Source organism: Nelumbo lutea, chromosome 1, assembly GCF_056320005.1.
Source record: "Nelumbo lutea isolate HS-2025 chromosome 1, American lotus-T2T, whole genome shotgun sequence".
NCBI classification, from domain to species: Eukaryota; Viridiplantae; Streptophyta; class Magnoliopsida; order Proteales; family Nelumbonaceae; genus Nelumbo; species Nelumbo lutea.
The window spans coordinates 79131534-79203622 of NC_142684.1; the positions used below are offsets into that span (position 1 = coordinate 79131534).

A 72089-nucleotide genomic window follows, 5' to 3' on the forward strand; every position below is an offset into this window, starting at 1 on the left:
TGAACCACTCCCCGACGGTCATCGGTGGTGCAACCGTTCCACTCCCCGTCTTTCACTACAAGCTAAAAAAACTGTTGCAAATTCTTATTTTTTTATTAATTCTCTATTTTCTTTTCAGCTACAACAATCAACTGGCGTTCGCAGGCGTCACTCCAGCATCTAAACCCAACACAACGGCAATCGACTACATTCCCCTTGTGCCAAATAACACCTCACAAGTGACAAAAGTAATCAGAAACCCAAACAAACAAGAATTTATGATTTTCTTGTGCTAAGTATGTCGCCCCATTTCCTATAAAAGAAAATGTTTAAAAGGCGCAACTAGGGTTACCTAAAATCCCTCTGAATCTCCATACGAAAACATAAAATCACAGCTGAGAAAAAAAATAAAAGAACTGATGGCCGGTAAGGTCGAAAGTGGTCAGATAAAGACGATGACAGTGGTGGCGATGGCGACGAAGAGATGGCGAGTGGAACGGTTATGGAGTGGTTTGTTGTAGCTGCCACTGGGGAGAGGGATGGTGAAGAAGAAGGGAGACAGACGAAGAGCAAAATTGGGTTTTGAAGAAAATTTATACATCACGTGGTGTCACGTGTGTATGAATTTCGATGGAACATTAACGGATATTAACGGTAGGGGTAGAGCTAGTTAATTGTTAGAAAACTTGAGGGTACCACAAGACAATACCTAAATAGTAAGGGTACATCTTGTCAATTTCGTGAACAGTAGGGGTAATTTAAGAGATTTACCCTTTAAATTAAAACCAATTTGAACAGATTGGATGGTCCAAGCATTGAATTGGACTGATCTAAAATGGTCCATTGGATTGGACCTAGTGCATTTGTAATGGACTCATATTGGATCAAATCTGGTTCAATTGACACCCCTAGTTGGAGGGTTTGGAGTGCAAAAGGGAGAGATCTGTTTCTCTTGGGCTTAGGGGCAAGGCAGGCTACTTCCTCCCTTTTATTGTTTTATCTTTCTTTTGATAATGGTTAATAAAATCCTAAAATGGCTGCCCATCCACTTATAGCAAATTTGGGGTTAAGGCTCTGTTTGGGAGGGATATAAATACAAATACATATAGTGCAAAACCTTATATTTTATATTATGTTATATATATTTATATTGTACATATATTTGTATTTGTACTCTTTCCAAAGTAAACCTAAAAAAATTAATGAAATCACAACACTATAATTCCAAATACCATCCAAGTGGAAATGACTCAATGAGTTGTCAGATTCTCATTCTAATTCAAGATAAATATTATATTTATGTTGACTACATATTCCAAATAATAGATTTGTTTTGTTTTATTATTGGATTGAATAAATATACACCAAAATCCATTTCATTTAAAGAAAAAAAGTGAAACTCCTATTTTGTATGCATTTCACATATTGGTGATTCAGTTGGAATGATAAGTATCAATACTTGTTTTCATTTGATGCAGGTCATAAAATTAAACTCAATAAGACATTGTTAACCTATGCTTGCACACACGTGCACTAGTATATATGAAGTGAAGATTTGTGACAATCCAAATCCAACCCGAAGTCTTTCAACAATTTCTATTGGGTTAGGGCAATCCTAACCCAATTTAACCCCGCCAGCCCGACTTGTATACTGGCGACGTGTCACTTGCTTGTGCTTCTTTTTTACACCTTTGTCATTGTGTTATCAAACTAATGTAACCCTTTACCCAAAAAAATAGGGTAAAATATAAAAACCTCCCTTGAAGTTTTTGATAATCATAAAAACCTCCCCTATTGTTTTATTATAACAAATACTTTCTCTAAACTTTTGAGTAACTCGACAAAAACCTCCTTTCCATTACTGACCCAAACAGAAAATGTTAAAATGATGCATCAATTTTTTTTATATACCGATTTTACCCTTTTATAAATTATTTTTACATACAATATTACTTGAATAACCCCATTATAAACTAAACAGACACCCAATCGACCCCATGATAGATTACTCTGAGAGAGGAGCCCCGTATGAAACCAATCATCTCAAGAAAAGAGAAACCCCTAAAGAACATCTACTCTTTCAATCTTCCAACCCTTGAAACCCCGATCCATTGCAAAAGATAAACTTTTGTTATTGTGGACTTTTTCTCTTCAAGCTATGGAGAATGCAAAGCTTTCCATCCAAAGGTATGATTAGTCTCTACCATTATTCATCATATGGAAGCAAATTCAGTACCATTCTTTTCTTTATTTGTTTCTTCCAAAGTTGAAACTCGATACCAAAATCAAAGAAAAGGGTTTCACAGGTTTAAATCCAGACTTTTGTTATGTTCTTTTTCTTTATACAGGTATGTCTAATTGTAGAAATAAGCCCAGATGTACAGTTTGTTCAAGTGAACTATGAGGAAAAAGAGCTCCTTGCTTTGGTTGCTCGTGTTAATAACTTAATATACAGATCAACGTGGGTACTAAAAGGTCTAGAATAAAGACTAGAGAGGACTCAAGTGTATGTTTGGAGTGTAATTTATCTTAAATTTTGAAGCAAAGTGATAAAACCATGAAGAAGATGATAACCAAAATCGTAGAATTCAGAGAAGGAGAAGAATTTCAATGGGAGAAAAATTATTCTCATAAACTTGTATTTCAAAGGGACGTCGGTTACAGTATATATATACAAGTTACAAAGCAAAAAAAGCATAGTAAGTAGAAAAATAGTAAGTCTAGTAATGGTCACCTCTATAATTTAGGACTTCTAATTATAGAGGATATTATACACCTTCCTATTAGCATACTTTCTTATTACTCCCCCTCAAGTAGGAGCATGCGGATCCGAAATGCCCAACTTGCAAAGAAGAAATTGAAATTGGTGCTTGCCAAGACCTTTAGTGAACAAATTCGCTAATTGTAAATGTGATGGAAGATAACGCGGTAAGATTTCGCCAGAAAACAACTTCTCACATACGAAATGGCAATCCACTTCAATATATTTAGTCCTCTCATGGAAAACAAGATTGTTTGCAATGTGTAAAGCCGCATTGTTGTCGCAGAAAAGACTAGTGGCTCCTAACTGCAGTATTAATAATTCACTTAATAATCTCCGCAACCAGATCACTTCACTAGTAGCCATGGCCATGGCTCTATATTCTGCTTCTACCGAGGATCTAGACACAGTAGGTTGTTTCTTGCTCCTCCAAAGTATAGGGGAAAAACCAAGCTGGAAGTACAAACCGGTCACTGATTTTTTGGTCAAAGGACAACTTGCCCAATCTGCATCACAGTATCCTCGCAATACCATATCATTCTCACCATTTAGCAGTATGCCTTGCCCTGGACATCCTTTGAGATATCTTAGAACACGTACTAGGTCGTTCCAATGCTCAACTCGGGGTTGCTGGATGAATTAGCTAAGCACATGCACAACATAAGTGATGTCGGGCCTCGTGATTGTTAAGTATAACAGCCGTCCTACCAATCTTCGGTACTGATTTGGATCAGAATGAAAACTCCCATTGGCATACCCCAAATGATGATTTTGTTCAATTGGGGTGTCTACAGGTTTCCATCCAGTCAATACAGTTTCTTTCAAAATGTCCAAAACAAACTTGCGTTGATTCAAAAACAAATCGGTAGTAGACCGAGCTACTTCTATTGCAAGGAAGTATTTCAAATTTCCTAAGTCCTTTATCTTGAAACAACTATTGAGATACGCCTTGAATTCTGCACACGTTTTTGAACTATTCCCAACTAGTATAATATCATCAACGTACACCAAGAGACCAAGAAAAATGTTTTCATTTCTATATATGAAAAGAGTACTTTCCACAATGGATTGCTTGAAACCATACTCACGCAAGGATGCTGCCAACTTTGCGAACCAGTTTCTAGAGGCCTTTTTTAGGTCGTACAGAGACTTTTGTAACCTGCATACTGCATTTGGTTTTTCGGAACTGAAGCCCAATGGGAGCTTCATGTAAAATTCTTCTTTGAGGTCACCATGCAGAAACACATTATTTACGTCCATTTGATGAAGTTCCCATCCTTTTGTTACTGCCACTGCTAAAAAGACACGAACAAATACATGCTTTGTTACTGGAGCGAAAATCTTTGTATAATCCTGTCCTCATTTTTGAGTGAAGCCTTACACGACTAATCTGGCCTTGAAACGTTCAATGCTCCCATCCGATTTGTACTTAATTCTGTAGACCCATTTGCATCCGACCACTTTCTTTCTTGGGGGCAAACTCATAATTTTCCATGTTTTGTTTTCTTCCAAGGCCTTAATCTCTTTATCCATTGCCTTAATCCATCATTCATCTTTGACTGCCTGTGCATAACTAGTTGGCTCATCATGAGAATTGATGGCTGCTAAGAAAGCTTTATGAGTTGGAATAAACTTACTATAGCAAATGTAGTGTGTTAGGGAACAGGCCTTGCATGTGGCCGCTTTTCGAACTGAGTTCACGTTGGATGGTGGTAACAATGCGTCACACACATGGTCTCTTAAATACCCATGCAGTTTTCTTTCCAATTGAGGTCGCTCCTGTGCAGAACATATTGTTCATTTTCATTTCTTTGTGGTGTGTTCACTATAGCTTGGTCAGACGCACCTGTTCCTTGTTGTTTTTCTGAATTTGTTTCCTCATCAGCTGTGTGGGCACCTTCTTCATTTGTGCCCATATGTTGGTTACCATTAGCTCCAACAAGACTTCTCTCATTCCTAAATGACTCGATTTCATCTTCCACAACCACATGCTCCCCCTCACTTGGGAGTTGTTCTCCTCCAAGCGCCTTATTATTGCTAAAAGGAAAGACTTCCTCATAAAATTGTACATCTCGAGATGTAAAGATATCTCCTTTCTCCAAGTTATACATTTTCCATCATTTCTTCCCATACGGGAATCCAACGAAAATACACTTCTCGACACGCTCTTCAAACTTATCATTTCCAATGCCTTGCCTTTTGGCATACGCAAGGCACCCAAAAACTTGAATGTGAGAATAATTGGGTGTTTTTCCAAACAACACTTCAAATGGTGTGCATCCTCCTAATATGCTGCTTGGAGTGTAGTTAATTAGATGAGCTACTGCCATAATACACTCTCCCCAAAATTTCAAGAGTAGATTGGCCTGGAAACGTAATGCTCTTACCACATTGAGGATATGTTGGTGCTTCCTTTCTACTTTCCCATTCTGTTGCGGTGTCCCAACACAAGAGGTTTGATGAATGATTCCCTGGCTGAGAAAAAATCATTGAGAGTCCCTAAGAATTTTGTCCCATTGTCACTACGAACCATCTTGATGTCAACCCCAAATTGTCTCCTAACCATAACACAAAAATACATGAAAACCTTTTGAGTTTCTGATTTATCATGCAAAAGATACACCCACGTAGTATGTGTAAAATCATCCATGATGGTTGACAAATAATGGGCTCTTGAGAGAGATGGATTATGATACCGACCCCATAGGTCGCAATGTACTAATTCAAAAGCACGTGGAGCTTTATTGTCACTTAAAGAAAATGAAATTCATGCTTGCTTCACATGATGACATATATCACAGTACTCAACACAATTATTATTATGGTTGAAATCACACACTCCAGATAAATAGGATAAATTTTTGTCTAAAAGATGTCTTAGACGTTTGTGCCACAGCTTCTCTGTATTCTTCTTAGTGGCCATTGCATGAGCACTATGTGTGTTTCGCAAATAGTATAGGCCATCCTTGAGATCACCCAGTCCAATTAGCGTCCTCCGGGTGGGGTCCTGTATTACACAAACATTCAAATAGTAAGTAATAGCACAACCCATATCTTCACTTAACTTTCTTGATGATATCATATTACATTTAAAATCCGGAACATAAAGAACATCTTTCAATTTGATATGTTTGTCAATCATGATATCCCCTATTTTATTTACTTTCAAAGAATCTCCATTCGGGATGATAACTCTTTCATCCCTTCCAGCCTCTCGAACATTCTCAAAGGCTTTAAGATTACTAGAAACATGGTGTGACGCATCACTATCAATAATCCAATTCGATAAGCGGACCAAGGAAAGTTTCTTACCAGATAGTGCATCATGGATCATGTTTTCTGAATCACCTGTACCTAACAGAGACATTAAATGATCAAGTTGAGCTTCTGTGAGAGATGACATCTGTACAGTGTTGTTCGACGCTCCCATTTCTTCAGTGATAGCACCTGCTTGACCCTGGATGGCATTGGTCGTTGCTCCTTTGCCACCGTGATTTCCACTGCCTCGTCCTCGACCACGGCCTGTTTTACCTCCATTTCGGTTTTTCTAGTGTTTTGAGCACCCAATGATTTCAAAACAACGGGATTTGTCATGTCCAGGTCTCTTGCAGTGAGCACATACTACGAGTAGATCAGCAGAGTCTCGCCCTTCTCCTATCTGACTCTTTTGATCTAATTTTCCTCGGCTTGCGAAGGCAGCAACTTTATCATTGGATCTTCGCGTTGCCCCGCTTTCAATTGCAATTCTTCTCTTGATATCATAGCAAAACAGCGAGTGAGTGAAGGCAATAGGTCCATGCTTATAATATTTGATCTGACAGTACCATATCGATCATCGAGGCCCATTAAAAATTTACAGACATTTTCGTTATCCCTTTCTTCTAGCATATTGATCAATGTTTTACACATCGATCCGCACACACAAGTGTCGGTTTTAGTATACTGGTCTAGCTGATCCCATATTCCTTTTAGTTTAGCATAGTAATCTATGAAACTTAGTGACCCTTGCCTAAATTCATTTAATTCCTCTTTCAACTGATATATTCGGGGACCATGCCCTTGATGATATCTCTATTGGAGTTCATTCCACAACTCTCTAGCATCCTTAAAGGAAATTATAGTATTTTGTATGCTTTTGTCAACACAATTAAAAATCCATGAAACAACCATAGCATTGCATTTATCTCAAGTGTTCTTATCAATGTCATTGGCCTTAGTTCTCTCCAGAGTCCCATCAATGAAACTCAATTTGTTTTTAGATTTTAGAGCTCTTTGAAAGGCCTTTTCCCAAGCATGATAATTTTCTCCATTAAGAATGATTTGGCTCAGAAGCATACCTAGACTGTCAGAGGAGCTCAGATAATACACAGATGTGGGATCACTGATCAATGGAATCTTGAAGGAGGTGGATGGGTTGCTGCCAGTCATTACTTCAGATAGGAAATCGCTCAAAAAAAATCGATGGGTTGAATAAGTGGTTTGGCACACACTGAACCTCACTGCTACGAGTCAGACAACTCATCTTCTTTGATGGGCACACGCCCTTTGAACGGATCAGTGGTGAAAATCACCATGGCTCTGGTACCATGATAAAACCATGAAGAAGATGATAACCGAAATCGTAGAATTCAGAGAAGGAGAAGAATTCCAATGGGAGAAAATTATTCTCATAAACTTGTATTTCAAAAGGACGTCGGCTATAGTATATATATACAAGTTACAAAGCAAAAAAAAAATAGTAAGTAGAAAAATAGTAAGTCTAGTAACGGTCACCTCTATAATTTTGGACTTCTAATTATAGAGGATATTATACACCTTCCTATTAGCATACTTTCTTATTACAAAGCAATGGAACCTATTTGATATTAAGGCTGATATCATCAAAGCATGGCTATATCTGCAAAATAATCATCAAAACTGATAGAAAAGATTCTAAAATCATATTCACACGCTTTTATAGCTAAATGTCTTGAAGAGGTTTAGTAGATCGGCTTCAGTCAGTATAAGGCTCGTTTGAACCCTGTTAGAACCGTCTTTACAACCTTACATCGGGAATATCTACTTCTATACTTTATTTTATGGGGAGATATTTCTAATGCAAGGCTATGATGGTTGTTTGAATGGGCTTTGCACTGACTGAATCCCATTTTTCATATTCACTTGAATCTTTGACTCTGGGCAAGAAATAAAATATTATGGTGAAGAACAATGGAAGTTTTAAAAAACGGATGAAATATTCATCGGTGAACAGTCAAAACTGTATGTTTGTTTTAACTCGCCAGTCAAGAATACTCACCGGTGAAAAACAGTTGCCGAAAAATGGATGGAATATTCTGAGAATCTGAATATTCTAAGCAATGACATCCCTCCAAGTGTTAGGGTTTAGCTTTGACAAAAGAATATATAGTAAATGTGAGTGAGATGTTATTCGATTGAGGGCAAATATGATATTTTATAAAATGTTTAAATGATGCTTCGAGGGTAAATTCGTAAATGTCAACGTTTTCTGTTTGAATCAATGATGAAAGGGAAGTTTTTGTTGACTTTTTTAAAAGTTTAGGATAAATATTTGTTACAATGAAACTATAAAGGACCTTTTTATAATTATCAGAACTTCAGAAAAGATTTTTGTATTTTACCCAGAAAATAATAATAATAATAAATAAAAAATAAGAAAGGCCTGAAGGGAGGGAAACAGGGGGAATAAAGGAATAGAGTCGGGGGGTTGTGTCATCCTGGCACTTCGCTTCAGCTCCGAACGTAAAAGGACAGCAATCTGGGTCGGCAATATAAGGGCGACGGAAGATGAACTTAAGGTATATGCCTTGTATCTCTCGTAAACCTGAATGTGCCTCTTCTGTTAACTCAGAAGATGTTTGTCGGTCAGAGTTCTAGTATCGCTTTAATTATGTGTTAAATAGCTTGGACTTCACAGCTTTATTAGCATTGTTATTGATTGGTTTTCGGTTTTCATTTTAGTTTGTTGCATTTGTTTGAGATAAGGTTCTGAATTTCTTTTTTACAAAAAAAAGCAAAAAAAAAAAAAAAAACAGTTATGGGTTTCTATGGTTTCTTTCCTTTTCTTCATTATCTGTTAAATGTAAGACCTATAGAATGAAAACAACCAAGGGAAGAAGAAATTTTTGGAAATGATGGGTTATTGTTTACATCAAAGTAGTGTGCTAGGCTGCCAGGAAATTGTTTATGAATTTTCTCGTTTTTAATTTGGCTAGGCTAAAAGGGATACCAACCAGAGACTGACTGGAAGATCTTAGTTATCCTAAACAGTTCATAGATAATAAAAGACGTCCAACTTAAATGCCATGCATTTCCTGTCTCTCTAAAGTTCGCATAACAATTGTCATAATGTTTCTTTGAGGCAATGCTTCAATAGAGCAGCAATTTATCTCACAGATATCTATGGGAAACTTGTCATTTCAAATAATAAGAAAATAATGTTATGTTAGTTTCCTCTAAGCTATTTGACTTTGGATCCGACTTATCATTTCATTTGCCATATTCCGTCAATTCTGATATGCCAGCAAGTTTGAGTTTATTTTTGTTGCATACCGATGAAATGGAGATTCATTTGGGTAAGGTTTTGGAAGATATGATGATACTCCATTTGATACATGCAGCTGCCAGGTGAATGAATATTTCATGGTTGCTATCTGTCGAAATAAATAAATAAAGTCTCGGGCTGATTCGCATGATAATGTGAATTCCAGTCTGACATCAGCTGTTTTATGCAAAAAAAAAGAAAAAGAAAAAGAAAAAGAAAAAGAAAAGAAAAAATGCCAAAGGTTAGGCCCATTTCCAGTCCACCTCACCCAAAGATCCCAAGTAATTGGGATCATCATTGCGTAATGGCACCATATAGTTAATAATGTTAATGTTCTTCAATACACATAAGATTTTATGGCTGGATGATGTTTTTGGATGTAACTAGGTTAACTATGGTTAAAGACTCTTGAGTGCTTATGCTGTTGTTACCACATCATTATCATTGCCATGTCGTTATTATTGTTCTTCTTAGTATTACTGATCCAGTATAATTTATAGCACATACCTTTCAAGCATTTCTTTTGGCAAATCTGTGAATTTTTTTGAGACTTTTAGTTTTGGAATAATTAAACAGTTATTGACTTTTTTCAGAGTTGAACCATTTCTGGAGTCATAGAATCAGACAGTATGCATATTTGGAAGCTTTCAATTTCAAACTCCATGCATTTGATGTTTTCTATTGTTCCTACTTTGATCAATTGAGAAGATTACAAATGAAATGGAAACCAAAAAGTTTCTTGATATCATCTTTAATCTTCCATATTTTTTATCAGTAAATGTGAATATTTTATTAAAGTGAATGAAAGAATCTCCAATCTTCTATGTTGTTTGGTCAATTGATAAAAAAAAACATAAATTAAATGGAATCAACTTGTTTGTCGTTATTATCTTCAGTCTTCATTAGGACAGGAGTGAATACATTTTTTAACAATCGATAGAATCATCATTGAAAAATTTTGAATCGAGCATGGGATAGGGGTGCTTTTTAATGTCTGTGATGTAGGGTGGGAAGGAAAAAGGTCCAATTATCTTCATGCGATGGGAAAAAAGGAGGGAGATCAGATATGGTATGGGATAAAGGGAAAAGTATAAAGGTTTTAGAATATAAGATACCACTTCCTACGGTAAGGACTCTCTTTAAACATGTAAGTGTTATATTTCTTACACTTGCAAAAGTATCAGTCCCGAAAGAAAGACAAATGGCATCTTTAGCATTTCACTACCCAATCCAATTCCTCCCCACTCACAAAACAACTTACAACTGCTCTCCTTGTAAGACAATAGTGATGATTCAGGCAGTCTATACTTTGAAAGTTGAAGGATGCCTGGGAAAAAGAACTGAAACTCCTTTGGTAATGGAGATGGTGGTGGGTGTGTGTACTAAGAGTAGGACTAAGGTTTGAGAAGTGACAACCTGAGTTAGGGTTTCAAGGCTAATATTCCCATTACTGAAATGGAAGTCTGATGTCTCTCTTGGGGATTTGAGCCTATATTAATAGTTACTTGGAAGTTTCTGGAATCGAAGACTACTTTATTACTCTCTCTTTATTCAATTATCTTTATCAGGGAATCGCCCTAAAAGTGTTGCTAAATATCTGCTGGGAAAAGTGTATTAATCAGTTATACCACAGTTACCTTATTAGGGAAAATCTATGATACCGGAAAGACATGTTACCGGAAGAGCTTTGACCAATCAAAGCACCCTCGTGAATTTTGATCAATACCACCTGGTTGGTCACCTCTACTATGATACCGGTTGATTGGCTCTAAGTTTTTCTGGTATCATATCTTTTCAGTATCATAGTCAAAGTGTCAAACCCTAAAATGAGGAATACCACATGATGGTTGGTACACAACGACATACCTTTCCCAACCTCACACATCTGCTCAACAAGATCAACCACTTATTACCATCTGTGCCTGCATATCACACAATTACTTTGGTTAAAACACATATTTCACATATCCGCTAGCATTTGTAGTATTATGCCTGTCTATGCTCTTACACATTCCCAATCAAACATCCATCTCTCTATCATCCAATAATCCAATTCTAAGCTTATCCAACCCCATGACATGTCACCATGCACTTTCAGTTACAAGATCACCACCATCTCATTTGTTGATCTGGTATTCCTTGATATCTTCCCCTGAATCTTCTAGATGGACCCTCTTCATATCTTTTTCTATGTTCTCAGCAGTCATCCTTGTCCTTTTCTTCTTTACTGGATATAATCTCCCTTCTCAGAAACAGGTTCAGCCTTTTTTACAGAATGCACCCACCTACTATTGCCTTCCACTTTTGAGTTAGCACCATCTACACCAATTACCCATATCCTACTTAAAGTTACTCTTAAAGTCAAGCCTAAGCCCAAGACTTTATTTCTCAATCCTGAAGAAAATAAGCAAACCTAACTAGTGAACCCCCTTCCTGAAAAGCAAAAAACCAAAAAAAGAAAAAAAAAGAAAATCAATTATCTCTTCCAAACCCGCAAGGTGCCAACCAGCTGGTTGTAGTAGAGACTTGGGATCAAATCCTGCCTGCACCTGGGTTGGGGGGGGGGGGGGGGGGGGGGATGTTATGGGTTGGTTGATGGGCTACCCCCCGTTGTGTAGCCCATCAAAAGAAATAAAAAATAATAATCTCTTCCAAACCCCAATCCTCTCTTTTGATAAATGTGTATTGTTTACCTTTAATTTACTTAATTTTTTGTCCCCATAACTTAAATCATGTTCAGTGCATAATGTTGGTGGTATAATGGGAGCATACTTCCAAATTTAAGATATTCAAGTATGCTTGTGATAATTGATATGGTCCATTATGATCATAGGTGATAAATTTAAACTGCTTGTTCACATTGTTTGCTCTGTGAATCATATTGATGGAAAATGTTGGTCAGCGGGCATTCACAGTTCAGTGGGTAGTACTTTTTGTAATCCTTTAAATCTAAAAGCATCAACTGACATAGTAGTTTGCAGTTTGTCTCATAGTCTATAGAGACATGTTCATGGTGATCCTTGGGCAAAGTCACATCAGCATTACTTCATCCAGGAGAGATCTTTTGGAACAAGGCTAGATGTAAATGTTATTGTCAAAAGGCTTAAAGAAGGTATTCATAGTGTATAATATTTGTATCTTTGTTTTCTATCGGCATAAGTGATTATGGGTTCCCTTCTCAGCGCAGCCACTTTGTGTGTAAAATGCTAGAGGTTAGGACCATAACCAGTCTAGCCCTCCCAAGATCCCAGATAGTTGGGATTGAGACCAACATTGGGTAATGGACTTTTTACTTTCATCACCAGAAACTTGTCCTGGACATTTTTAACCTGTGTAATGTTGCTTCTTTTTCTTTTTCAATTACTTTCCATTATATCACTTATTCTTTTATTGTAAAAGAAACTTGATTATGCTCAAAGGCATCCTTTCAGAGAAATGATACTCGATTCATCAAAGTTTTATCCCAACTTTCAGAAAAAAAATAGCAATAATGATAATAACATGAATATATATGGCCCAATCCTGGATACAAAACCTAGGCCCAAGCCCAGAAATTTGTGGGTTGGCCAGGCTAAGAGCAATAAACCATACTTTCAGAGAAATGATGCTCAATTCATGAAAGCCTTATTTGAACTTTGAAGGAAAATAATAATGATAATGACGATGACATGTAGATGGATGTTTATGGATAATGCGAAATATGATTTCTTTGATGGCATGAAATGGTTCTTTTTCTTTTATGTTGGGGATGGGTGGATTAAAAAGTGAGGAGTATTAGGACTTATAAACAATATGGTAAGGAAATAGAGCTGTTAGTATCATTAATTGGTATCATTATTAATTAACTTATAGCTTGCTTTGTTTCTATGTTGAATGGGCTTCATTTAATTTAAAATTTCAATAGTCTTTAAACCCAGTGTCCTTATGAAAGATGGATTCATTTCTAGGTTGCTAAGGAAAAATGGAAATAGGTTCATTTCTTTTTCTTGATATCCTGAAATGATAAATTGTTTACATCTCCTCTGAACAACTAGAAAATTTTGACCATGCAAGATTGAACTCAATCTTTGTTTGTTAACAACAGTTCAAAACCCCTGATAGTTATTTCTAAGGTACATACTATATCAAATCTTCTCCTTAAGTTCCTATCTGTCTGATCATCTGCATTGTTCAATAATATCTTGTCCTATTCTTGAAGACCATCAAGCATGGTCTGCCTGCTCAATGGCAACTGCTAATCTTATTGTGAGCATACAGTGGAAGGACGATTATTTGGGAATAGTGTGTACTGGGTTCATTTTAACAAGAAAATATTCTGAAAAGGTGATTTTTCTTGTATCATGACTAATGACTATATTGTCATGCACAACATTTTTGTGGTTACTATGTATGCATACTAGTGGTACAGTCTTGATGTATTATTTTTCTATAAAGTATTGCTGATAATGATTCTAATTGCCACCCGGGAATGTCTTTTATCATCCATATTTTAGTTAAATTAATTTACAATGTGCAAAAGCCAAACCATTTAGTTGGGATTAAGGTTTTGTTGATTCAAGTAGTTTACAATGTGCAGGAGTTTCTTTTGGTGGCAGATACAAGGGTTGAGGAACCCTGAGGAACCGAATATGGATCTGACTTGACTCCAAGGAGTATTTTGTTTTTCAAAAGCATGCTTGAGTTTGGTATTATGCTAGAAAGTTTGATGTTCACAACAAATTTTATCAGATGTATTGTAAGAACCTGAATGGTGTATCTCATGGAATGTGGTTTCTATGTATTCTTGTCGTTTCTAATCTTGAGTATTGTTGCAGGATGCTGTTGATTGTCTTCAATGGGTAGTCCCATTCCATGATACTCAAAATGCTGGCTGATAAGGTTTGAGTTTTGGCTTTTGACATTTCTAATCTTGATTATTATTGTAGGATGCAACATTCGCATTTCAAATGACTTCTTGGAGGGTTGAAGGTGGTGTATCTATCTTCTCTACCTCCTTAGGCCAACCCACTTGCTCTGTTATTTATAGTAGTTGGTAGAGTGCCAAATGATGGCCCTGCTGAAACTGTGGTGTACTGCAAATCCTAAAATTGCATAAAAGAGGATGGAAAATAGATCCCCCTACCAAATACTGATTTTAATCACTATATTTGGGTTTTGCAGTGGACTACTACTAGACCTAAATGATTTCTTCTGAATGTTGTGCAAGAGCTATTAAAGTGCTCTCATACATAAAATGTTAGAATTTGTAAAGTTCACATATATTTGCTTTTGCAATATTGGCTTGGAACTTGCTTTTGTCGACAGCTTCCATGGAACTTGTAGATAGAGTATCTGGAAGAATCAGAGTTTGCCGAGCTAGTGTGCAGTTGGCTTCTCTTCTTCTTGTTTTATCCACATGTCTAGTTGTCTATAGGCAATTTAAATGATACTAAAAATGTATGATACCTGAAAATCTTGAACCAATCAGAAAACCCATATGAATTTGAGTGAATGCCAGTTGATTTGTTACCTGCACATGCAAATTCCTTTTTTTTTTTTAACTTCTATCCGACAATGTTCAATAGAGATTTTATGTTTTTATTTTTATTTACAATTATTATTTGTACATTTCTTGAAATGGATAAATATATTTGGTGGTTTATTAGATAATTTTTTCAAATTCTAGGATGTTTTACCTTGACTTCAATTTTCCATGGTGCTGTGATATGAAGGCAGACTATAATGCCCCTTCCATGATTGACAATTCATCTCTGCAAAATCAATCTTGTGAGGTCCATGCAGATGATCCAAGTAGTTCAATTGTTGTTATCTCCTCATCCCTTTTTTTTTTTTTCTTGATTGCTAAGTTTCTCATGATCTGTTTATTACAATGAAGTCAAGGTGTTGCCCATTGCCTAGATGATTCACTGTTGCCTAAGGATTACCAAGTGACATCCGGTGGTTAGGCACTGACCAATTAAGCAGTGTGAATTTAAGGTTTTTTTTTTTTTCTTTTTGTAAACACTACATTTCCAAAGACAAATTATATTTCGTTTTAATGCAATATATTTTTCTTTTACAAACATGAGGAAGATATAAAGAAAAGGACAAATTTCTTAAACTACCTTTATGGTTTAGGCACTGACAAATTTCTTAAACTACCGTTAAAATATTAACGGAAGGGCTGAAATGCCCGTTTAGCCCTTAGGTCAAATTGAGAGCTCCTCTGGTTCTTCTTCATCTTCCTCGGTTTGTTTTGGCCGCCCAGGTCCAGATCTGGGTTCCTTCATCTGAGATGAGGTGGGCAGGTATGGAGGAGCTTTGAACAGATGCAGATCTGAGTGGAGAGCTTTGAACGGATGCAGAACAGCACCAGCCTCTCTCTCTCCCCGTCCCCTTCATTCTCTCTCCCTCTCACCCCTGTTTCATCACCGCCGTTGCTGCAAAGCGGTGGACCCCTCCACATCGGACCTCTCTCTGTCCCCTTTATTCTCTCTCTCTCGCCCCTGTTTCATCACCACCACTGCAGCAGCAGCGGGTCCCTCCACATCTGGCCTCTCTCTCCGTCTTTCCGTCCCCTTCATTCTCTCTCCCTATCGCCCTTTTTCGTTCTTTGAGATGATCTTTTGTGGGACAAGTCACCTGGAGGAGGAAGAAGTAGAAAGCAGCATTAAAATTGTAGATCTACGCTAGATCTAGCGTTAGATGGACTATTAAATCAGTTAATGAGTAAGATCTAGCAACTTTTTTATTTTTAATATTTGTCTCCCGTTATAGAATCTACAACTCAAACTATAAGAATGGATAAAAATCTGATTGTATTGCCATTGATTTGTGCAATTCTTTTGGTGAATCTGATTTGTGAAAATTTTATCCCGTTATAGATGCTCGAAGAAATTGAAATCCCCTTTATCTCTGTATGTTTTTGTTATTAAAGTAAAGAAAAAGAAAGTGTTAGCTTAGATCACGGTCTTTGCCGCTGCCATCTTTGTGTGAGTTAAGGTAGCTTAAATACCGAAAAGACTTGCGGCCAATCAACCGGTATAATAAAAGAGGCTATCACGCAGTTGATTCTGGTTGATTAGCTGTAAGTTTGTGTGGTATTATAGTGGAACCCTAGTTAGGGTTTAAAAACATTAGCAGGTGAACTTTCATCTGGATGAATATTTTAATTGTTCTCCCTCTCACCCCTGTTTCATCACTGCCGACCCCTCCACATCCATGCTTGAACCCTACAGAGTGGAGTTGTCTCTGTAGGGAGCCGTCTCTGGTGAGATTGAGGTTTAGAAAGAACCAACAAAAAGAGGGATAACTCTTTTTGCCGTCAAGATGGATTTTTTCTTCACCACAGAGTGGAGCTTCTTGACTTTCATTGGCAGATTGGCAGGAGGTGCTGGTGGCTCTCTTGAAGAAGATGGTGAAGGAGGAGGGAGAGGGAGATGGATGAAGGGTAAATTTGGGTTTTAAAAAAATTATATATCATGTGTGAGGAATATTAACGGATGCTAATGTTTAAGGTAGAGCTAGTCAATTGTCAGAAACAGTAGGGCTTGCATTAGACAATAATCAAACAGTAGGGGTATACATAGTCAATTAACTAAATCATAAGGGTAGTTTAAGAAATTTGCCCTAAAGAAAACTTTGTGTGAAGGAGATGAATGGTTCAAGGAAAAAAAGAAGGCCTTAAGAGGGGGAGGGGGGAGACCAGGAGATAGCAGCAATAATCTTAAACGGGACCACTGTAATATAATATTGGAAGGTGCTCATCCACCTCTTCTTTGTCTTACTTGTTAAGTCTTGTTTTGAAACAGTGATGCTATCATATGCAGCTGAGCTGCCGTCTTGCATTTCAAACACAACAGGGTTTAGGAAAAGACATGTTAAAGGACAACAGTTGAGCATAGTAAAGGCCGTTGAGCTGCCTGATAGCATTTCTTCTTCTCCTTTCCTCCAGGGAAATATCATCTTCTAGGTTAGCATTCTGAAATGCATAGCCATCACCTTGTAGCCATGATCACATTCACTAAGTGGCACAATACAGGCAACACGTGCAAGGCACTGACACTGAGGCTTTATGTTCTTATGTTATTCAAGAAATGGATATCAGCATATTTGATTGAATGCAGTACCCACTGGCTATACAAGTGGGTTGCTGGTAATGGTATAGAAGCATGCCGGGGGAAATTACAATACAGGGTGTTTCTTAATGCCAAAATGCCCTCAACATTGAGCCGGTAACTGAGGGTGTTTTAGTAATCACACAGGACAACTTTATTTTTTTTCAATAAAAAAATTAGAAAAAGTTTGTGCAATGCACGTGTGTAGTAGCACTGTATTTCTACATACTGAGATCCATTTAGTACACTGAAAATCAATTATTATGTCAAAAGGAATCGTGGGTTTTGCTGCTTTTACACACCAGCAACAGCACGCACGTGTTTCTTGAGCCATTGGGTGCTCATCCATTCATGTTTGAGCTATTAGCCTATTATATATTATGTGCACACAGACAGAGTCACAGAAGCACATAAGAGCTATGACAAGAAGCAAAATAAAAGGACAGATGCAAATATCAAGGTGCGACATCATGTGTATATAAGCAAGCAGCTGAGCCTGGTGATGGTTGATGCTTTTTGGTATGGATCAGAATCTGTATCCATCCTTCCTTGTATAGCTCATTTTTTTTGTTTCCTTGCTTATCCAAAAATAAAAAATAAAAATCTGTATGACTGTATCCATCCAAACAGGGACAAAAGAATAGTGAAACGTGGCAAGAAGATTGGAGATGCCTTCATGACCACAAGACTGACTAGTGACTGGTGGTGACTCCTGTCATCTTTCTATGATTAGATAGAGCAGAGTTTGTATCCATTGGGCGATTCAGTTTTTGTAGAATTACTGTAGAACTTGCGACACTTGCACTGCTCTGAGGAAAAAAAAAATGGAGAATTTTCAGGCGTTGTTTTATAAAATGGGCAATTGCATCATTGCATCTACATGTGTATATGCGCTTGTGTTTGTTTTTTCCGTTCTGTTGGTTTCTATTCTTCCCCCACTTGCGATGATTCCAAAGAGAATACATATATATAAATAATTTTAAACTATTACAGCACCAGGCAGCTGTATTCCGGCATTTGTTCTTAGAATTCCTTCACCCAGGGCTTAGCCTCTTAATTCCTCTCTCTCTCTCTGTCTCTGTCTGTCTCTGTTGAAAACCGAAAACTGCTCTCTCTATCCAAAACAAGCACACAGGAATTATGGATGGACAATGGGATTCGTACATCATACTTGAATTAATTAATAGAAAAAAGCGTCACGTGCCAATACGACAATACGTGTAGGCATGTAGAGTGTGGGGCGGGGGTGTTAGTGTTATTCGCTACCAAAATCAACGATTACCAAGATCCATTTTTATTTTTCCAAGTGGAACGCCGACTACCTCCTAAGCAATTGAATTAAACTAATATTTGAGGGAGGAAAATCTAAAATGCTGTAGCTAAAGCCTAAATCTATTGAATGACGTCTTCTCTGTTTGGTAATTACTAATTAGAATCGGGTGGTCTCGTGATCGAAGCTAAAAATTTCACGTGAGCTTCCCTTTCCTCCCGCAGCCGTCATCTCAGTGCTCATCCCACCTCTTCCCTTTCTCACCTAAGAATTCGAAGCTCCTCCCTGTCACGCGCGGACTGTGTTTATTATTTATAAAATCGTGAGAGAGAAAGAGAGAGAGATAGATAATCCCTTTGTATTAAACATGTGGCTGTTTCCTGTTGGGAGGGGATGAGGGAGGGTAAAAGTCATATCCAAGGGAGACATTTTTCCGTCAACGTGCGGATTGTGGGGATTTCTCTCTCGTTTTTCTTCTGCTGCCTTCGCCAAGCCAACGAGGATTGAGAGGAGGACCGTACCAGTTACCACGTTAGACGTTATCTCTAAGCTCTATATCTCTCCCCCTGTCTTAGTGTTTTCTATTCAGAAAAGTTGCTCCCTCCCGCACTGGACCACGCTGTGGACTTACCTTACCGTCCACAGAAAAAGCAACAAGAGAATGAATTGGACGAAGCTCAATAATTCACCCCGAAAGTATACCACTCGATCTTTTACGGATGGGTGTGGTCCATTTTGATGGAATGGGCTGCTTCGGCAACTTCGAAATCTCCACTTTCGTGTTTCACGGTCTATGGTCCTCTACACTACTTCTTGGACTATTAGCCGTTGGATGATCTTTCGGATTCTCATCGACCAAAACCAACGGTGATACATACACCTACACTCTGGGAATTTGACATCAACCGCTAATATTTCGATTTTCATTCCTGTGCTTGCTCTGCAGTTGGCAGTTTGCACATAGACAGAGCAGGATATCATGGAAACTGTCTGTACGATATGAAGCCATGATGCCTAACTGGGAGCAGTAGTCTGCATGCAGGGTCAGGGATCTATTGTTACGTTGCAAAATTCGTTGGATTAGAATCTTTAATTCCGAGATTAGTCTAATGAAGCGATCTCCGGATCTCGACCCCTACTCTTTGAGTTGAAGATCTCAAGTGCTCCTGAGAATGGAACCTATACTAACACTACAGCTTTTTACCTCAAATGAAATAAATATTCCAATCAAATGGTGATTAGAGGTGCTCTGTCCGTGTCACGGAAATCGGGGTCGGAAAAAGCAAATTTGAAAGGCCTCCAATAAAGACGAGAGGTGGGCGCTGCCCCACGCCAACTGGCACATGGCGTCAGCAAAAGTAAAAGAGCTCCATACTGGGACGATGGAACCCACAGCTCTCTCTCCCAGAATCTCTCTCTCTCTCCACTCGTACTGCGAATGCCAACTGGAATAGCGCCTGAAACAGCTGTAGAAAGCCCACGTGCTCAGCTCCTATTTGCTCGAAATCTGAGGCTCACCCTTTACAACAGCGACCTGTCGTACGGAAGTTCCCCACTGTGACAGCATTGGCCAGCTAAGGGAACGTGGCAAGGGGCAACGGCTAGTTTCTCATGCTCTTTTTTATCCCTCGAGCTCCGTGATCCAACATGGTCAATGACGTGTCTTCTCTACCATGCTGATGTGGCTAATGAGGTGGGGCCTCCTTGGAGGAAGTTCAAGGGAGGTGGACCACTCATGAGTCATCGCTTATCGCAGTGGAGCAGGGGAGCTTGTTACGAAAGCCAAAGCGATCGGCTATATAATGATGCTTGCTCGTCCCTACACTCATCACTCTCTTGTAAGAGTAAGAGCTGAGAACTAGCAGCTGAGTGTTCTTTCGGAGATTTATCAGTAATGGCTGTTTCTTACCCTCCCTTCTCGATGAAGTTCTTCTTCTTTTGTGTCTCTACGGTTCTTTTGGTGGGTTTGGTCAGCTCAGCGAGGTTCGATGATCTCTTTCAGCCGAGCTGGGCTCTCGATCATTTCGTCTACGAAGGAGAGCAGCTTAGGCTTAAACTAGACAACTATTCTGGTAATACATGAAGCTAGATCGCATTTTGTTTTCTGTTATTTTACTTTCATTTCAGCGTTATGATCTTGTGTCTGGGCTCTTCCGACACATGCATGCTTTTCTAAATCTTCTCTGTTTTCTTCTCCCTTACCTTATTTTCTCAAGGTTTTACTCAATTTCTTTCATCCAGTTCATGCATTATGCTTTTCTCTGATTTTCTATTAGGCAATCCATTTTCTTTGAGTGATCATGCTTGCAATTTCTCCTTGTTCGATTTTTACTGTGTTCTTATGCCGTACTGCTCATGGTCGCTTTAGTTTCGCTGTTGTTCTCTTTTGTTGTATTTTTCTCTTACCATAGCGCCTACCAACATAATGTCAGCTATTGCCTATTGTGATTTATCTATGACGAACAAATGTTTTTTTTCCTATGGTCTTGTGAATCAAGTTTTAGTTCTTCTTGTCTTCTCTTCTAATTGATCTCCTTGGGTCTTTTTTAATCTACTGTTACACTGATGAGGCTGTGGTTGTGGTTTTAGGTGCTGGTTTTGCTTCGAAAAGCAAATATCTGTTCGGAAAAACAACGATTCAGATCAAGCTTGTCGAAGGAGATTCTGCTGGAACTGTCACTGCTTTCTATGTAAGAAGTACTCAATTGTTTTATTGATTTTGATTTTCTTTCAAACAATCGCTGTTTAATGTCCTTTACTCAAATAAGTTGTGTATAAGCAGATTATTTGTTGATTTATTTATTGCGCTTTAATTTCTGTACCCCACGGATCATTAAGATGCTCTGCCTCAATTCATGGGGCAAGCATGCATGACTTGAATTTCTTATTGAATTCCATTATGGCTCCCATTTATTATTCTTTTTCTACTCTTTCAGCTGGGGCCTGTTTATTTGTTTGCGTAGTGGTAGTAGTAGTAGTAGTAAGCTTTGATAATGAAGGGAAGCCTTATCCTTCTTTAATCAAGTTGATTTTCAGGGGCGTCCTTATTAGAACCCAGAATTTCACACCTTAATGGCTTATTGTTATTGCTTTCCATTTTTTTAATGCCCAAGCCCGATGGCTCTTATTATTTAGATTCTTCGACATCTCTGTCTTGATTTGAGCTGGGGGTGAAGCATTTATTTCAATGAAACGCTAATTTAGATTGGTGTCGGCAAGCAGATGTCATCGGATGGTCCGAACCACAACGAGTTCGACTTCGAGTTCCTGGGGAACACCACCGGCGAGCCCTATCTGGTCCAGACCAACGTGTACGTAAACGGCGTAGGCAACCGGGAACAGCGGCTGAACCTCTGGTTCGACCCAACCAAGGACTTCCACTCCTACTCCATCCTCTGGAACCAGCGTCAAGTTGTGTACGTATTCTTATTTCTTAAAACTAAAAGCCTACATTGGTCTCTTTCATGCTTCATTCACACACACGAATCTGAACCATCCCAAACAAATAAGCAGTTATAAGTAGGTAGCCATATATCATCACTTATGGGCTTATGGGCTGTAGGTTGTAGCCGCTGTAGCCTGTAGAGTGCTCCTATGGGCTATATGGCTATGGAGTACAGTACGTTACGTTATTTCACTTAGTCGTATTTTTTCAAATTTCTCAATTTCAATTTGTGGCTTTGTGCAGTTGTGCCAGATCGGTGAAAAAATCGGTTGCCACTTTTATAACTAGTAGAAGTAGACAACTAGACACAGTAGACATTACCCTAAAAAACTAACGGGTTAACCCGTGACCGTGAAAGGGAGCAGGTGAAAACCTGGCCCATCACTGTGGACCATCTTGGCCCACGCGACAACTAATCACCCATAGGACAAAGCCGTATGGACACATGACCCCACACGCAAATTCACGTTCCTGGCCGTACGATTACGAACGAGGGTACGTACGTACGTCCTTGGGGTTGTTCTTGTATGTAACTCAGGCTACTCATCAGTTTAGTTTTATGTATCGTATTCGTATGATCGTATCCATTGAGAGCCGTTGTTTTTTTTATTTAAAAAAATGGGATGATGATGATGATTCATGCAGTTTTATGGTGGACGAGACGCCGGTACGCGTATTCACGAACAAAGAGAAACAAGGGATCCCGTTCCCCAAGGACCAGGCCATGGGTGTATATAGCTCGATCTGGAACGCTGATGACTGGGCCACCCAGGGTGGTCGAGTTAAGACAAACTGGACCAACGCCCCGTTCATCGCCTCCTACACGGGATTCGAAATAAACGCTTGTGAGTGCCCGGTCACTGTGGCGGCCGATGAGAATGCCAAGAGGTGCAGTTCCAGTGAGAAGAAGTACTGGTGGGACCAGCCCGTGATGTCAGAGTTGAACCTGCATCAGAGCCATCAGCTGTTGTGGGTCCGAGCTAATCACCTCGTCTACGATTATTGCACGGACGCTACTAGGTTTCCTGTTGCTCCTCCCGAGTGCGACCACCATCACCGCCCGTGATCTCTCTCTCTCTCTCTCTCTCTCTCTCAGCCTGGGGGCCTGGGGGTTGTTCTACTGTAAAAAGAAGGGTTTTTAGGTGATAAACATGAAACTCCATGTTCATTCTTTTTTTGGTCCTGTAGCATGTAGGCAGGCAGCTGTAGGTAGTTTTAGACTCTGCAGATGTAAGAAATTAAGGAAAGGTTGTTAATACCACTCTTTTTTCTTTAAAATTTGGTTAGTAAAGGCAACACAAAGATTTGGTCAAACCCAACTGGTAGGTAGTAGGTACTACGATGCCAAGCAAAAATATGCAATTCTCATTTCTTATCTATTTGATAGCCGCAGAGGAGTGACTGCATCCATCGTCGGCAAAAGACTCTTCTGTAATCATCATGAACATATATATATCTCCACGACAATGGGCTCTCAAGTTCCACCCCACGGACGTGTCCTTTTACTAATCACTAGTTTTGGTTTCAAATCCTTTCATTTTCCGTCTTTTCGGGTAACCACTACCACTACGGTGATATGAATGGTAATTGAGCATCATCGACTCTATACAATGAATCAAAACTCCACCCAATTGTATTAAGACTCCTTTTGATTTTTCTTTTTTTTTTTTTTTTTTTGTCCAACAGAGATACCTGTATTGTTAAAACCTGTCAAGTCAAGTGTCAACCAATTTAGAGTGGAGCCTACTGCTATGCAGAGTTGTGAGAAGTTGGTAACTCCCACTTTCAATCTTTTTTTAAGAAAATGAAGTTGTGTTATTAATTAATTAATTAATTCCAGTTATTAACTACTAATTAATTAATTACTAATAATAATTATTGTTAATTACTAATTAATTACTGTTAAATTACCTCTAATTAATTAATTCCAATTATTATTTACTAATAATAATTAACTACTGAAAATTATTTCTTATAATAATTACTGATAATTTATTACTCACAATATTGCTAATTATTAAGTCGAAATGATAATTAATAAATATTTTCATAATGGTAATTAATAATTCGGAAATAATCATTTTATATTTAAATTAACTCATATTAATTATTTTGAAAAAAAATATTTATATTATAATTATTATCAGAAATTATAATTCATCATTTATATGAAATAATTAATTATATCATTATAAGTAAATATAATTAATAATATTATATTAGTAAATACAATTATATTATTATTATTATTATAAGTAATTATAATTAATATTATTATTATTCTCTAATAAATACTTCATTTAGTGAAAGTTAAATTATAAAACTTTCTATTATTCAATATTGTTAAACTTCAAGAATTATAAAAGCAAATATTATTTTATGAATTAACTAAATTTGTATTTATAACAAATGAATTACTTAATAAAAATAAAATAATAATAACAGTAGAAATAATAATATTAATAATAATAATACTTTAATATTACTGATTTCAAAATCAATACACATAATAAGAATATATTATTAGTTAATAATAAATAATTATAATTAATAATTAAATTAATTAATATAATTATATAATTATATTCTTATTATCAATAATTATAATTAATTATTACTAATAAAGATTTCTGGTAAAATTTAGTTACTGATTATAATTATTTACTGATAATTAATTCCTTAATTATAACAATGATAATTATTACTTCGGAATGTTAATTAATTAATGATAATTAATAAGTGTTTTAATAATGTAAATTACTAATCAGGGTAAAATCATTTTATATTTATATTAATTCATATTAATTATTTTATAAATATGTAATTAGTGTTACTTATTTAGATTATTATTATTATTATTATTATAAGTAATTATAATTAATACTATTACTATTCTCCGATAAATATTTCATTTGGTTAAAGTTAAATTATAAACTTTCAATTATCCATTATTGTTAAACTAAAAGAAATATAAAAGCAATTATTATTTCAATAATTAACTAAAAATCATAATTATAACAAATTAATTATTTCATAATAATAATAATAATAATAATAATTTAGTATTACTGATTTCGGAATCAATACACACATGATAAGAATATATTATTAGTATATTACTCAATAAAGACATGAAATAAAAAAATATTCAAACTGCTACTAAATGAATGAACTAAAAATCTATGAGTATTCTAATTGACTTGAATTTGACACATCAACATGCCCAAAATTATAATTTTAACATACATTTCCTATTTCTATCTCCCAATTCCCTTAAGTCAAACAAAGCATTATGTTATGCACATGTTTCCCTTCCTTTTTCCTAAAGATAAATTATAGCTAATCTACGTGTACTGTGGGGATGTTAGACTTAAAATCCGTAACCATGATCGATCAAAAGAAGCGTTGCCACCTAACTTGGAGGTGACTTCCATACTTAGGATGGTCCCATTATTCTCCTTTATTTCATGTTTTCTCTGTTAGATGGGCTTTGGAGTCCCGATTAAATTATTAATTGATTGTAGTCATATATTTTTCATCTCTTATTTCAAAGGATGGATGCATTTGCAGATATTGTTTAGCATGGATTGTTTTTCTTAGCAACTCTGTAAATGATTTCCTTCATTCTTTGCTCTTTGAATGTATATCATTTAAATGCTTTTTATCTATTCATACGCCCCTAAATATTAAACAGTATTGGTGATATTGTAAACATCCATTTAATTTTACTATTTTATAAATACATTAATGATTTCAAAGTTATTGATACTTTTTTGGGGGTGGGTTGCTTAACAGGACATTGATTTTTATTGTTAAATAGTAAATTTCAAATTAAATGATACTATAGTTGCCCCTTACTTGGTATAGGGTCATTGTCTAGATAAAACATGGTAAGTCTCTTAAATCAAATAAATAGACTAACCTAAATGATTATTATAAATAATTAAAAAATGAAATAATTCAAATTAAATCAAATAATTATTTGCTGAAAATTATTGAATTAAGTAAATAATAATAACAATCAATTATTTATAGAAATAATTAATAATAATAATAATAATCATCAAGTGCTTACTTAAGTAAATAATAAAAAACAAAATAACAATCATCGATTATCATTAATGTTTATTTAAAGCATGCCCCATAATAATTACCAAATACAGTAATTAAACCTTAAATAAGAATCAATATTTATTAACAGTCATTAAAACTGTTAAGCCAAATCATTAATGTTTATTCTTAAATTCAAAATATGAATTAACAAATCTATCATATAATAATTATAGTCGGTTGGAAAAGATATTTTAAGTAAATATTTAAATATTACAAATTTAGTTAATATTATTACTATATAACAAAAATTTTAAATTAAATGCTAAAATAAATTAATAATGATAATAAAGGTTAAATTAAAGTAATAAATGGTTCAAGTTGAATTTAGTGACCCATATACTTTTACAGGTTTGACATATAAAGGTCAATTTATGTGGACCCGTAGAGTGTATGAATGTCTTAAGAAATGGCAATTTATAAACAATAATAAAAAATGGTAGTAAAAATCATTAATATGTACTTAGTACAGGGTCAATCACTAGTTACATTTTAAATAAAAAAAAATGGGATTTTGGTTTGAAACAGGCTTGGTTGGTTATATATCGCAAAGAACGGTTCACCTATTCTTTTCTTGGTTCTTTCTTTCTTTCTCTGTTCGTCAACAGTGGAAAGGAAGGGGGAGGCGTAAATATTATTAACCTATCTCAGTCGTTATCTCATTGATTTTAAAGCTAGTCCTCTCTGCTGCCTTTAATTTGGACTGCTCCCACCTAAAGAAGGCCTTCTTCAAGTAAAAATAATGACACTGTCTGATGATTCATCCATTAGTTTTAGAAGCTTCCTAAAGTTTTCAACTCTCTAATCCAAATTTACATAGAAAAAACACTATTGAATGGCTACTCCTAAACCTATTCAACTAGGATAGGAAATGTAGCAAGTTATTGGGACCCAAACAGCTCTAGCCTATAAGGTGCATGGCATATAGTCCGTTAGTTTCTTTACCTTTTCCTCCCCTTTTCATGCTATCTTTAAATGGGCTCCTTGTGTTTGTTGTGTGCTGACTGCTGATCGAGTTTCTAACCCTATCATCTTTGCCTAATACGACTCCTACATTCCAAGTCATGATTAAACTAAATCCAAATCCATCAGGTTAACTTTCTCCTTTATTTGAAAATTGAAATCGTCCAAAGGTATTAGCACTGAAGCTGAACGGTCTTCAACATTCAGCATTGTGGCCGATATTGCAAGACAGCACAGCCAGTTTTATAGTGGACTAAATTTGCATTATCACTAATCAAAAAAATCAAAAAAAGCAAAAATAAAAGAACAAATAAAAGGAAATTTAAATATGCAGCACATAGAAAATAAAATAAATTTGACCAAATCAACATTTATAAGAATTGGGCAACCAAAAACCATTTTGGCTCAGGTTCCCAATTCTAGCAGCCTGGTCTGTGGTCTGTGGTCTGGTTTGAGTTCAACATTGGTTGCAAGTTGCAACCAGAGAATTAATGAATACTAACCTGTAGCTTGACCCCAAAAATTAAACAAATGCAATCAAATTAAGGTTGTTTTTTCTTGTAGGCCATGTTGGTTTCTCAGATATTGAAGGGAAAGTCTGAGATACCCATGTTAGTCTATCAAATTAATGTGAGGCCCATCACAATGACAAGATTATTTTCTCTTGGTATCACTTACCTAAAAAAGAAAGGTTAAATCGACCTAGCCGACCGATGTAAGAGCAATCAACTTGACCGAATCAGTTGATTAGACCAAGCTGACCTGACCAAATTCACCTAAGGCCCAGCCAACCTAATCGAACCGACCTGATATTAGCTCATGATATGTACATCTAGTTGACCAAGGAAGCAACACATGGACATCCATAGATGTTACATTACATGTAGCCGAATTAATCAGAACATCAACGTCAATGTATCCAACGTGACCATCCACACCTCTGAAATACTTCATTCATCTCACCTCACCTCTATCATATCTTATCAATCTGTTGAGCTCATTTTCTTTATTTTCAACATTACTAACTTGACCATCCACACCTCTGAATATCACTCTCCGAGGTCTCTGATGTTCCTCCATTTACAGGCAACCCTCCGGCAGCCGAGGTCTTCTTAGACAAGCTAACAACATGTCAACCGAGATGACATTCTAGCCACCAAGTCAAGGCCTTCAGCAAATATTCAATTTCACCTTTATTACAAATTTTAACATCAGCAATGCCAAGCACAACTATGATTAGCTCGTAAGTTTACTCATTGATTTCCTCTCTGTATCTAATATTCTTTTATCCTAATCTGGTCCCTAATGGCAATATCCTACGTCAATTATGATTATCTTATCTTCCACAGAATATTATTGTATCTCTTACTTCAATTACATTTTTAAATTTCTTTCCAACCAGATCAATACAAATTGGCTCGGATATGGGGAAATAGGTCCACTAATTGATGTCTGAGCATCTGAGGCCCATATAACCACTGTTTTCAAAATCGGATTGGATCGGATGGTCGGACCAGAAAAACTGGGAACCGGTCACCTGATCGGTTCCGTTTTTCTCTAAAACTGCTCTTTCCCCTAAAATCGTTGATTTTGGTCAGAAAATCACTGAACCGGCCGGTTAATTGTTCCAACCGTTTTGACCAATTTCCAATTTTTTAATTTTTTTAATTTTCTATTTTCCTTGTCAGAACGGGCCAGACCGTTCGAACCGGTACCAGACCCCTGACCGGTTCGGTGTCACCGGTTCGTTTTTAAAGCCATGCCTATAACCTACCATGAGGCAGTTATTCAAAGGATTTAAATAGAAATTTTGTCCACTTTGCCTCCAAAATGGGCATTTTTAACAGCTCGTTTCATTTTCAAGATGGGACACGGACACATTGAATGGTGGGTTCTGATCATCCTAATTACAGACAGATGGAGAGTTATAGAGCCCCAGACCATTTATGTTCATGTTGCCTGACCCAAGCTTTTAATAATAGAGAATAGTTATGTCATTTAATGGGGTCATCCTAGTCTAAGCGATCAAGGAATCTTTTGCTTCGCAGTTGGTAGCAACCAAGTTTGGGGTCCCATATTCCTCTCCCACTCCATATTTTATGAAAACATTTTGGCCCAAAACACTTGTTAGTGTTCTAGTTAAGCCCTTTTCTGAGTACATTTTAAAGTTTAAACTAAAAAATAAAAAATAAAAAACAATTCATGGATCAAGGGATCTCACGCATGTCTCAAATAGTAAAGCCCTATATGATTGATTGGACAGAGGTTCTTCGACATGGTTGAAACAAAGCCGGTGGTGTAGGGAAACTCCTAATTGATCCGATTAGAGAAACCTTTTTGATAATATTCCATGATGATAAATAAGTATTACTCTCTTTCAGCTTCCCAGTTTCTGTTTTAACTCGTCCCAAACCTAATCACAGTTTCCTTATAATATCACCACATTTTCTTTTTTATATTTTCCATTGTTTGATATTGCAGCCATCCATGGATTGTGTTCAAAGAATCTCTGCAAACTCGTAATCTTATTCATCTTCTCATGATGTGTTGGATTTGAAAGAAAAGGTAGGAAAGAAGTTCCCTACCTTTTGTTTCAAACCAAACAGTCTTAAGGCGTGTTTTATTTCATATAAATTTGCCGTCTGTTTATAAGTCACTTATCACTGACATATGGCCCATAGCTATTGAACTTGGTCTGTTTGGTTATTTTGTTCATAAATCTCGTGTGCTAACAAGAGTAAGAACCCTGGTTCGAATTTGAGAATCGGCCACTTCCTGCCAGAAAAATGCTCAAGGTTAAAGTCATTTTCCGTCCACCCTTCGCAAGCCACAAGGGGGATAGCCAAAAAGCCCAGAAGTAACATCCCATGATGATAATGGCCCTTTTTTGGTTCATAAATCGTCTGTAAGAAAAAGAAAATTTTGATATCGAGGGTTCCCTTGGTAACGGTGAAAACTAAAACAAACCTATAATTATAAAGATACAGGTATCTGACTTCAAACACGTTCAAATTTTACATTGTAGAACTCATTTGAATTGGATTGGATCCCCGAATCATGCCACCTCTATTTCCTGCTACTCCCCTCTGGCATCAGTACTCAGTTGAGCTTGGGTCTGCTATGTGCACTATGCTGTGGGCTGTGCCGTGTTTCCAATGAGATGCAGACAGTTGTATGTTAAGTTGTTTATCTTTCTCTGTACTTGGTTTAACAGTAAAAGCAGCATAACCTCTACCTTTTCATCCACATCATGGTGTCATTAGTAAACAGTAGCTTACGCATTCCTAATATATCAGGTAATAGTCAAACGTTGTGTCTTGTGAGCTTAGATAAAGATTGAGATGCTATTTACGAAAAAGGGACACAGCTTGGACCAATTAGATAACAAAGAAAACAGATGACTGTAAGGGTTCTTTCAAACCAAACACAGCCTTAAGGTAATGACTTAAACGATGGCTACATGCCCACATCAGAACAAATTCTCTGCCAAGGTGGCTTTACAGTTGAGGATTGAAATCCCTGTGCTCAGGTTTGGATCTTTTTTCCTTTGTGCTGTGAAGATATTAAGATATTTTGGTGATTTCGCTAGGCCACGTTTGTTTGGGGTGGAAAATCGAATTGGGGTAAATTTTACACCCCGGTTCGATTTTCCACATTTGGAAAGCGTGTAGTTTTACACCGTAAATCGGTGTAAAACTGACTTTTGATTTTTTTTACACCAATAATCAATGTAAAATATTATACATCGAAATAATCGATGTAAAATATTTCCATCAGCGGCAGATCTGAACCCAAGGCAGCTGTGGCACCGGCAACCAGTTGCAGTGGCAGATCTGAACCCACCTCCCATCTGTCTTTCTTCTCCTTTTTCTTCTTCTTCCTCTGCTTCGCTCCTCTGTGTAAATTTCCACAGAATTACTTTGACAACCAAACATGATTGGTGTAAATTTTCAAAATCTACCGGTCCTAATTTCCATCGACAACTAAACCGATTCACATTTCCCATCGGTGTAAAACTGAATTTACACCTAAAACAAATGCAGCCCTAGAGTTTTAATCAACTGGTTAATGGTTATCAAGTCATAGCTCGGAAGATATAAACCTCAAGTCTTTGAAAAGCCTTAATTACATGGATCACAGTTTCAAGCATACTCGCGAGTTCTTTATATGTACAATAAACTTAGCGTCAGAACTACGTGCATACCATAGTGTCAGAACAATAGCTGTGAAAGAAAAAAATATATATGTAATGCAAAGTCGGCTAATTCATATAAGTAGGACTGTCAATTCACCAAATTTATCCTCGCTTCAACACAACCACCATAATTGCCAAGACCGCCAGTGCCATGAAGGATGATGTTATAGTCCTCTCAACAGTAGCTGCAGTCCCATTCCCGTTGCCATCAGCAGATATATCTCCTCCTAAGATGTGATGGAAAAATTCAGACACGCTGCTCACCATCTTCATGACCGTAAACTTGACGTTATTTATCCACCCCATAAATCCATCACCAAGGTTCTCACGATGATCCTCATCAACCTCATCGTATATACTTTCTGAGGATTCTTCGCCATTGAACTTACCATCTGCAAATGATTTGTTCACATTCACATCCGTGTCCAAGCGATCAGCACCTGGGAGTTGAGAAAGATGTCAATGCATTGGATCTCCAATACATCAGCCAGAGAATTGTATTCTGGAAAAATAAAAAATGAAGAGATTCTTACTGGTGTGTTGTGATTGGAGAAATTCCACAACTTTCTCGTTTTTCATCACAGCATCCCAGACGTTCTTGTCAGATGCAAGTGAAGCAACAACGGACTGTAAAAGACTAGCATAAGAAACCACGGTATAGCAAGTGGCAAGGCATAAGGTAAGACCTCAGGTTTACTCCCACAGACAGATGGCTAAATAAATAGAACCTTGGAGCATATATTGCAGGCATGCAGGTATATTACTAGAAAACTACTTGCCACTCAAATGGTAAACACTAAACAACGTCAATTATCCGCTTGTATTAAAAAATGCATAAGCAAAAGCCTTCAAAAAAAAAAAAAGGTTGCAATTAGAGATTGTGCAAGAAGTACCTGCATCTTTTAGTTACCAAGATAATTTTTACACAGTGCTCATGGAGGGTCACCTTACTTAATCGCCAAGATATTTTTTTACACACTGCTCTTGGATACTTTTATATTCTTAACTTTTTGAGATTATAATAATAAAAATACACATTATTAAACTAAATTATTAGTTAATATTTATTACGTTTCTCATTTGTTAGAGTTCAATCAACATGTATACTGCCTTGAATCCTTGAAGACTTCAAAACTACTACTTTCACCCTTTCTTTTATTTTTTCCTACAACAAAAATAAAGGCTCCACCTCTCTATTTTCTGAAATTTGTTTTCTTTCTTCCATTTTTTTCATGAAGATGTTGATTTTCTATATTATTTTTTTCATTTTGTTAGGGCTTAATCAACATGTATACTGCATCAAATCCTCAAAGACTTCAAAACTTGAACTGATAAGCATGGAAGAACTCAGAATTTTATCCAACATATATTAATTATTTTCATCATCATCATTTTCAACACATTCTTTCACCCTTTCTTTTTTTTTTCCTACAACAAAAATAGAGAGGCTCAACCTCTCTTTCTGAAATTTCTTTCTTTCTTCCATTTTTCATGAATATGTTGATTTTCTATATTTCAAATGAAGCTTATACATTTTTTATGAAGATTACAGACAATTAGTAGCGAAAGATGGTCTGCTTGCTACTGATAAAAAAAAAACAAAAAAATGGTCTGCTTGCTAGAACCTAAGGAATTACCCTACGATTCAATTATCAAAAAAAAAACCCCTAGGATGGTTTTTCTTCAGAAAAAACCCATCACCTAGGTGACTAGGAGACAATTAATAGTGAAAGATGGGTTTTATTCAAAAAACCCCATCACCAAGCGGTCCTAGCATTGCTTCAACACCTTGAAAACCATGCCTTCAGAGTGTACGGCCTTACATTGACAATCAAGAAATACAAAGATAGCTTAACATGTGGAGCAATGAGTTTGCATGGTCATAACACCTTTTGACCCTCCAATATCACATGTCATCAACCAAATCACCCAATGAGTGCTTGCCTTGGTGATTTGGTTTTACTGTGTTCACATGGTCACAGCACTTTTTTTTGACAAGTAAAAGAAATTTTCCATTAAAAGGAAAAATGATACCATCTGGGAGGGTGATAAGATATCACCATACAACAGCAATAAGAAAAACAACCACCTATCTTCAAATATCCAAATTATAATTTTGTAAACCCACCCCCTCCCATAATCTTTCTCCATAGTCGACTCACTTGACCTGAGAAAACTCAATAAAAAAAAGATGAACAAAACCAAACTACAACAGAAATACCAATGGCCACCACCAGATTGCCTGCTTTCAATCCTTGTCTTCAAGAAGATTTCTCTTCCTTGAACATCCAAATAACCAGCAAATAGCAAATGAAAGACAACTCCAAATTCCGCTGACCATCAACCCTCCTCTGTATCTTGGCCAAGAGGAAAATTTCCAAAGAAGCAGCCATGATCCAACTCAACCTCCACTACCTTCCTGTCTATTTCTTCCAGAAAACCTTTCACTCTTCTCCCCCCTCCCCTAATTTTTTTTCTTCTCTTCTCTGTTCCTTTTAAACTGCTCAAATGCCCTTCTAACCACTCTCTCTCTCTCCTCCCAAACCCCTAACATTCCCGGAAATCAGCCTCTTTCTCACATGGTCACAACACTTGTGATCCTCTAATACAATATGGACATGCTATTAATCAAATGAAAAACCAAATTATCCAATGAGTGCATCCTGCTGTTGCTACTCCAAATAACACACTAATAATCCACTAACATATGAAAAAATAGAGATTGCCTATAAGGCCTACTACCTTACTATGACAATTTAGAAATATCAAGGTAGCCTAGCATGATGAGTGATTAGATGAAATGACCACAACACTTTCCTGCAATCCTCCAATAAAACACAAACATGTTATCAATCAAATTTAAAACCAAATCACCTAGGGGATGTTTGGAACCATAGCCGTTTTTCAAAAAAACGGTGCCACATCGAATCTAAATAGGCATTTCAAAAACCGCCCATATATTTCATTGTTTGGTTCAGGCATTTATTGAAAAATCGGGCATGCCTCGTAAATCGGGACCCCAGCGATGCATGAAACGTCAAATTTGGCGTTTCATGCATCGGTGAACCATTCCCCCCAACGGTTGACTGATTGGTGATTACATGTATCCTATGTGGTGCTTACCTGTCAGCACATACATGAAAAACGGTGATGAAAATCACCTTACCAAACAGCAGTGTTGCTCACTGCCTACGTGGCAGAAATACTCCCAAACAAAATTAAAGCATTTTTTTGTGAAAAACAGGTCTTGGAAGCATGGGCGTTTTTTCTTGAAAATCAGTCCCAATAAACGCCCACGCTTCCAAACACCATCCTAGTAAATGCATGTCTAGGTGATTTGGTTTTGATAAGTTTACATGGTCACAACACTTTCTTGCAACCCTACAATAAAACACATAAATACTAACAATCAAATGAAAAATCAAATCACCCAATTAATGCGTGCCTTTTTCTTACCCCAAATGATACGAAAACAACCATTAACATATGAAAAAATAGAAAAACCAAATCTCAAGGTAGGTTAATATGTTGTGATACGTTCACATGGTCACAATACTTTCTTATGACCTTCCAATAAAACACTAACATGCTAATCAATCAAAAGAAAAACCAAATCACCTAGTGACTGCATGCTTGGGTGATTTGATTACAATGAATTCACATGGTCATAACACTTTCTTGTGACCTCCAATAAGTCAAGAACATGCTAATAATCAAATTTAAAACCAAATCACCTTGTGAGTGTATGCCTAGTTGATTGGTTTCAATGAGTCCACACAGTCACAACACTTTTTTGCAACCGTCCAATAAAACATAGATATATCAATCAAATGAAAGACGAAATTACCCAAAGAGTGCATGTTTATTATAACAATCCCAAGTCATACATGAACTACCCTCTATCATATGATAAAATAGAGAGTACCTCTGGGATCAACTACCTTACTAGGGATATCAAGAAATACTAAGGTAGCCTAATATGTGAAGCAATGAGTTCACATAATCATAACACTTTCTTGTTGCCTCTAAAAATACTCAAACATGCTATAAGCCAAAGGATAAACCAAATCACCCAGAAGTACATGCCTCAGTTATTTGGTTTTCATGAGTTCACATAATCACAACAATTCCTTGTGGCCATCCAATAAAATACAAACATTACTATCAATAAACAAAAACCCAAATAACCCAATGAAGGCATGTCTACTATTACCACACCAAATGATACAAGAACAACCCACTATATATAAACTAGAGACTACCTCTAGAATATACCACCTATGACAAATTGACAATCAAGTAATACCAACGTAGCTTAACATGTAAAGTGATGCCTTGGTGGTAAGGCACTCATAGAGGGTCACCTCACTTAATTACCAAGATATTTTTTTACACAGTGCTCTTGGGTACTTTGATATTCTTAACTTTCTAAGACTATAATAATATAATAAATATTAAACTAAATTATTCAGTTTGAGTTCAAATGCTAGTTTCTTTTTATTATTTTTCTTATGGGTTCGACTATGATATGGAAAAGATATGATATCTGAAAAACAACTGACCAATAAACTGAAATCATAAATGTGATAGCGAACCAGGTGTTATTTATCAAAATTCATGGGTGAGTTTTGATTGGTCAAAACTCTTTCCATATCATATCTTTCCTGTTTCATAGATTTCCCCTTTTCTTATTTGTTAAGGTTTAACCAAGATGTATACTGTCTCGAACCCTCAAATACTTCTTCAATCCTTTATTTTCTTTTCTTCTTTTTCTAGGACTAAAATAGAGGCTCAACCCCTCTATTCTTTGAAATTTATATTATTTCTTCTATTTTTTTCATATGTTGATTTTCTATGTTTTAAATGTTTGTTGCTTGCCATGGAACTGTTAGGAACTGCCTAACACAGGGTTCTAATGAGGAACCACCTCCTTGAATGAGAGAGTAAGATAGATAGATAGATAGATAGATAGATAGATGGATAGATAGAGAGAGAGAGAGAGAGAGAGAGAGAGATTTGTCTGAATAGTCGTCCTCCCCTTTCCTTCCTCTATTTGTATTTATTCGTGAGGTTGTTACATTCTTGGAAGTCAATTCCCAGTTCTTGTTACATTCAGTTATGCCACCCTGTCATTAGTTGGACCTAAGAGCTGATGTGGAGTTCTTCTTTTCTAGGTCTTGAGTTTGGGCTGGCTATTTCCATACACTGGCCTGGGTTCAGTGCAGCTTGTCCTAACAATACCCCCTGTTAAGCTGGACCTTGGCCTCAAGGTCAAGATGGGGAAATTGGCAGTGGAGTTGGATGTAAGGCTCTCATGTTGCATCTTCCTAGCTTGTCCTAACAATACCCCCCTGTTAAGCTGGACCTTGGCCTCAAGGTCAAGATGGGGAAATTGGCAGTGGAGTTGGATGTAAGGCTCTCATGTTGCATCTTCCTTGGGTAGTTGAGACCATACTACCAGAGCTTCCAGTTCCACATGATGTCCTTTATTTACCCAACGAAAGCCAATAATGGAATGTGGTTCCGTGACAAAAGCCATGTCTTCAGTAAACTTGGGTAGAGTGGGCTGACTTACTACATCTGGCTTGAGACCTTTCTTCAGAACTGAAATGTGGAATACAAGATGAATTTTAGAGTGTTCAGGTAGCTCCAAGCAGTAGGCAAGCTTGCCTATCCTTTCGATGATCTTGAAAGGCCCAAAGTAGTGTGGAGACAACTTATTCCAGCATTGTTGCCTTATTGACAACAGTAAGCGGTAGGGGAGCAATTTCAAGCAGACAAAAGTCACCCACTTGATACTCCACTTCCCGGCGGTGTTTGTCATATGCGTTTTTCATCCACTGTTGCGCTTGGTTCAAGTTGTGTTTGAGTTCCTGTAGAGTAGCATCCCGTTGGGTCAATGCTTCTTCCAATGAAGCAACTGGAGAGGAGCCCTTTTCGTAAGGCAATAAGTTGGGGGTTCTCGACCATATAAGGCACGGAAAGGTGTCATCCCCGCAGCAACATGATAGGTGGTATTATACCACCAATCAGCCCAATGGAACCATTGGGCCCAACGTTTGGGTTTGGAACCTGAAAAACAGCGCAGGTATGTCAACAAGCATATGTTGACCACCTCTATTTGTCCATCTGATTGAGGATGATAGCTAGTTGATTACCTTAGTTGAACCCCTTGTACACGAAATAGTTCTTTCCAAAATATACTAAGGAACACGGGATCTCTATCCGACAAAATTGATTATTTGGGAAATCCATGGACGCAGGTTATTTCCCATACAAAGACATCAGCCACAGTTACTGTTGTGCGGAAGCCCAGTAATGAATCCATAGATACGTCTTCCCATTCCCAAATTTGGGTGGGAACCGGAAGGGGATGGAGTAGGCCTGCTGGAGATTGGGCCTCATATTTGCATTGTTGACAAATATTGCAGTTGGCAATGTACTTCCGGATAGTCCTCATCATTCCCTTCCAATAGAACTGAGATGCAATGTGTTTGTACGTGCAGAGCACCCCTGAATGGCCCCCTATGGGTGAAGCATGAAAGTAATCTAACAATGGGCCTATATGGGCCGAGTTGGTTGGTAGCACTAACCTGTTTTTTTATGGTAGAGCAAGGGTCCTTTGACCATGTAATTAGGTTCAGATTGCTATGAAAGGCAGTATTTTGTCTGTTATATTTTGGGACTTGTAGCTGCCTCTTCTCGAATTTGGTCCCAGAATTTAGTTGTGGGCTGAAGAGAGACTTGTAGCTACTGCAGTTCTGGGTGTCTCAACAGTGCATCAGCCGCCTTATTTGTTGCTCCCAATCAATATTCAATTGAATAATCAAACCCCATGAGCTTTGAGACCCAACGTTGTTGATCTGGGGATAGAATCCACTGTCCTAGTAAGAGTTTGAGACTTTGATGATCAGTTCTGATTATGAACTTGCGCCCCAATAGATAGGAATGCCAATGTAATACCGCAAAGACTACTACTACCACCAGCTCTCTTGTGTACACTGTGAATAAACCCTAGTTGATTCTAGGTCAAAGTAGAGAAGAAGAAAGAAGAAAGAAAAGAGAAAGAAGAAGGAGAGGAGAATAGTATTCGACCAGACTAGAAGAGAGGATGTTCGAAAATCACTCTCCTAGCCGACCCACTTGACTTTTATTCATAAAACTTGAGTTACAAGGAAGACAATTTTGTCCCTCATAGAAGATGGGACACAACTTAAACTCAGATACAATAGACCTTTCACTTTCAATAAGATACACCAGAATGACCAAAAAACCCCTGACTCGAGCATTCTAACACTCCCCCTCAAGCTGGAGAGTATATATCATATAGTCCCAGCTTGTTACAAATGTAATCTATTCTTCCCCGAGACAATCCTATTGTGAAGAGATCTGCCCACTAATTTCCTGAGCTCACATGAGATGTAGTTATTACCCCACTTGTCACTTTCTCTCTCACAAAGTGACAATCCACCTCAATATGTTTAGTTCTTCCATGGAAGACAAGATTGGATGAGATGTGAACAGCAGCTTGGTTATCACTATATAGTTTCATGGGTTTGTCAATTGAGAAACCCATCTCCTGTAGTAGGTTCTTCAGCCATACTAGTTCACATGTGGTATGGGCCATAGCCCTGTACTCTGCTTCCACACTACTTCTTGCCACCACTGTTTGCTTCTTGCTCTTCCAAGTTACAAGATTGCCACCCAGGAAGGTACAATACCATGTGGTTGACCTCCTGTCTGATATAGAGTCAGCCCAATCAGAATCCGTGTACCCTACTATCTCAAGAGTTCCTCCCTTTTGGTATAACAAACCACGACCTAGAGCACCCTTTAGGTACCTAACAATTCTCAGAACAGCTTCCCAATGAGGAACCCAAGGATGGTCAGGTAGTTCAACTTTCCCACCAACATTCTGTATCTTCCAAGATCATCAAACTCTTCACCTGCATCCACACTTAACTTGGCATTGAGTTCCATAGGAGTCTCTGCTGGTTTAGCACCTAACAACCCTGTTTCTTCAAGTAGATCAATAACATATTTCCTCTGACATAGGTTGATCCCCTGTTTTGACCTCGCAACTTCTATTCCTAAGAAATACTTTAGCTTCCCCAGATCTTTCATATTGAATTGGTCCTGTAAGAATTTTTTCAGCCTGTCAATTCCATTGTTGTCAATTCCAATTATGACAATATCATCCACATACACGACTAGCAAGATTTTTCCATCTTTTGAGTTATAGCTGAACATAGAATAATCAACCTGACACTATTTCATCCCAAAGGCCTTCACCACTTCACTGAACCTGCCGAACCATGCACGAGGAGTTGTTTCAGTCCATAGATTGCCTTTTTTAGCCTGCACACCTTACCAGCCTCCCCTTGAGCAACAAACCCTGGTGGTTGCTCCATATACACCTCCTCAACAAGATCACCATGTAGGAAGGCATTTTCTATGTCAAGTTGTAGGAGAGGCCAATCATACATAGCAGCCAATGAGATCAACACCCGAATTGAACCAATTTTAGCCACAGGAGAGAATGTCTCCATATAGTCCACACCATATAACTGAGAATAGCCCTTGGCCACTGGCCGTGCCTTCAATCGTTCCACACTGCCATCAGGAAGACACTTCACTGTATAGACCCATTTACACCCAATAGTGTGCTTACCAGGAGGAAGGGTGGTGGGTTCCCACGTATGATTATGTTGTAGAGTAGAGAGTTCTTCTTCCATGGCTTTCCGCCACCCTGGGGAGGTAAGGGATTTGTATAGTCTTGGGAATGGGAACCAATAAGAGTAATGATATAAACTTGTAATGAGAAGCAAAAAGGTGAGCAGTGAAACATAGTCTGAAATGGGATGAGAAGTACAAGTACGTTTACCTTTCCATAAAGCAATAGGGAGATGAAGATTTGAGGGAGAAGGAGCAGTAGTAGGATCTGTAGACAGGTGCTGAAGTGGAAAAGGAGCCGAAGCACTTCTGCGGGTATACACTTGAGTAATTGGTAGCCTCTCTGTAGTAACAAGCATATGATGTGCATCTGCTATAGGAATGGGAGCTACGAAAAGGGGTTCCACAACCGGAACAGCAAGAGAAACCACAAAGGGAAAAGAAGAGACCCCAGCATCTGAGAAAAAAGGAATTGATTCAAAGAAGGTGACATCAGGGCACACAAACGATTTATGAAACTTAGGGTTATAACACTTGTACTATTTCTGAGTCCTTAAGTAGCCAAGAAAAATACACTTCGTAGCTCGAGCATCTAGCTTGTCTACTCTAGGCCCCAAGTGTTGAACAAAACAAACACAACCAAAGACTCTTGGGGTGAGAGGAAAGGGAGACAAAGTGGGAAACAACACGGAGAAAGGGGATTGACTTCCAAGGATTGACATGGGCATCCGATTTATCAGAAAACAGGATGTAAGAACAGCATCCCTCCAAAAATGCTTTGGGACATGCATATTGATCATCAAGAACCGAGCAGTTTTAAGAAGATGTCTATTTTTCCGTTCAGCTAGACCGTTTTGTTGCGGGGTGTAGGCACAAGAAGTTTGGTGAATTATTCCATGATGTTCTAGGTATTGCTGAAATGGTGAGGAGATGTATTCTTTGGCATTATCGGAGCGAAGTATTTTCATATGAACACCAAATTGAGTGCGTACTTCAGCATGAAATTTCTGAAAAATAGAGAACAATTCACTACGGTCTTTCATAAGATAGATCCATGTCATCCTTGAAAAGTCATCAACAAAGATTACAAAATACTTAAACCCATTGTATGACACCACTTTAACTAGACCCCATACATCAGAATGAACTAAAGCAAAAGGACTTGAGACACAACTATCAATTCTTGGTCTAAATGAGACTCAATGATGTTTTCCCAACTGACATGACTCACAATCTAATGATGAAAGATGACTCAAGGAAGGAATAGAAACTTCAAAGCCTTGAGAGAGGGATGACTAAGTCTGCAGTGCCATTGGAGAGGAGTAAGAGACGACTGAAAAGCCACTGGGGGGCCACCACCATCAAGGTAATACAAATCACCTGCTTCATGCCCTCCACCAATCTTCGTCCCCGTCTTGAGATCCTAAAACACACAAGAAGGATAGAAGGTTACAGAACAATTAAGGGACTTGGTTAATCTGCTAACAGACATAAGGTTAAAAGGGAACTTGGTTAATCTGCTAACAGACAATGAGGAGAGATCAACACCACCAACACCACAAATAGGAGATGTAGAACCATTAGCAAGTGTAACTGTCTGAGATGTGGAGGAGTGAGAAAGGGGAAAATACATCAAGAGTCCCAGACATATGGTCTGAGGCTCCATAATCAATGATCCAGGGTGAGGCTTTGGAAGCTAAACAAGTCATACCTGAATGGGCAAGTGTAGTTGTGTTCTGCTGAGATGTTTGAAGGAACTGCTCATATATTGCCCATGGTACACTCACCATTTCCTGCCCGGAAGCACAAGTGGGTGTGGAGGGGGTTGGGGCAGTTTGTTGGCTTTCATTAATTGTGCTACTACTCTTAGATGTAACATGGTTAGCCCAAGTGTTGGGTGGACCACGCAAATCATAGCAGAAATTAACTACGTGCCCCTCTAAGCCACAATGTGTACATTTTCTCTGAGCATTACCCCTTCCTTTTCCACAGCCTCCCCTGACTCTCGGCCTCCAGTCCGGCCACTAGCCCGATTAAACATGTGTCCACCACAATTGCTTGGAGGGCCACTGCTGCCACCGCCACTTCTACTTCCACGGCCACTCCCTTTAGTCACTACCAAACCAAATCTATCAGAGAAGGAAGAATGTTCCACCGGCTCAATGGATGTCCTCTTAAGACGAGCAAAAACTTCTTCAAGTGAGGGGAGAGCTGATCCCCCCAATATCTGTGCTCTAATAGGCTCATACTCATCCTTCAAGCCCACAAGAAACCTAGTCACATCAAGCTGTTCACGTTGCTGTTGTTGGATCTGGACATCTGATGTTAGACGGTGATACACATTTAGCTCATTGCGGATGTTCCTCAAACTTGCATAATACTCTTCTAAGCTTTGACTTCCTTGCTTCAAATTGAAGTACTCTTGGTATAACTGATATACCCCAGTTGTGTTGTCTTGTCCATAGTACAACTTTTTAGCATGATCCCAGATCTCTTTGGTTGTATCTAGGAACATGAAGTTCACACTAATCTTTGGTTCCATGCTATTCCAAAGCCATGTCATTATTTGTGCATCATCTTGTTCCCAATCACTGAACCCAGGAGAATCAGAGGAAGGTTTCTCCTCCCTCACATATTTTACTTTCCTCTTGGCCTTCAAGAACACCTCCACAGATTTTGCCCATGGTACATAGTTCTCACCATTCAACTTGATGGATGTCATTTGAACACTTAGATAATCTAAAAAAAGCATGATGCCTGTTTTGTTGTCATTTCCAACTACAGTTGAAGCCATCTCAATTATTTCACCTTGGAATATACACCACAATCTCGCACTCGTCACAAGACTTATCTCACTTATGATACTACCAACCCACTTTCTTCAACTGCACATTACACACTACACTCTAACACTGAAATCATTCAGTCAACACATCAAATACTTGGACTGCACATTGCAGGACCATTTACCATCAACACACCACTACTGAAATTACTCAGTCATTTCATCGAACACTTGTTCTTCATACTGCAGAACTAATTACACACAAGGTCTAGGAGTTCACTTTTAAGCATTTAGAATCATAGATATGTCAGCCACCACAAGACAATCAACACCACACCACTGTTGTCGTGGACATCAGTAGTCTACTACTCTGTATACGTCCAGCCCACTTCGTACACTGAATAGAGGGTCTAGTATACCACTTCAACGACCACCACAACACCGGCCAGAGGCATTCTCACCTCCAGGCCCTCAAAACGGCAACTCGTTTTCAGCCCTTTATCGAGTCTTCAATCAGGTCAGCTGTAAGATGATGAAACCTACTGTGAAGCTAGCAGCGAACCCAGGAAAAAGACAACAGCAAGAAAAACAAAAGACCTTAATGCTCTGATACCATGTGAATAAACCCTAGTTGATTCTAGGTCAAAGTAGAGAAGAAGAAAGAAGAAAGAAGAAAGAAAAGAGAAAGAAGAAAAAGGAGAGAAGAAGTATTCGGCCAGACTAGAAGAGAGGATGTTCGAAAATCACTCTCCTAGCCGACCCACTTGACTTTTATTCATAAAACTTGAGTTACAAGAAAGACAATTTTGTCCCTCATAGAAGATGGGACACATAACTTAAACTCAGATACAATAGACCTTTCACTTTCAATAAGATACACCAAAATGACCAAAATACCCCTGACTCGAGCATTCTAACATACACCATGCTAGATCCCCATTGTACTGAAAGTGCCTTACTAAAAAAGGCAAGGGGTTTCCCTTCCTGCATCAATACGGCTCTGATCCCTTGACTAGATGCATTGCATTCTATAACAAATGTTTTGTTGAAGTCTGGTAATGTTAATGTTGGTGTTGATTATGAACTTGCGCCCCAGTAGATAGGAATGCCAATGTAATACCACAAAGACTACTACTACCACCAGTTCTCTTGTGTACACGCTAGATCCCCATGTACTAAAAGTGCCTTACTGAAAAAAAAAAGGCAAGGGGTTTCCCTTCCTGCATATGTACGGCTCTGATCCCTTGACCAGATGCATCGCATTCTATAACAAATGTTTTGTTGAAGTCTGGTAATGTTAATATTGGTGCTGAAGACAAAGCTGTTTTGAGATTTTCAAAGGCCCCTTGGGCTTCTGGAATCCATGCGAATGCATCTTTTCTTAGTAGATTTGCCAATGGGCTAGCAATGAGGCAATAGCCGCTAATGATGCGACGGTAGTATCCCGTCAAGCCCAAGAAAGCTTGAAGTTCTTTTACACTTGTAGGTGTGAGCCATTGCTAGATGCTTGCCACTTTTTTTGGGTCTGGCATTAACGTGCCTCCTTCTACCACGTGGCTGAGGAAGTGCTCTTGGGATTGGCCAAAAGCACACTTAGATTCTTTCGCATATAACTGATTGTGCAAGAGAACCTTCAAAGTGACTTCTAAATCCTCCAAGAGTTGGGCCCATGTGGGGCTATAGACTAGGATATCATAAAAAAAAAAAAGTATAAGGTATGGGCGAAATAAATCATTCATGAGGGATTGGAAGGTTGTTGGGGCACTTGTGAGCCCAAATGGCATGACCCAAAATTCATAATGCCCATCATGAGTCCGACATGTTTTGTATATGTCATCTGTGTGCACTCTAATTTGATGATAGCCAGCCCATAAATCCAACTTAGAAAAAATATGGGCTTCTTTGAGCTCATCCAAAAGCTCGTCAATCACCGGGATTGGGAACCAATCCTTGATTGTGATGTTATTGATTGCCCTATAACCAATGCAAAAATGCCATGTCCCATCCTTCTTGACCAAGAGGATTGGGGAAGAAAATGGGTTATGGCTTGGTTGGATGAATTTTTTATCTAATAATTCTTTAACTTGCTTCTCATTTTCTTTCTTTTGACCCAATGGCATGACCCAAAGCCCATCTATTTCTTGCCCCGCTCAAACTCCTCTTTTTTGCCCACGTGCTCCCCAAGAGAAACACATGTTGGGCAGCAAAATCCCCTCTTAACCAAATGTAACAAGCCTTCTCTCTCCCATAAAGTCTTTTATCTTCTTTCCCCTTTTTTCCATGTCCCCTATCTCGACATTAGTATCACCACAACCTTTTTTCGAAAATTGAACACACCCTTTATTCGACATCAATCCTTTAAGATCAAAAACCCTTTCAACTTCTTCCTTTTCTCCCTCTCCTTCCACTCTGTGCCATGTGCATTCCCCCAAGCCCAGTTGACATCATCTTCCACCTCTCTCCCTCCATACCACAGCGCCGCTTCAGCTTCCACTACCACCAAAAATTTCCACCATTTCCCTACTACGTAGAGATTGATCAAACGGGGAATTCTATCCAGTTTAATACCAGCCACTTTAATTCTTGTTGCATGCAAATCGATCAAGCAAGTATCTTCCAAGACTTCACATACTGTTGCTATTTTAATGAAGCCATGATCAAGCCACAAATTGAAGGGAAGTCCAAAGATCTTCAAACTAACACTTCCTTCAGAGATTGAGATTTCATTACAAGAAGGTGTCCACTTGACTATATAGATCGCTCCTTCCAACATTTCAAAATCCATGGGCTCTGCTTGGAAATCCCCCAAGTCAAACACCACTTTTCTGTCATCAAAAGGCACAAGAACAGCCAAATCCAAGGTTGAGATTCTAGACATAACAGCATCAAGAATTATCTTCCAATCTACTACTTTCTTCTTTGCTAGCACAACCATTCTTCTACTCCAACCTTCCTTACATTCTCCCAACACGATTCTGAGAGTGCAAGCTGCACTACCAGACATCAACCCAAGGCCTTCCATTTGGGTATTCAGAACCTGAAACTGAACCATCTTCTTCACCCCCCAACTCAGCAACTTTTCTTTTTTTACCCAACATCTTTCTGCAAACTCCTGCAACATCTCAGTAACTCTTGACCAACCCTGGCTATTTCTCCCTTCTGGAAGACAAATGATTTGTCTTCTACCATCCTCTATCACCTTGTCCAATCTCAAAAAACAGCCTTTACTATTAACTCTCTTCTCGATTGAGTAGAAACTCCCGTCTCTTCTCCAAACACTTCTCCAGCTTGGTTCAGTCACCGCGTGTATTACCCCATCAACAAATCCTTTAAACCAAAACACGATAGGAAAACCATAGCTCTCCCAATCTCTTCGAACTTCAACACCTCTCCTTCCTTACATTCTTCAAGCAGAAAACGCTTTTTCTCCACTGAAATAATCTTCTTCCAGACAGGTTCCTCCATACCCGTAAGGAGGACTTCACCTCATCTTTAGTGATATCTCATAACTGAAGTTGCATTTGTGAATGGGCTTAAATTTTCGAACATCCAGCATTGTTAGCTCATTATCCCAGTTACCAACAGCTATGTGTGTTCCATCAGGTTTGTGTGAGGACCAAAGTGGAGGAAATTCATTGATACCATAAAACATGCCACTGATCTGGATGTGTGTGTCCTAACTAAAGTGAAAATATATTTTCTTTGAAAGTAACAAGAAAAAGTATGGGGAAACCAAAAAACCATACAAGGTTTACAGTGTCACAAGTATACAAGCACCAAGACCCCATCAATAAGTCCATTTCATCCAGTATTTTAAGTAGTGGACTGGACAGAAGTTTGAACTAGATTCACCGTGACAGTACCATTTTTAGTTGGCTTTTCTCCTTGAATAGAACTAATACAAAACCAGACAAATAAGTCTGACTTCTTTCTCTCCAAATCCTAAGCACCTAGTTTTGATGGAAATATCCAGTTCATCACATAAGAAAAAAAAGAACAACAGAATTCCTTACCATTGCTTGCTGCCATACCAGTTGTTATGAGGGTTTGAGGGGGTGATGGGAGATAGATAGCTTATGAAAGTTTGAGTCTAAAGAAATGAAAAGAAAAACAATGCTGCATAACCAAAGATGACAAAAGGAGAAAAGGAAAGTTAGAACCTGAGCTTCAGCACTTTCTTTCAGCAATTTGAATGCCTGAAGAGCATGTATTGGTGCTGATGGCCGGGACACTGTAGTTTCACTAGTAACACAAACTTTAGTTTCCGAAAATTCAGAGTTTTTAGTAGATTCTTGAACAACTGCAACAGGGTCAATGCATCCAGAAGCATTGGAAGAGGAGAAGTACACCCTGGATGTGGAGTACAGCAAGGATCAGCGAGAAATGTCATTTGTTTACAGAGTAATACATAGAAGATTATATATATATATATATATATATATAAGCCAGTCCTTGTCAATCATACCTCAACAGTCTGATTCATTTCAATCCCTTTAAAATGGCAGAATGAAAAAGAGAGTTCAATTATCATCCGTTCTTATTCATCTCTATTTATCCTTTTGATTTAATTTGGCATTTAATTAAACAAATGACATTTAATTAAAGCTCCTCTTGAGTTAATGGAAGAAAAATTCTGAGTTAGGTGTGAAAGAACTTTAAGAAGCGTTGAACCACATTGTGAAACTCTGCTTCATAAAGGCATTGTGCTTAACACTTCAAAAGAGTTCATCAAAATGGTCATCACCACATTTGAAGTTAATTTAAAACGTTTAAATAGGTCAAGGACAATTCGAACTAATTGGCTCTCTGCTGAGTAGCTCTCTCTTCTGGAGAGCTATATGCTATCAAGTTCGTTAAAGTTACAGAGGTTAGTCTATAAAGTGTATGAATATGTCTGCTTAAAGATGCTCTATGTATGTGGATCAATTCAGCTTATCCGCTAAAACGATAACTAGCAGTTGTATTATTTTTTACATAATAAGCATATTATTTTATTTTGTTTTTTGTTAGTGAAAATTCAATGACAGAACAGAATGATATCAACGACATATTCCTATAAGAAGCTGCGAAGAATTTTCTCAAAATAAAAAGTAGAAAAAATGCGAAAGGAATTTACTTCTCCAGAGCGTCTTTCAGGTCAGAAGTCGCCTCTTTGGCCTCCTCCAAAGTCGGAACACCTCCAAAGACAATTCTAGGCATCGGATTCATGGAATCCAAGAGCAGTTCCTCGTCATCCCCAGCAAATTCCCAGTCATCGATCTCCCACGATGGTCTCTGGACCGACCCAACGGCCTCAATCTTCCCATCCTGGGAAGAAAGAAAGCCAACGAACTTTCCTTCTTCAGTGGCCGTTGAAGAGACGATTGCAGGGGAGGGCCTTGGAGTTTTTCGAGAGACGGTAGCGACAGACTGCTCTCCCAAAGGGGCAGCAGGAATGCCTCGCAAACCACCATTGATGCCGAAATTGGCGACCTTGGCTGCAGCTCTCATGACTCCTCCTCCCATCTGAGTCATTCCTCTGAAACCCTAGGAAGATGAAGAAGCAAATGCAAAGAAAATCGATAAGATTAAGAATCTACTATGCGTCTTTTGTAAGTAGGCGATACGATACGGTGGAATCAGCAAAGAGGAGGAGGTTGGGAGTTGAGATTTGAGGCGGTTATCCGGTTATTCCGCTGCGGTATCGCCACAAATAAGTGTTTCGGATATGCGCCTCAGATCATTCTCAAAGAATATCCCAGCCGTGCGTTGGGAACATCTTTCAATGAATGATAACATATACAGAATATGTTCTCAATGCACGCCTGCAAGTGCGCTCTGTGAAGAGCAGATCCGATCTTCAATTAAAATGTGTATAACGGGCAACGTAATAAAATCAAAAGTTAGAGATGGTTGGGCTCCATCTTATTGGGGGCAAGTTTGGAAAAGGGTTTATAACAGATAAGGGCAACTTTTGGCCCCAAATATCAATAAAAGTAAAATATTTAAAAAAAAAATCAAAAATAGATTAAATTTTTAAAAATAATATCAGTTAACGGCAAAAACACTAATAATCTTCTTCTTGCAATTCATTCACCAGCGCCACCATCTGTCGTCGCCCGCCACTACTTATCTCAGCCACTTTCGCCCACCTCTATCTCCGCCTCCGGCAATGTTGCCGGAGGTGGGCGGAGGTAGAGGCAACGGCGGTGTTGGTGGTCATTCCTCTGCCCAACGCTGCCACCTCCACCCATCAGCATTGTCGCCGCCTCTACCTCCACCCACCTCCCACAACATTGCCAGAGACGGAGGTGGAGGTGGCGATGTTGGGTAGAGGAATGACCACTAGCGTCGCCGCCACCTCCGCCTCTGCCCATCTCCGGCAACATTGCTAGAGGCGGAGGTGGAGGTGGGCGGAGATAGGCGGAGGTGGCAGCGGATGGCAGTGAATGGATTGCAAGAAGAAGAAGATGAACATTATTTTTGCTCTTAATTGATATTATTTTTAAAAAGTTAACCTATTTTTGAAAATTTTTTAAATATATTACTTTTATTGATATTAGGAGCCAAAAGTTGCCCTTATCTACTATAATCCCTTTGGAAAAACCCAAAACTCTAGGGATTGGAATCAACGTAGGATGGTATTTATCCATCCTCGTATCGAACTTGCTCCCACTATATATATATATATATATATATATATATACTAGCGGGACCCGTGCGATGCACATGATTAATTAAATGAAAGCTAAATAATAGAAAGAGCCATTTATTAAAATACCCCTTATAGTTTCATGGATATACTAAAATCTACCCTATAGTTAGCATTTTACTAAAACACCACTTATAACTTGCAATGAATTTAATCAATCTTCCATTAGATGATAGTGGAAAATGATAGTATTGACCCTAATGTTCATTTAAATAAATTTAATCAAAAGAAAATAGAAATAAAAATGCCATTTTTGCTCGTAATAAGACACGGGCAACCACTCTATTGGCTATATTTGGCCAATTTTGTTTTTTGTATAAAAAAGTGTTAAATGTATTTTTGGAATAAAAAATCGTTGGCCTAATGGCAAAACAAGCACTCCTTAATGAAAGGTTGATTAAGTAAAAAGTTGTAAAATATATGGGACGTTTTAGTAAAATGAAAACTATAAGGTAGGTTTAAATAAATATGTAAAATTATAGGGTGTGTCCTAGTAAATGACCCTAATAGAATTACATAAGAGTATACAATTGTTTTATATTTTCAACTTTTAAATAATTAATAATTATTCATATTTTATATAATACTTTTAATAATTTTTTATAATACAAAAATAAAAATAATTAATTTCAGTTAGGTTTATTCATCAAACTAATGAAACTAAGTTGGTCGGTTTTCTAGTATTTTAGGTAAGCTTTGGTTAAAAAATTTTACAATTCGACCAAATTGGATCAATTTCACTTTGGTCATTTGTAAACCAACCAAAATTGGACCTAACCATGGATATCTATTAATATTTTATATTTTAAATATAATTTTTAATATGAAAAAGTGGGAAATTTTCCATATTTCTTAATTAGTCTAAAATGTTTTATATCATAAATCTATTTTTTAAATTTATTTTATAATAATTGCATTATAATTTTTAAAATTAAATTAAATTTTTAAGTTTAAATTGTTTCGACTGACCAAACCAAAAAATCAACCCAGACCAATACAATTTGAGTGGATTGGTTTTCACAAAAGGTCAATCGGTTTAAACTGACCAAATCCCAACCTAACTAGGTCAATTTGGTTGGCCAAATAGCCTACGACCGAACCGAACCAACTCATGAACACTCACAATTTCAACTAAATTAAAAGTCTCATCTCTGATAAATAACAATAGAGTCGGCCCCACCCCTTCCCATTGCCATTCCTATCAAAACTGAACACATCAAATATGTGGAATTGGGATTTGCTCCTCAAAGAGTGCACCTCTACCTCAAACTAACCTCACAAGCACATTGCACTATGTGTTGGGAACATCTACCATGAATCATACAAGTACAGGAGATGTTCTCAATGTGTGGTTGAAAACGTGTTCTGAGGTTGGTGTAAGGAGCGCTTTGTGAAGAGTAGATCTTGTCTCAAATATTTATTGCACAAAGCATTGGCGTGTTCATTATTGATTGGTTAAACACATTGCACATTACTATTTGTAGCATATCTGAGGTTCGTTATTTTCATTTGACTCTGGATTTTCAACAACCTACAAAAGGGGTGTCAATAGGATTGGATTTGGTCTAGTTCGATCCAATCCAATATGGATCCATTTATTTACAAATGGATTGGATCCAATCAAGTCTAAAACCCAAACAAATTGAATCCATACTAGTCCAATTAAAATGCAAATGGACTAGATTGGGTCCAATCTAATCCAAAATGAATGAAACAAAAAAAATTACATGAAAACCCAAAAAAATATAAAAACTACAAAAATATATTAGAATTTTAAAAAATATATAAATGCATCAATGTAAAAAATAAATCAAGATAAAATAGAAAACAAATTAATTTCTACACTAAACCATGCTTTTCAATGAAATCCGAAGGTTCTTCAACAAATTCCTTGTCACAAGATATTAAAAAGGGATGGCAATTTTCTACATCCTCGATGAGTACCCAATGGGTTCGGGGATGGAGAATGAGGTCCCCACCTCACCCTAACCCCAATTATATATAATATTATTTGTATTAAATATATAAATATGATATTATTTATATTATTTGTATATCAAAATATATTTAAAATATTATTGATATTTTAATACTTTTATTTATTTTTCAAAAATACTGATAACTAAAAAATTGGGGATTCGGGTCCATGATGGGGATCAGAGTCAGGGACAAGGATTTATTTCAGAATCAGGATCGAGGACGAGGAATATGATCCCCACCCCGAACTCACCTAGTTGCCGTTCCTAATATTAAAGAACCATGAACACTAATGTCCTTTGCTTCAAACCCCATTTGCAAAATCATCAATAAAACCATATGCATTTTAAAAGAGTTGGCAAATATGCAAAAATAAATAAAAGAAGAGAAAGAAAAAGACCAATGAAATGAAAAATGAGTTGCAATTGCGGCTTGGGTTAGCTTATTGAAAATATAGAAAATAAACCACTTTTAACCAAAATTTGATAATATGAACCAATTTTATTTCTTAAATTTGAGACTACACTCAAATCCTATAATTTCTACATTCAAATCCACTAGCAAAGTTCATTATTTTTCTTCTAACCATGAAGGGGTTTTGACAATTTCTTGTTGCTAAAAAAACTGAATGAACTTCAAAACCTCTTTCTTTTCATGGACTTGAACTAACCATAATTTGCCAATAATTTATTACTTTCTTGTCATGTCACCAATGTTTTCAAAACCGGACCAGACCAAATGGTTGGATCAAAAAACTGGGAACCGGTCACTTGACTAGTTCTGTTTCACCCCAAAACCATCTTTTGGCAAAAAACTGTTGATTTGGTTAGTGAACCGCTAATCTGAGCAGTCAAACTGTCAACCCAGACAATAGTTTTTGGCCATTCGAACCAATTGGTTAGACTGTTCGACTTGAGAACCAAACCCAAAATGGTTCCCTGTCTAGTCCAGTTTTAAAAACCTTGCATGTCACAGCTTGCTTGCATTTCATCATCATCATGATTCATGCCATTGGACAATTCCAACCAAAGAATTAAGAAAGAACAAATGAGGTTCATGATGAGTTCATGCAACCCTGGAATAAATGTCGTCATTGGAGTTGATGCAGACTACTCTCGCCATGATGTTGCCTTCTTTAGATCATCACTCATCATTCATCACACTTGGTCTTTGTTTGTGGCTTTGGCCAGATTTTTTTTCCAATGACATCTGGTCAAAGTCAAATAAGTCATTGAAAAATAGACATAGATGAGATGTAAACCCTAAATGACACCTATATATAACTATCAATCTCAACAAAGCCAACACCTACATATGACAGTAAGTCTTAGAGAGAGAGAGAGAGAGAGATGCAGACCTGTTCAAGTCGGGTCGGGCTAGGTCTCTATATTAATAGAGTATACCCAACCTAACCAGTAGGCCTAGGTCTTGAGCCCAAGCCTAGCCCTTATATAAAGCCTGAAGCCCGGGCCAAGCCTGACTAAAAAAATGGAAAAAGATTTTTTTCATTTTTATTTAATAAAAAACTATTTTATTTATATTAAAATACCTCAAAACCTAAAATATAATGAAAGATCTCACTATTACTTAAAAAAAGATAAGAATAATAAAGAAAATATATTATATATATATTTTCTATTATATAAATACATTATAAAGTTGGGTTCGGGCTGGGCTTTTTTTGAGAAAGCCCGAAGCTGGCCCAAAAAAGGTCGGGCCCGATGTTCTAGGCCTGAGTTAGCTTGTGGCCCAAAAACAGTTGGCCAGCCTGTTGGGCTACCCAATCTATGAATAGGTCTAGAGAGATGGGAGTGGACCAATTGATTCTCCAGTCCTCCTTTCATCCATTACCTCCTGAAGAGAGAGAGAAAGAGAGAGAACCCTAAACTTTGCTAGATTTCTATTATTGAGTGAATGATTGAATGGACCTTTGAGTATTTGGATTATATCCGTTTCAGTTCGATAACCTACTAAACAACCAAATTTTAGACCAGTCCAATCCAACGTAAAACTTCGGGACCATCCAAACAGATTCAATTGGTTATTTAGTCCTCACAACCCTACCTACAAGTAACACATGTATAGTGGATTTTGTGAAGTTGGGATTTAGTCCTCACAAAATTCATCTTCACACTGTACTCATAATACTTAGACCTGCATTAGGAATATCTCTGTATTTTATATTTTCATTCATGGGAAGATGTTCCCAGCAAACCGTCAAAAGAGTCGTGAGAACATGGTGACAATGACTAAATCCAGATTTGGTTTTGTGATCCAAACATATACAAGTAGGGATTGGGCCTTATTTGTGATATAAAATTAAAAATAAAGTTGGGCTTGGGCCCTAAAATTGGTTTTGTGACTTTGGTGGAGATCTCACAAGATTCCTCTCCCATTACTTTAGGCCATGTTTCCTTTATCAACAGTTTGGCCCATGGTTTTTAAAACCGACCCGGAGATCGAACCGGTCAGGGGTCGTTATCGGGTCGAATGGTCTGACCATTCAAACTGAACACTCGACTCGTTCTAACAAAAAAATAAAATAAAATAAAATAACAATCAAAACCATTCGAACGGTTAACCACTTGGTTCAGCAGTTCGCTGACCAAAATCAACGGTTTTGGGGGAAAATCCAGTTTTTGGGGACCAGTTCTCAGTTTTCTGGTTCAACCATCTAGTCTGGTCCAGTTTTGAAAACCATGGTTCTGCCTAAATTTACCTCACTGATTTTGTCTTTGATTACTTTTGTTGATGGTAATATAGGGATGGAAATTTCTATCCTATCTAACGTGTATTTGTCCCTATCCAACCGGATAGGTTTTTTTTTTTGTGTGTTTTTTCTTTAGAAACAAATTTTAGAGAAGGGAGAGGTTTTGGGATTCTACAATCCATACATGTATAGGTAAGGCATGGTATTAGGTTAAATCCAATCTTCCTCTATCCATGTATTGTCAAAAGGCATATTAGGTGTTGAAGTTGACATTGTTTTGAATTTTATGTGAAGGATAATTGATAGTTTATGTGTTTTAATCAAATAATTGGAAATTTTGATTTTTTTCACGTAATTCTATTTGTTTATTGCTTATGTATGACATGAAATAATAGAAAATAAGATATGAGTTTTGAACCTAACCTACCATCTCGACTTGTCCCACCCTTAAATATAGAGAGCATAGGGTCGAGGAGGGTTTGCATTTTCATGTGCGGAGAGGGTTTAGATTTTAAAAATCTAAGCTATTACACGTTTTGAGGAGGGTACGGGTTGAAAAGTCTAAGGAAGCAGATGGGATCTAAAATTTACAAAAACCTTCCATGAACCTGCCTCATTATCGTCAACCTTACTAAACATTTATAAATGAATTTTGTCTTCTCATGGTTAAAAAAAATTAAAAAAAAAATTATTACATCTTATAGTTATTACTTCTAAGGGATTTTAGGAGTTCTCATCTTATTGGTGTTTGCAACAGGTGTGCCATATATGCTATGTGATCAGCTCCTCGGTTAACTCCACTACAACAAGGCTTTAGGATTCTAAGGGATATTGATATTTTCAATTAGTTGATCAACCCATTTTTCCTTTGGCTTTCATCTTTTTATAGCCTCTGCCTCAATTTGAGAGTTTCCTTGCACATTACTTTTGTTTTCTTTATTTTTACATCCAAGCTTAATTGCTAATTTTAATCCTAACAAGGCTGCCCATCCTTCCACTTTGTAGACCTTACAAGATCCTAACTCATGTGCTTGGGTTGCAATAAATTCTCCTTTTTATGGTTTATTAAGTATATGTTTGTTATTGATGCTGCAGATACAGAACAGTTTTCTCAGAAAATGGCATTGCTGATGTGTAGGTTAGAAACACCATTTTCTGAGAAAACGATGTCTTTTTTTTTGTTTGAAAACGCTGTTGCTAGGGATGACAATTTTCCCCACTTCCTCAATCCCTGTGGGGATCCGCCCCAAATGGGGTGGGGATGGGGATGATTTTCCCCCCGTGAGGATGGGGATGGGGAAATTTTCATACCTGTTAGTAGGGACAGGGAGAGCACTCCCCGCCCCGTGGGATCCCCACTAATATATATATATATATATATATATATATATATATATGCAAACATACATCTATATATTAATATTTAAAAAATGTGGTTGAGTATGTTTGAATCTTTTCTAATAGGATTTCTAATAGGACTGTAAACTTTAATTATTTTTCTTTTTATTATTTTTAAATAAAATAAAAAAATAAAAACAAATTTGTTAACATTATAAAAAGTCACAAGGAATGGTAATCCCTGCAGGGATAGTGATCCCTGTGGGGACAGGGATGGGGATAACCTTGTCCTTATTAGTGGGGATGGGGATTTTAGTGGGGACATGGATGGGGAGAGGCTCCCCATCCCCACCCTACCTTGTTGCCATTCTTAGTTGCTACCAGGTAGGATGTTTCTTGGAGCAACAACAACGTTTTTATGTTTGCTACCAATGCTCCCGAAAACGTTTCAGCACTAATACCTATCCAGTGCCACATCATGTTCCTATCACTGCTACCTCATGTCCCTGTTGGCAGCAATGAACTGCAGCTCTAGGAAATGCCAAATTCGGCATTGCTCCAAGCCATGCCTTCTTGATTTCTAAGGCGTGGCTAGGAGCACCGTTTTTTATAGAAAAATGGTTCCAAACAAACACCCATTTCCTGGAGCACTATTTTTTTCCGACATGGTGCTGATGTGGTGTCGTTTTCTAGAACAATGGCACCGATGCCAAATAGACGCTAAGAAGACGCCAATTGCTGTTAAATTGGTGGTGGCAATTTTTAACCCACTCGTTCCATCCAACCAATTAACTTGTAATCCATGCAAACCCATGGATGTGGGTTGAATATCTTATCCGCTTGGTCAGATTAAATGGGTCTGGTTATGGGTATTCATTTTGCTCAATTACATCAATTATGCATAACCATTCTCTCTCTCTCTCTCTCAATTACATCAAAGTTGTGTATAACCGTTCTTTCTCTTTGTAACTTTTTAATGAATCACTTTTTTATTTGTATTTAATCAATTGAGGGAGGACATGTGACAACATACAAAATAACTAAAGATTTTTATTGAATAAGGATATGTTTGCATAGTTTTAATTGCTCAAATGGGTCAAACTGGGTGGATTAGTTTGGATTGCAACCCATGTACATACGAACTATATGGGTCATCAATGGATGTGAGTGATTGGTGACTGGCCGGAACCTTCCCAGCCCATCCATTTGTCATCCCTAGAGTGCTGATTTTAACTGAACCATCAAAAGCTTATGTTATCTAATGCTTTACTAGTATTGACCATGTAATGTCTTTTGTTTCCTCATGGTGTTATTTCCTATTTCTCCATTTTAATTAATATGGTTGCGTTTGGAAATGCAGCAAATGGAGTGTAAATCCCGGTTTAGGGTAAATTTGCACTCTGGTTCATTTTTGCATGTATTTGGCAACATTACATTTATGCATTGACAAATGACAGAAAATACATTTTTTCAATGCATATACATTGATACTAAGATGTAAAAGAACATCAATAAAAAAGAAGTAAATTTGCAATCAAGTAGGCTTTTGATAAAAAAGTCATATGCTTTATTGGAATTCGTATTTGCATCCATTACAGCTAAAAGTCTATTTGATAAGAAGATAAATTTGTCGGTACAAAACTAACCCAACTTTACAATTTATATGGACTTTACACTATATATTTGCATTCACAATTCTTTGCATTGTTTCCAAGCACATCCTATGGGCCAATTCTTGGGCTTTAATAAAATGCCTTTGGTTTACGTTTACCCTTTTGGTTGCTTTTTGAAGTATTCCACTTGTTACAGTGTTATTCTTAAAATTCCTATTATTTGGTGTTAGCCACCATTCACAAGCTATGAAGGGAATTACTTGATGTGATACATTGTTGCCCTTGCACCCATCTAGGAACTACTCCGGTATGTTGTTTCCCATTATTCTCAATGGTTGATTGACTTGTGGGCATGCTTCTCATACTCACAGTTCTTTAACATTTGGACACTATGCATAAATGTCATATGGTTTTTGGGCAAACTAGTAAAGGCTATGTAGACCAGATTCTCTATTATTCTGAGATTTTATAACCACTCATTTGTTGTTGGTTTTTGTATTTTTACTGGGGAAATCAGCATCAAGTAGTCAGGACTTTATGTCCAGTTAAAACACAGGACAACCACATTTTTTTGTTGTTGTAGTTAAATCATGGGCTCAGATTTGGGAATGATGGAATGTTTATTGAAAAAGTTTTTACCTTTGAAAGAACCACCATCCTGAATATCAAGGATGGCCCATATGATCCTCCTTGGCGGTTATGTCTAGTTTATGGGCACCCACAAAGAACTCAACGAACAAAATTCTAGGAAGAGTTGAGGGCTTGAATAGGTAATAGGAAAAATTGGATGTTAATTGGGGATTTAAATGACCTAATCGAGTGTAATGACTATAAGGGTAAAAATTTTAATCCCATAAAATATCAAAACCCCTATCCCAACTAATTCAATCCCATGCTCTAATGGTTTATTTGGTTTGCGGGGAAGGAAAGGGATGGGAAGAATATTGGTGGAATATTCCACCTTTCCTATGTTTGTTACGATAGAACCCGAAGAAAACATAGGGACGCCACTGAGAAGAGAAAATTATATCGGTTGGTGAGAAAACCTATCGACAGTCTGTCCACCGACACTCCAGTCGCTTGTCTTCTGCTTGCGCATCATCCAACGGCGAGTTCACTAGTTACATTCTCTGCGGTTTCTTCCAACGATAAGTATAGATCTAACATCCTCTTGCGTTTTCCATTATTTTTTTTACCATTTTAATCACTTCGGTTGAAAGCTTCTCCATCGACCTCTCAGCATCTTGCCCCTTTAACCATGGCCGGTCGGAAAATCTTTTTGCTGTCGATGAGTAGAAAGAAGACATTCCTTCTGATCTAGTTCATTAGCATTTGGTTTAACCCTATTATTACAGATCTGGAAAAAATCCAGATTATTGTTATAGATTTGGAAAAACCCCTTCCCCTGATCTAGTGCGTTAACGCCGATGAGTAGAAAGAAGCCATCCATGTGCATTGGTGCCTAGTTTAACAATGGTGCTAGATCTGGTGTTAATACATGTGTTCGTTCAAGATCATAGTTTTAAACGTTTTCTCCATTTAATATAGACAAAAACCATACTTCTGATCCTCAACTGGGTTGTGTTATGTTTGTCTTGTTATTTTGTTGAGTATTTTTTATTTAATGTGTTTTTTATTTAATATGTTTGATTTGTGTGTGTTTTTTTGTGTGTAAAAACTTATAGATGTAAGTATATATTCCATTGCATGAAAAGTGTTTCATTTTGATTTCTATGTGAATGAATCTTTGGTTTGATCATCTGTTATCTAACAAAAAGCAGTTAGTTAAAATCATACTTCTAATCCTCAACTGGTTTGTGTTATGTTTGTCTTGTTATGTTTGTTGAATATTGTTTATTTAATATGTTTGATTTGTGTGTAAAAACTTGTAGATATAAATATATATTCCATTGCATGAAAAGTGTTTCATTTCAGTTTCTATGTGAATGAATCTTTGGTTTGATGATCTGTTATCTAACAAAAGACATTTATTCTTGTATTCAAAGGGCTTTATTCCTTGTGTAGGCAGCGCAAGGCTTGGTTGTTGGGGAGCAGTCTCTTTGAAAGATAGAGGAAGGCCTGCGAGAAGGGAAAGATGAGGGCCTCTCGATTAGGGATGCACAATGGGAGAGTTAGGGTGTACTCGGGAGTACTGTGTGATGGATGCTTGGGATTAGATGACTTCTGATACGAGGAGGATTTCTATTTATGGGGGAGATCCTGAGATCCTAAAAGGTAAGAGATGAGGGTATTCGTTCTGTATCGGGGAATGGATTATTTGATTCACTGTCAATTATTGGATCCGCTACTGGGGTATCGCCACATGTCTCATGAGGATCTTCTCAAGGATCAACTTTCCTTATCCTTAAGATCCCTCATTACTCATGTGTGCTACTGCCTTTTTGTGCATCACAACTAATCCTTTGTGGCATTGGTGGCATCATCATTTGGCGGTTGGTGCTTTGCTGGTTCCACGTGGTGGCTTGCAATGTCCTTTACTGTCGTGGGTTCCATGTGCCTTTGGGCATATGTGGGCCTCACCTGGGTTTGGCCTATGTCCCTTCTAACCCGTTGTTACGAGTGGGTTCGTAGGCTGCTGGTTCATCACATGCCTTAGTGGGCGTAGCTTCATCGCACATTCAGGTGGGCTTGGGACCCTTGGATGGGTACGATTCTGGTTTCTTTAGGTTCGGGCGTTGATTGGATTCGGTAAACCGTGGGTTTATCGCGATTGTTGTGATACGTATTTGCGAGTTCATCGCAAGGATGCGGGTGTGCTATGGGTTCATCACAACATGGGGTTTAGTTGTGACTTGCTCGCGTGCACTTTTGTGGTGTTACTCTTGATGTTTGGGTCTGAGTGAGTGCCACATACCTACACTATGCGAATGAATCTTTGGTTTGCAAAAGAGTGCTCTTGTGTTTAAAGGGCTTTATTCTTGTGAACATGTTAGCCTTTTATGTGATTTCAATGGAGAAAGCATGAGAGAGAGAGAGAGAGAGAGAGAGAGAGAGAGAGAGAGAGAGAGATTGCATCTAGCATTAAGTCATTGGCTTTTGCTGTTGAGAAGGGAATCATGTTGCTGAAGAAGGAAAAGATTTATGATGATGTGCTGAGCCTAAGGGGTCACAACCCCTCATTCCTCATAAGGGCAATTGATTATCTGACTGAGTTTGAAAATCAAGCAATAGCATTTTATGCCTTGCCTCCGGAATTGAGGAAGACATGGTTGGATTTGAAGCTAGGCCCACTTAACTGAAGTTACTTTGGTAACACCCCTTTTTTGGAGACATTGATGAATATATGGTTTACTAACACCCCACTTTTTGTTATGCTTTATCAGTTGTTCCTTGGCTAAATTTTCATGTTTTGGAAAACTTAAACATTATTTAGTTTGCCATATGACTCAAACATGTCTTGACTGGCTTTGTCTTGATCAATCGATAGAAACAGTCTTGTCTTGTGGAAGACTTGAACATTACCCAAGTGGGTAAATGAATATATTGATGGTTCATGAATGATGGTTGAATCTTTAGTTTGAACATGTGCTAATCTATTTGTTAAATACAGGTTTTCACTCAATATATGGGATTCACAAGTTCCCATGTGAATGCTGATTTGTGTAATTGGATTGATGAATTTATACAGGGTTTTCCAACTTAAGATGAATGGATGTTCTGAGTTTTGTGGATGATTGAAATGTTTAGTTTGAACAAGTGTTCAAATCTCAAATCTTTGCTTAATAAATTCCTAACCAATATATGAGGTTCACATGCTCCCATGTAGATAAATGATTAGTTGAATTGATGATATTAAACAAGTTTTATTACTGAGTTTATGAACTTAAATAGGTTGCTCAACTATTTGATTGGATGATTACTTAAATAGGTTACTTGATTAGATGATTACTTAAATAGGTTGCTCCAATGTAGATGGATGATATACTAGTTGACTTTATGAATTTAAAGAGTTTTTCTTCATTGAAATTAGTATGGATGGGTCTCTTGAAACCAATATGGATGAAACTCTTTGATTGATAGGTTTTAATTTTATGAATTTAAACAAATTTTCTTCTTTGAAATTAGTATGGATGGGTCTCTGAAATCAATACGGATGGAACTCTTTGGTTGACAGGTTTTAACTCAATATATGGGATTCAGAGGTTCCCATGTAGATGGATAATATATTAGTTGAATCTATAAATTTAAATAGTTTTCTTCATTGATATATTTATGGATGGTTCTCTTGAAATCAGTACGGATGGGACTCTTTGATTGACAGGTTTTAACTCAATATATGGAATTCAAAGGTTCCCATGTTGAATGATATAGTAGTTGACTCTATGAATTTAAACAGTTTTTCTTCATTGAAATATTTATGGATGGGTCTCTTGAAATCAGTACGGATGGAACTCTTTGATTGACAAGTTTTAACTCAATATATGGGATTCAGAGGTTCCCATGTTGATGAATGATATAGTAGTCGAGTTTTTGAATTTAAGCAGTTTTTCTTCATTGAAATTAGTGTGAATGGGTCTCTTGAAATCAGTATAGATGGTATTATTTGATTGACGTGTTTTAACTCAATATATGGGATTCAGAGATTCCCATGTTGATGAATGATATAGTAGTTGGGTTTCTGAATTTAAGCATGTTTTTCTTTTTCATTAAGATTTGTATGAGTGTTTCTCTAGAGTAGCGTGGGTGATTAAATATTTACTTTGAATAGGTGTTCAACTCCTTGAATGATTGGTTTTAACTCAACATATGGGGTTCAGAGGTTCCTATGTTGATAAAATTAATTATTAGTTGAGTTTATGAATTTAAGCAGTTTTTTTATTTCTTTTTTTTAATTGAGATTAGTATGAGTGGGTCTCTTGAGTAGCATGGGTGGTTAAATATTTACTCTTAACAGGTACTCAACTCTTTGATTGAGGTTTTAACTCAATATATGAAATTCAAAGGTCCCCACGTGTAGCATATGTTTGATTTTATATTGGATTTGGTGGTTGATTTATTTGCAAGTTCAATTATAGGTTAATTAGATATGGGTTTGATGGAATATGTGCTTATGTGGTTATGGGTCTAAAATGGCAAAATATTATGTTGTGTTCAAAGGGCGCCAACCAAGAATTTATTTCACATGGGCAGAATGCAATGCCCAAGTACACAAATTTAGCAGATCAATTTTTTGTTCGTATGGCACTTGTGAAGAGGTTGTATTTTAATCGCAGCGATACCAGCATAATATCCATCCACCACCCAAACAACCTATAATTAGTAACACTTCTAGGACCCATGTAGAGGATACTAATATGGAGGTGAAGGAGTTGAAAGAACCCCATTCACAATCAATAGTCATTTTTGTTTTGATAGTCAATTTGGTGGTTATGACAATTTTATATTTACTTAATTGATGTCACAAGTATTTGCTTATTTTGAAATGATCTTGGGAGTTACTTTTGCTTACTTTAAAATAGTATGCATATGCCGTATTTTAAACATACATGTTTTTAATATGTCCATGTTAGTATGCCACATGGCAAGAATCAAATAATATTATGCCATGTCATGTCATAAATAGGGTAGGGTTGTGCTTTGCCATATATCATTTTTGCTAAAATCAAACATCTTGCAAAATTTTCACATCAACCAAATACTATAAAGCAAATTCTATGGGGTAATAGGTCTGGACAAACAAACATAGGCATCCTAATTGAGAAAATAAAATTTTTCTTTCTCATTTCATCCTTTCTCATCCCAACCCTTCTCGGCAATCAAACACCATAAGGGAAATATAATCAAAGGGCCTCTTTCACGTGGTCAAATGGTCAAAGAGGTATTCATCATACCCAAGAGGTTCTAGATCGTGGCCTAAGCACCCCATGGTGGCATGAGCTATATTCCTTGAGGCAGCTATTAGGGCCATAAAAAATTATATTTTCAGACCACGCCCTCCTAATTCTTGACACCCACCCCTAACTTAATTGGGTCCAAAGCAATTTCATTTCTTACCAATGTGGATTAAGGAGAATGAATGCAAGGAAATTATAGAGAGTATTTGGAGAAATCAGAATAATTATCCGAATCCAACATCCAAATTAAAAAAAAAAGTAAAGAACGGAAGAAAATTTAAAGAGAGTCGAGGAGGGCCTATTCAAATCGGAGGAAGAAGGAAGTACAAGTACCAACTAGGACATAATAAAATTGAGAAAGGAATACGAAAAGTGGATGCTGACTTGTTGAGATAAGAACAAATGTGGAGATTGAAATCCCGTGAGTTGTGGTTAAAACAGAGAGACCAAAATGCCAAATATTTTCACCAACCCACCAAGTTTAACCAAAAAAAAAAGGAATGCCTTGGACTTTTTGAGAAATTAAGATGGGTCAAATATGTCTTTAGAACAGATAGCAGAGAGGTTCAAAAACCAACCAATTCACATCAGTGGGCCTAAACATGAGGAAGAAATAGACATTCAGGATTTGTGCCCCATGAAAATAACTGAAACTGAGGCAGGAACTGCTTATTCCTCCCACTAAGGAATAAATTGAGAATGTTGTAAAGTCCATGAGAGCCCATTCAGCCCCTAGTTCAGATGGGTTTCCTTCTTTGTTTTACCAAAAATTTTGGCATTTAATAAAGACTGATGTTTGTCACTTAGGTGGCATTTGATAAATCTAAAATTTCAGATATGAAAAGTTAAAAAGAGTCTGAAATTTGAAAATAAATATATGTGCTTTTCTACTTTTTAGAGGCTCTGAATCTATAAGTTTGTTTGTGTTGGATCAACCTTTTACCATATAAAATTTACTAATGTTATTATTTTACCCCTAGAATATATTATTTGGAAATATTGAGTTCAATTTGCATTATCTCATAAAAAATAACTTTTAACCTCAAAATAATATTGAAACAATACAAATAAAAAATATTAAATTAATAATTACTAATTAATAAATAAAATGATTAAAATTAAAAAAAATAATTAATGACTATAAAAATATTAAAATTATTAATAAAAAATAATTTATAAGTAACAATTATTATTATTATTACTCACTGAACCGTCGCTGCAAGTTGTAGTGGCGGTGGCGGTGGAGGGAAGATAGGAGGGAGAGAGAGAGAGAGAGAGAGAGCTGCAAGTTGCAGTGGCGGTGGTAGGAAGATAGGGGAGAGAGAGAGAACAATTGCTGTAAGTTGTAGTAGCGGTGGTGGAAAGACAAGGCAAGGAGAGAGAGAGAGCTGTATGAAGATGAGAGAGAGATGTCGAATGGGGAGGGGCATTTTTGACTTTAGGCCACATATGAAACGCATTTGAGCATGTTAAGTGATGAGCCTAAGTTTAAAAAGCTCAGATCTGAAAAAATTTTTCAGACCCTATTTCAGATGCAATACCAAACAAATGTGGCATTTGAAAAGCAACATTTTCATATTCAGACGTCTGAAAAGTGCAACTAAATGCCACCTTAGTGAAGGAGTTCTTCTATACAGCCCAATTCCCCCATCCATAAATTCTATAAATCTTGTTTATATTCCTAAAACAAAAAATCCTTAAAGTATTAACCAATATAGACCAATTAGTGTTTGTAATGTGTTGTACAAAATAATATTAAAATGCTTAGTTCTAAGGATGTAGAAACTACTAGATAAACTAATAGCTGCTAATTATAAAACTTTCATCAAAGGTAGACAAAGGGGTAGATAATAGTTTAATTGCAAGAAAAATTGCACATAAAATGAAAAAGCAAAAAAAGGGAAAGGCTGGATCTTGTTAGAAATTGATATGTCTAGTGCCTATGATAGAATGAGAAGGGAAATCATAGTTCATATGCTGAAAGGGATGGGTTTCCCAACAAAATGGTGTAAAATGTTGAATATTGGTTGGAGACTCCTTTTTTCTCTATTAAAATAAATGTACCTCCAAGGAATTTTTTTAGGTTCCAAATGGGCTGAGACAAGGGGATCCGCTATCCCCTTACCTATTTATTGTAGGTATGCAAGCACTTTGTAGTCTGTTATACAAAGCTGAACAAAACAAAGAAATACAGGGTTTTAAAATATCTAGAGGGGGGACACCAATAACTCACCTGTTGTTTGCTGATGACTGCATCATCATGTGCAAAGCAGGGCCTAACCAGATTAGGAGAATAAAAGAATTATTGAAAAAATTTGAAGAAATATCTGGAGAGCAAATATATCTCTCAAAATCGGGTGCCCAATTCAGTAAGTGTGTTCCTATACGAAATAAAAAATCATGCTCCACATGCTACAAATGAAACAACTGAAAGCTCAAGAGAAATATTTAGGAGCCTATTTAAACTTTCAGGGTAGATCTTCAATCACTCATCAAGAGGTAATTGATAAAGTAAATAATAAATTGTCCTCTTGGAAGGCTAAATTCCTATCTCAAGTAGGAAGAACTACCCTAGTAAAGTCAGTGTTACAAGCTCTTCCCACTTATGTCATGTCCACTATTATCTTCTCTGATAAGACAGTAAAGCAACTTGAACAAATTCAAAGAAGATTCTGGTGGGATGGTTTTAATGCAAACCTTTTTATGCACACCATTGCATGGGATAAGCTCTGTAAATCAAAGAAAAATAGGGGATTGGGATTCAGAAAAATGTTGGAGTTCAATAAAGCAATGTTCGCAAAGAAAATCTGGAGAATGTTAGATAAATCAAATGGATTTTGGGGTGCGATACTTAAACAGAGATACATAAAAAGCACATCCTGTTTCAGCTCAAGAAAACTTCAGGTGATTCTATTTGGTGGAAAAATGTGGTAAAGATGATGGACAAAATAAAACAATGCTTATTTTGGCAAGTGAAAAATGGAAGTAAAACTCATATTCTAGATCGGTGGATACCATCCACTCATAGTGGAATTCCCCAATTAAATCATAATGTACAAAACCAAACAAATATTAGAAAGGTCCAGGATCTTCTAGATGCGAACAGAAATTGGAATATTCCACTCCTAAACAATCTGTTTACTGAAGAAACTGTAAATCACATAGATCAAATTAAATTCCTCTAGCCCAAACCTAGAGGGATGATAAAATATCGTGGAAAAAAAATCTAAGAATTCTATGTACTCTATTAAATCGGGTTGAGTATTTTACATCCCACCTACCATCCTCCTCCTCTCCTATTTGTCACTGGGAGAACATTTGGAAAGCCAAAGTGTCACTTAGGTTCCAGATATTCATGTGGAAGGCCTGGTGGAATGGGAATATGGGATAAAGACAAAGGATAAGATAGTATTTCTTCATCACCAAGATCAGCTTTGCAGTATTTGTCAGTCAACAGGAGATAGAATCCTGGCAACACTTATTTTTCTCGTCATTATGCCAAAGCCCATTTGGTTTCATGCTCAGATTGGCATTAACCCAGATGATCTGAAGAACTCACATCTTGCTTCTTTTGTCTCTGATTGGGTGTCCAATAAGCTGCCATTCTTACCCAAGGATATCAGTCAGCAGTTTCTGGCAAAATTTCTCATACTTTTCCGATTAATTTGGGATACAAGATGGAGAAGGTACAAGGTAGGCTAGTGGAACATCCCATTCGATTCCTAGAAAGAGCAGAATCCTTCCTCTTGACTCCACCGGAGACACATTCCGGTCAGTCATTTGAATTACAAATATAACTTGTTCTCCTGAGTTTGTAATATTCACGGATGGAGCTTTTGTGCCTTGTACAGGTGCTGCTGCAATTGGTTTTGTAATACTATCTGAGGATCTATTTACTAATTTTACAGAAGGGAGAAGAATTCTTTCTGCATGCCTAGCCCAAGCTGAATGACGAGCCTTGATCGAGGGACTGAAGAAGGCCAAAGAACTTAATATCAAGTCAATACTAGTTTTTTGTGACTCTGTAGGTATTGTGAATATAGTAAATCAGGACATGGATTCTGACTGGGAGACAAAGCACCTCAAGGATAAAACCAAGAAGTTAATGCCTGTAAATTTAATATCACTATTACTGGCAGCAGAAAGACTATGTAATTCTCCCACATCTACTTAATATATTTCAGGTGTTTTTTTTTTTTTTTTGGTTAAAAACAAGATTTGGGCTTGGAGGTGCATTGTAAAGAAATGAGTTGAGTCCAACCTGAGCTTGAAAGTTTGGAAGACATATGGAAAGCTGAGCTTGTTAGTTTGGTTGAGAAAAAAAAAAAAAGATCTAAAACAATTCACGTTGCTCTGTTTCAAATCAAATTAATTTGGATAGGTTTGATGGGCCGGATACCTCCAACCAGTCTAAACATCCGTTAAGGCTCAAGCATAAAATTGCATTATCTAATCAAGTCAAGCATAGTTGGGTATTAGCAAGTTTATTTTAAGTTTTCAGGCCATTTTCACTGGTATATGCTAGACCTAAGTAAGTTGGACCCCATTTAGTGAGATCAAGGTACATGTAGGACACCTAGCTTTTACATTGCCCAGAACTTGTATTTTTATGGGCTCAAAGTTCAAACCTGTATCAAAGGGGATGCCAACTGACAACCACTTTAGACTACAAAGTCATTTGATTACAACCTAGAGTAAATCACCAATAAAGGAGAGTGGCAAAGGGACAAGGGTTTTCACTGACAGGATACATTAAGGGGGTGTTTGTCCATATATAAGAGTAGGAAATGTTTTCTGGAAACATGTCCCAAAAAAGTAATTTCTCTTATTATTTATGCATTATTATTATTATTATTATTATTATTATTATTATTATTATTATTATTATTATTATTATTATTATTATTTGTGGTGATCATTCTATTGTTAAACAGTTAAAAGCACTTTGCAGACAGAATCAACCTAATGGCGAGTGTGCCCACAAAGAATGAAGCTGTTAAAAAATTCTCATCATAAACTTTGTTTTCAATCCTTGTTTATTTCAATGTCAATGAGAAGGAAAACAAAATTCTCATCATAAAGAACTTGCAGAAATCAAACAATAATATTTCAGTCTGAAAATTTCCACCCAGTTTAATGGTAACAATTGAACTACACACAGGTTTAGAAACAAGAATTTCTGGGTAGACTCTCCATTTGATAGTAAGACTAATTTCTGGGTAAGCTAACACAGACCACAAGATATTCATCACAAGAGGCACCATCGCCCCCAAATTACAGGAGACCTTGAGAGCCCAAAATGACTTCTCGAAAGCCAAAAACATGGTTTTTCGTTGAAACAGATGGCCCGTAGACAGTCCAGAAAATGGCAGACCGCCTATTTGATTTGGGCTCTCTAGATTTTTCACCATAGATAAGAGGATGTCCATATAGAACCCACCTTGAAAAGTCAAAAGGCATTGCACTTCAGCCCTCCCAAACATTATGGTTTCTCCAAAACAGCTCAACCAATGCTACAGGGCCCGTTTCAGTTGGTCATCGCCACCTCACCCATCGTTGCTGGTTTTCAGCCGATAGTGAACAGGGGTGGAGAGGCTCTGTAACTGCTGCAACTACTTTGCTTTACTTGTTTTGTCTGGACATCAGAAAATATTGATCACAGCCAAAAATGCTCTCTTAGATATTTGTATTTTGTAGTAACATTAATCTACTAATTGGTCTCAAATCGAATTAATAATTTTTCTAAGAAATCTTCCAAATTTATTCATTGGGCTGGACTCCTGATAGTTCCAGAAAACTCATGCTATTAAGCTACCATGTGCATGGTTCATGACATGTGCCTTCTCTCCAAATGGTCAATCTGTTGCATGTGGTGGTGTTGATAGTGCCTGCTCTATCTTCAATCTGAACTCTTCGGTTGAACAAGGGTGGGAATTTACCCGTATCAAGGATGTTAAGCGGGCATAAGGGTTATGTATCTTCATGTCAGTATGTTCCAGATGAAGATACTCGCCTAATAACCAATTCTGATGATCAAACGTGTGTTTTGTGGGATGTTACCACAGGCCAGAGGCTTTCTGTGTTTGGAGATGAATTTCCATCAAGGCACACAGCTGATGTACTAAGGTGTGTATAAAGATCATGTCCATGAATTGTGATTTGAAGAATTGCGAATGACTTAGCAGATCTCCAACATTTAGCATTCTAGATTGTCTAGGCCCATTATTCGGTACAAACTACAGAGTTAATGAAAACCTACTTATAAACCACTCTGCTAGCTTATCTATTCTAAACTCGCAAAGCCAACAAATCCATTAACATATTTGAATAAACTCCTTTGGATCAACACAATTCACTATAACTAACAAGCTAATTGTGGAATCTGTCCAAATTTTATAAAGAATAAAAAAAGGAAAATCATGATGATTTTGGTCGGAAATGCAATTCACAAGCAAATAAAAAGTATTTTGTCCCCAACAGTGGAACATCCCAGTTCCACCATCCCATGCAACCTTTTGCAAACTTCAACCCATATGGCTGCTCGAGTTCTACCTCATACTCCTTGTACTATTCTTCTGCATCTCCACCTTCACCTCCGCCATCTACTTTCGATGGTTCAGATTTAGTAGTAGATGCTTTAGCAATGAAAATTGATGGTTTTCTCAACTGGGTATTGCAAATACAGACTGGGGAGTCCAAGAATGAGTAGTTCTTCGAAAAATAATAGTTGCAAAGAAAGGTGAGGCAAGGATTTTGCTTGGATGGAATTGTTCTTGGCAGTGGTGGAGAGGAACAGAGAGATGGGTAGTTTCTTAGAGCTACAGAGATGATCAACGCATTGTGAGGTGGAATTGAAGGTTGGAGAGTTTTAAAAGAAAATGGGAAAAAAAAGAAAAAAAAGAAGAAAATAGAAAAAGTTTAATGGAGTATTTTGATAATTTAGCGTTTTCTGTCATCTGACTTAACCGCCGAATAGTTGTTTGTCTCAATGCAAAAATTTAAGGGGTCTTTGTCGCAAAAAAACTATAGGGGTCTTTTATCACTGACCCCATATTACAAGGGGGCTCTTGGTTTTGATTCATGTAACAGTCACAAAGCTGTTTGTTCGAAGGTGTAGCCCTATTCTCTAACGTTGTCCGAATTGGGCTATATCGCGATTTCTCTTCCATTATTAAATCTCGTGAATCAATCCATCATACAATGGATTAAATGATTATTATAGTATACTGTAATGAATGATTAAGGTGCCATATGGTTCATGGGAATAGGGGTCTGGAATTGGAATTGAAATTGAAATGGGCTATTCCAATTCAAACTGTCTGGTTTGGTGGAATCAAAATCTTATTCTCATTCTACTGAAATGATATTTTTTCATTTGAGGGAATGAAATCCTATTCCTACTGATTCCCATTTCCATTTTTATTCTTGTTTAAATCAAACAGATTATGAGAATGAATCATTCCAATTCTGATTCTAAAAAATTTTGATTCCAATTCTGATTTTGATTGGATTGTAAACCAAACAAACCCTAAGATATTTTATTTGAAAATTTACTGAAAATACATCCACATCCATCCACAACATAGATATAGAGTGTGGTTTCAACCACACCACGGTGGGACCGAGTAGTTTTCAAACACACCATATGACATAAATACCACAATACCGAATAATCCCTTAATCACCCATGGCTTCAATCAATGGAGAGGGTAATTTCTCTCCTCTCCAATTGTGGAGGATATTAACAATGTCCGAACCCATTAATAAGTTGTCCCTCGTGTATCCTTTGCCGACTAGCTAGATTGATACCATACCATAAGCTTCAACTGAAATACAGAAGAAGTTAAGAAACATTTGGGTCATGAATGATGCATCCCTAAACATGGCTAGACATGATATATTTGGCATAGACATCTTACATATGCTGCAATGGTGCTGCAAGCCGACCCCATTGCAAGCACCACCACAGACACAGAGCAATCACACTGACCCTCACCGTTTGGTAGTGGTAGGGGATTATCTTTGACAACTTGACTAACATTTACGTCAGTCTTCGTTGACTGTCTTTGCCCCACTGAAGGGTGACGGATCAGACGGATGTCACACTCACATAACCATGACATTAATCGCAGACCCATCTTCCGTGGATCAACATCTGTGGACATACATGGCGAGCATATCTTCATTGATCATGAGCCATAACCCTTGAGACAATGTTATTAGGCCCACTCACCCACATGAATTGGGCTTCATTAAATGCTTGCTCCCACACTGCATAGGCATGTCCAATATCCGACAGAGGTCGCTTCCTTGTTCAAATTGGACCCATCAGGCCATGGTATTTAAAAACGAATCGGTGACCGAATCGGTTAAGGGTCCGGTTATCGGTTTGAATTGTTCAATCCAAATGGCCGGTCCGTTTTGATAGAAAAATAAAAGAATTAAAAAAATTGGGAAGCGGTTAAAATCGTTTGAATGGTTTGAACGATTAACCAGCCAATTCAGCAGTTTATTGATCGATTTTGAGAGAATGACTGATTCCCAATTTTTCCGGTCCAACCATCCGATCCAATCCGGTTTTAAAAACCATGCGTCAGACTTATCTTACAGACGAACTCTTAAAGGTGCTATGGTATCTGTTTTGTTGTAATCAAACGAGCAATGCTGGCGTTACCAGACTCTATGATGGGCAAAGTCCATGATCAACTAAATTTATACGCAAAGCAAAATTAATTAATATAAGAACACACAACAGTTGATGCTAAAACTGAAACTTTTGTCTAATTAATAATTATTATATTATGGCATTTTAAAGGCCAATATGAACATATGGGTCGGCCCATCAAATAACATACATTTTTTTAACGAAAACGAACATGTCTGATTCTTGTCCGACAATGATTTTAGTACATTATCCGCAATAGGCAAATCCTACTTTTCTCGATCGGTTTGTGTAGAGATGGAAAAGGCTGGGCTGACCAGCTGACCTACCTGACCCAAATCCAATCCCATTATAGAGATGATGGAACCATTGGTTGGTTGGTCTTGCCTCGCAGTCAGCTGGCC

At 37.3% G+C, this 72089-nt stretch overlaps 2 protein-coding genes and 3 long non-coding RNA genes across 9 annotated transcripts; 4 read left to right on the forward strand and 1 right to left on the reverse strand.

Annotated features, from left to right (window-relative positions):
- Window positions 1-8400: 8400 nt before the first annotated feature.
- On the forward strand, window positions 8401-18253 carry LOC148875597 (uncharacterized). Of its 5 annotated transcripts, XR_016105290.1 has the most exons (6): window positions 8421-8556; window positions 12284-12414; window positions 13879-14037; window positions 14117-14180; window positions 17672-17917; window positions 18029-18253. It is a non-coding gene; the product is annotated as an uncharacterized LOC148875597 (long non-coding RNA). The 5 variants fall into 5 exon arrangements; XR_016105291.1 differs by lacking the exons at window positions 17672-17917; window positions 18029-18253 and adding an exon at window positions 14607-14816 and having other exon boundaries at window positions 8401-8556; XR_016105294.1 differs by lacking the exons at window positions 17672-17917; window positions 18029-18253 and adding an exon at window positions 14463-14816.
- Window positions 18254-20315: 2062 nt separating this feature from the next.
- Window positions 20316-23391, forward strand: LOC148875598 (xyloglucan endotransglucosylase protein 6-like). The gene is made up of 4 exons (XM_088964916.1): window positions 20316-20740; window positions 21258-21358; window positions 21891-22084; window positions 22759-23391. Exons 1-4 carry the CDS (start codon window positions 20563-20565, stop codon window positions 23177-23179), a joined length of 894 nt encoding a protein of 297 aa, XP_088821042.1. The 5' UTR covers window positions 20316-20562; the 3' UTR covers window positions 23180-23391.
- Window positions 23392-31276: 7885 nt separating this feature from the next.
- Window positions 31277-48745, reverse strand: LOC148875599 (Uncharacterized conserved protein (UCP012943)). The gene is made up of 4 exons (XM_088964918.1): window positions 47956-48745; window positions 47000-47189; window positions 31915-32008; window positions 31277-31821 (listed from the first exon to the last, which is right to left on the reverse strand). The coding sequence occupies exons 1-4, from the start codon at window positions 48351-48353 to the stop codon at window positions 31484-31486; spliced, it is 1020 nt and encodes a 339-aa protein (XP_088821044.1). The 5' UTR covers window positions 48354-48745; the 3' UTR covers window positions 31277-31483.
- Window positions 48746-58049: 9304 nt separating this feature from the next.
- On the forward strand, window positions 58050-60687 carry LOC148875600 (uncharacterized). The gene is made up of 2 exons (XR_016105100.1): window positions 58050-58320; window positions 59194-60687. It is a non-coding gene; the product is annotated as an uncharacterized LOC148875600 (long non-coding RNA).
- A 2636-nt stretch (window positions 60688-63323) lies between these two features.
- LOC148875601 (uncharacterized) lies at window positions 63324-67235 on the forward strand. The gene is made up of 2 exons (XR_016105101.1): window positions 63324-66794; window positions 66875-67235. It is a non-coding gene; the product is annotated as an uncharacterized LOC148875601 (long non-coding RNA).
- Window positions 67236-72089: the final 4854 nt, after the last annotated feature.

Coding starts and splice junctions, on each gene's coding strand:
- LOC148875598 (XM_088964916.1), top strand. CDS start 20,563: ATGGCTGTTTCTTACCCTCCCTTCTCGATGAAGTTCTTCTTCTTTTGT. Junction 21,359..21,890: donor GAACTGTCACTGCTTTCTAT/GTAAGAAGTACT, acceptor GTCGGCAAGCAG/ATGTCATCGGATGGTCCGAA. Junction 22,085..22,758: donor TGGAACCAGCGTCAAGTTGT/GTACGTATTCTT, acceptor TGATTCATGCAG/TTTTATGGTGGACGAGACGC.
- LOC148875599 (XM_088964918.1), bottom strand. CDS start 48,353: ATGACTCAGATGGGAGGAGGAGTCATGAGAGCTGCAGCCAAGGTCGCC. Junction 47,190..47,955: donor CTGAAAGACGCTCTGGAGAA/GTAAATTCCTTT, acceptor CTCCACATCCAG/GGTGTACTTCTCCTCTTCCA. Junction 31,822..31,914: donor TCTCCAATCACAACACACCA/GTAAGAATCTCT, acceptor CTCAACTCCCAG/GTGCTGATCGCTTGGACACG.